Source organism: Sminthopsis crassicaudata, chromosome 6 (genome assembly GCF_048593235.1).
Source record: "Sminthopsis crassicaudata isolate SCR6 chromosome 6, ASM4859323v1, whole genome shotgun sequence".
Lineage (NCBI taxonomy): Eukaryota > Metazoa > Chordata > Mammalia > Dasyuromorphia > Dasyuridae > Sminthopsis > Sminthopsis crassicaudata.
This window is the reverse complement of record NC_133622.1, coordinates 252,182,163-252,250,829: the sequence shown is the minus strand read 5'-3', so window position 1 is coordinate 252,250,829 and position 68,667 is coordinate 252,182,163. Positions and strand designations below refer to the sequence as shown.

The 68,667-nt window shown below is 54.5% G+C and overlaps 3 protein-coding genes across 4 annotated transcripts; all 3 read right to left on the bottom strand.

The window, feature by feature from the left end:
• Positions 1-11,081: 11,081 nt before the first annotated feature.
• Positions 11,082-19,814, bottom strand: SSH3 (slingshot protein phosphatase 3). The gene is made up of 14 exons (XM_074274780.1): positions 19,454-19,814; positions 18,838-18,878; positions 18,399-18,639; positions 17,015-17,133; positions 16,862-16,933; positions 16,278-16,343; positions 15,438-15,632; positions 15,223-15,316; positions 14,811-14,939; positions 14,678-14,724; positions 13,387-13,533; positions 12,960-13,160; positions 12,589-12,877; positions 11,082-12,031 (listed from the first exon to the last, which is right to left on the bottom strand). The coding sequence occupies exons 1-14, from the start codon at positions 19,517-19,519 to the stop codon at positions 11,783-11,785; spliced, it is 1,956 nt and encodes a 651-aa protein (XP_074130881.1). The 5' UTR covers positions 19,520-19,814; the 3' UTR covers positions 11,082-11,782.
• Positions 19,815-20,911: 1,097 nt separating this feature from the next.
• On the bottom strand, positions 20,912-29,263 carry ANKRD13D (ankyrin repeat domain 13D). 2 transcript variants are annotated; one of them, XM_074274779.1, is made up of 15 exons: positions 28,438-28,773; positions 27,759-27,894; positions 27,040-27,164; positions 26,361-26,406; positions 26,084-26,227; positions 25,804-25,993; positions 24,941-25,007; positions 24,500-24,581; positions 23,940-24,001; positions 23,671-23,801; positions 23,307-23,464; positions 22,528-22,656; positions 22,274-22,437; positions 21,801-21,892; positions 20,912-21,290 (listed from the first exon to the last, which is right to left on the bottom strand). In XM_074274779.1, exons 1-15 carry the CDS (start codon positions 28,525-28,527, stop codon positions 21,077-21,079), a joined length of 1,830 nt encoding a protein of 609 aa, XP_074130880.1. In that variant the 5' UTR covers positions 28,528-28,773; the 3' UTR covers positions 20,912-21,076. The 2 variants fall into 2 exon arrangements, with proteins under 2 accessions (XP_074130880.1, XP_074130878.1); XM_074274777.1 differs by having other exon boundaries at positions 22,274-22,656; positions 28,438-29,263.
• Positions 29,264-38,031: 8,768 nt separating this feature from the next.
• GRK2 (G protein-coupled receptor kinase 2) lies at positions 38,032-57,082 on the bottom strand. Its single transcript, XM_074276371.1, has 21 exons — positions 56,789-57,082; positions 45,204-45,280; positions 43,889-43,962; positions 43,540-43,641; positions 43,253-43,327; positions 42,957-43,018; positions 42,414-42,465; positions 41,990-42,081; positions 41,806-41,905; positions 41,633-41,711; positions 41,418-41,548; positions 40,942-41,036; positions 40,715-40,822; positions 40,319-40,385; positions 39,693-39,793; positions 39,508-39,574; positions 39,326-39,421; positions 38,920-39,082; positions 38,692-38,828; positions 38,443-38,556; positions 38,032-38,258 (listed from the first exon to the last, which is right to left on the bottom strand). Exons 1-21 carry the CDS (start codon positions 56,899-56,901, stop codon positions 38,094-38,096), a joined length of 2,070 nt encoding a protein of 689 aa, XP_074132472.1. The 5' UTR covers positions 56,902-57,082; the 3' UTR covers positions 38,032-38,093.
• Positions 57,083-68,667: the final 11,585 nt, after the last annotated feature.

Genomic DNA, 68,667 nt, shown 5'->3' with positions numbered 1-68,667 from the left:
TTAAATGGGGAGGTTTTTAAAAAATCAACTATTTAAAAGCATCTGAAATTCAACATATTACCTACATCAAGTTCCACTCATTGTGGTGTAGCACTAAGCCTGGAATCTAGGGAAGCTTGGCCATGCTGGGAAAGTTCTGATCATAGTCTCAGAAAGAGACTTTATTTATTTTCTGAGGAGCAGCCTTACTAAGGAGAGGCTCACTGCCAATAAGCTGGTCTTTTGGCAATGACCTCAGCCATGGTAACCCATGGAAAAGAAAGCTACAAGTGGCTCTCAGAGAGGGATAAACCTCCCACAGTTTTTAGAGTGGCTCTTAAAAAAACTCAGTTTCTGGTACTCTGCATGTAAGGTCACCGTCCAGTGATCACAGTGTACACCTGATGACAAACCACAAGACCTCAAAGGAAGCTGCAAAGTGAGAAGACAGCTCACAGGTTCTCCTGGAAGAGGCAAATAAAGGAGCTGGGGATCACAAAGCAATAAGAAAAATAATTTCAGAACAAACTTGACCATCTGCAGAAATGCCACGATAAAAAGAACTGCAGTTTGGTGTGAACATATGTTGCTGAGGAAGAGTATGTACAGAAAACGAAAAGATTCTCCCAATTCAGTCAACATATATTTTGATATTGAGAGACTTGGATATCAAGGTAGCATTGCTGAGGATGATGAAAATGATCTCAAAGCGGGGAGGGTCAAGATAGCAGAGGAAACTGAGTATTTCTGCTAAACACTCCCAACTGAGCCCTCTAAAGAGTTGTTTTTTAAAAGCCTCAAATCAAATTCTGAGTGAGATAACAAAAAAACAAAACAAAACAAAAAAAAGTCACTGAATCTCATTTTCTCAGCCCAGGACAATTGAGAGGAACTAAAAGAGAAGTCTACCTGGGGACACTGGTAGATTATGCAGTACATGCTATGGCGTCTAGAGGTAGTGGTGGCAGTGGCAATAGCAGTAGCAATGGTAGGAAACTACACTTCTGGCCAGAAAGGTAATTCAGAGGATCCCTGTACTAGTTCTGGCTAGGGAGCACTAGACAGTTTCTTTGACCATTACCCATTTCTGACACCTATTTCTAGGGTAGAAATGTAATGTCTGGGTTAGCTTTCTGGAGGTCCTCCGGACGGGCCTTGGTCTCAGCAGGATAGTCACCACAAGGATGGCAAGAATAGAGTCCAAAGTCTTTATTGTCTGTCTCCTTCACAGTCTGTGTCTGTCATAGTCTGAGCCAGTCTCATCCAATCTCCCTCTGAGTTTGACTTTGTCCCCAGTTTAAATCCCCTATTACAATTACATCATTACAGTATACTGAATGTAAGCCAATCTAGAGTGATTATATAATTTTATCAAACTGGAATGATTATATCATTGTCAAACTAGATCGATTATATCATTTTATCAAACTAATGTGATTATGTTATATCAAATTACATATATGTGAATTAGAGAACCATGATCACATCAATTCCATTGAGTTAACACCTTGTTTCAAGTGCACTTCTTCAGAGTTCCGGCCCTCTACATAGAGAATAGTGTTTTGAGCTTTTGGTTGAGAGGGAATAGAGACCATATTCAAGTAAGAATCAGAACAGAGTGATCAGAACTTGTCCTATACCATGCCACTTTGGAAGAATGAAAAAAGTTACAGATCCCAGAGTTAGCCATAGAGTTCTGGCCATCCATTCCCCCCAGAGGGGAGCACAGCCCAACTTTAACACAAAGTCCAAAGACAAGGAATAAGCTAGAAAAATAAGCAACCAATAAAAAAAATACCTGACCACAAAAATCTTCTGGGGATCCAGGAAAGCTTGAGACACAAATTCAGAAGAAGACAATGACTTGAAAACAACTACAAGCAAAGCCTCAAAGAAAAATGCAGGTTGATACAAGCCCAACAGAAATTCATAGAAGTGCTAAAGGAGATATTTTTAAAAGAATAAAAATGGTGGGGGGGGGTTTAATTAAAAGAAGTTTAAGAAAAATTGAGAAAAGAGAATAATGCAAGAAAATAATGAAAAAAATAACAGCTTGGAAAAACAGGAACAAAACCTTAATGAAGAAAATAACTCCTTAAAAATCTTAATTGGTCAAGTGGAAGCTCATATGAACATACATATGTGTGTATATATAAGCTCATACACATCTATAGATATAGATACATATATACCTATGTGTATAGAAAGTAATCTTAACCAATGAGGAAGCAGGGGGAAAAAGACTAATAGAAAAAGAGAATAAATTAAGGGAGGCAATGATCAGAAACTAAACAGATTTTTGAGAGGAGATGGGGAAAAGGGAAAGATAGAAAGAAGAGAAGAAGATAGAGGGAAATACATGGTTAGTAATCATAATTATGAGTGTAAATAGTACAAACTCACCTGTGAAATGGAAGTGCAGAGCAGAATAGACTGGAAATCAGAATTTGACAATATGCTGTTAACAGAAAATACACTTTATTTTAAAAATAGCTTTTTATTTTCAAAATATATGCAAAAGTAGTTTTCAACATTAACCTTAGGAAAACCTTGTGCTCCATATTTTTTTCCTTCTCTTACTCTCACCCCCTCCCCTAGACAGCAATTAATACAATATATGTTAAATTCTTTTATACAAATTTACGCATTTATCTTGCTGCACAAGAAAAAATAGATCAAAAAGTGGAAAAAAAGAGAAAGGGGGAAAAAAGCAAGCTAACAATAACAAAAAGGTGAAAATACTATGCTATGACCCACATTCAGTCTCCACAGCCCTCTCTCTGGGTGCAGATGGCTTTCTCCATCACAAGTTTATTGGAATTGGCCTGAATCACCTCATTGTTGAAAAGAGCCACATCCATCATAGTTGGTCATAGCATAATCTTTTTGTTGCTGTGTACAATAATCTCCTGGTTCTGCTCCCTTCACTCAGCATCAGTCATGTAAGTCTCTCCAGGCCTCTCTAAAATCATCCCACAGATCGTTTCTTATAGAACAATAATAATATTCCATAACATTCATATCCCATAACTTATTCAGCCATTCTCAAACTGATGGGCATCCACTCAGTTTCTAATTTCTTGCCACTACAAAAAGGGCTGCCACAAACCTTTTTGCACATGTGAGTCATTTTCCCTTTTTTATGTCTCTTTATATACAGACCCAGATGAGACACTGTTGGATCAAAAGGAGTGCACCGTTTGATAGCCCTTTGAGCATAGCTCCAAGTTGCTCTCCAGACTAGTTACATCGATTCACAACTCTACCAACAATGTATTAGTGACCCAGTCTTCCTACATTCCAACATTTAAGGAGATATACTTTAAGAAGAAAGAAACACAGAGTTAAAACAAGGAATTGAAGCAGAATCTATCATGCTTCAGCTCAAGTAAGACAGGAGTACAAATCATGGTACTCATGAGTACTCAATCATGATCTCAGACAAAGATAAAACAAAAATAGAGCTAATCCATCAAATAATAAATATGATAAGTGCCTGCAGGTCAGGAAAGGTAGATTTGAGAATCATTAGCATAGAAATGGTAATTAAATCTATGGAAGCTGATCAGATTACCAAGTGAAGTAGCATTAATCAAAAGAGATAGAAAAACTACATTTTGCTAACAGACACAATAGACAAGAAATAATATTAACCCTGAACATATGTGCACCAAATGGCATAGTATCCCAATTCTTAAAGGAAAAGTTAAATGAGTTATAGGAGAAAATAGTAAGAGTATATTAATGGAGGGTCTCAATTTATCCTTCTTGACACTAGAAAAATATAAACAAGAAAAAAGCTAAGGAGATGAATAGAATTTTAGGAAAATTAGAGACAATGGATCTCTGGAAAATATTGAATAGTAGTAAAAAGCATAACTTCTTTCTTAGCTGCATATGACACTTTTACAAAATTAATCATGTTATTAGGACTTAAAAACCTCATAAGTGAAGAAAAACAGAAATCTCAAATACACCCTTTTTGGACTATAACACAATAAATATTACATTCAATAAGGGATTTCTGAAATAAAGATTAAAAATTAATTGGAAACTAAATAATTTTATCCTAAAGAATGTGTGGGTCAAAAAACAAATCATGAAAACAATCAATAATTTCATTAAAGATAATGACAATAAGACACTCTAGCAAAATCTGTGGGATGCAGCCAAAACAGTACTCAGGGGTAAATTTATATGCTTATATCAAATAAAAGTGAGAAAGAGCAGATCAACAAATTGGGCATGCAACTAAAAAAACAGATTTTAAGTCTCCAATTAAACATTAAATTAGAAATAATGGAAATTAAAAAGATTAATAAAAAGCAAAAGGTTAAAAAAAAACAATCCTGGACTTTTTTTTTTTTTTTTTGGGAGGGGACAATAAAACAGATAAGCCATTAGCTTACTTGTTTAAAAATAAAAAGTAAAACCAAATTACAAGCTTTAAAAAAAAGAGGGGGGAGGGGGAGGTGAATGCACAATCAATAGAGTTGAAATTAAAGCAATTATTAGGAACCATTTTGGTCCAACAATATGGCAATAAAATTGACAATCTAAATGACATGGACAAATATTTACAAAAATACACATTATCCAAACTGGTACAAGAAGAAATAAAATATTTAAATAACCCTATTTAAGAAAAAAAGAAACTGAACAAGCCATAAATGAGCTGCTTGAGGAAAAAAATTCCAGGATCAAATGGATTTACAAAAGAATTCTATGAAACATTTAAAGAACAATTAATTCTAACACTGTATAAATTGTTTGGAAAAATTGGTAAAGAAAGAGTCCTACCAAATTTCTTCTAGGATACAAATATGTCTTTGATACCAAAATCAGGGAGAGAAAAAACAGAGAAATAATCCCTACTGAATACTCATATAAAAATTTAAAATAAAATACTAACAAAAAGATCATAGCCATATATCACAGAGATCATACACTATGACTAGGAATTTATACTAGGAATGCAGGACTGGGAAACTATAAGCATAGGCATAGCAATATGTTGACCCTATCAGTGACAAAAACAACAAAAATCATATGATTATTTCAATAGATGCAGAAAAAGGTTTTGACAAAATACAATGCCCAATCTTCTTAAAAGTACTTAAAAGATGGAGTTTTTCTTAAAATGATAAACAGTATCTATCTAAAAGCAAGAGCAGGTATTACCTGTAATGTGGATAAACTAGCTTTCCCAATAAAATCAAGGACAAGCAAGATGTCCTTTATCAATATTACACTAGAATTTGTATTAGTTATATCAATGTATTGGTTATATCAACCCCTTCATCCTCTCTTGGCCAGGCTCCCATTACACTAGAGAAACCAGATTCCAGGTAATTAGGAGTAGACATGTTAATATAGGGGGAGTATGGGGGATGGGGAGGGAATTAGGAAAGATGAGAAAGGGGAGATTCCCAGTAGGGGGAACCACCTGTGCTAAGGCACTAGAATCAGGAGTGTTTGTGATGGGGTCTGGCTTAGCTGGGCCACTAAATACAGAAGGGCAAAAATGTGAGCCTATGCTTTTAGTGCCTCAGTTTCTTTATCTATACACTGGAGATGATGTTTCATCATCTACCTCATGGGGCTGTTATAATGTTCCAACAGTATCCTGTATGTAAAGCACCTCATAACTGTCAGATGCTATTATTGTGCTGTTTGTTTTTTTGTTTTTTTTTCATCTCAGCAAAACCCCTTCCTGCTCTGTGGGCCTGCTTTTTCATCTGTAAAATGGGGAATCCTAACCCTTGCACAGCTTCCCTTACAAAGCTGCGGTGGGGACCAAACAACACAATATGTAAAATAATTTCTCAGTATAAGCTATTAACAGTCACTCGAGACTTTGGGCAAATCACTTCCTGTGCCTTCTAATTTTTCTCTTGTAAAATCAGAGCTCCTATTTGCGCTGGATCTCTTTAAAGATAAGCTTTAAAGGGACTGAGGCTGGTTCCAACTGGCCTTGAGGTTGGAACAAACTTCTTTCTTTTCAGTGGCAAATGGTACAAATGAGTTGTAGAAATTGTATTTGTCTCTCTGCCTCTAAATACAAAGATATAGATATATATAGATGCACATTTACATATGCACACATATGTTTGTATATATATGGATGTGTATGTATATATACATCCAAACATACTCCCATACTTAGGGTTAGGGAAGGTGGAAAAGCACTTGTTGCTTTTGTAAAACTTATTTTTAAAAAATAATTGGAAGCTATTATTCATGATGAGGGGAAGTCTTGCTCCCATCTGGACCACATCTTCCCAGGGATTGTGGTTTCACAGTGGTGGATTCTCCCTCCATTTAGAAGGATGACAGCCCTTTGAGAACTAGATGACTTCCTTCCATTGTTGCAGCCAAGACATTCTCATCCTTTGTGGCTGTACCGTGACAGGATTCTCTGCCCTTGACGGAGCTGGTCCTCAGATGAGATATTTCCAGTTTGCTAGCATTACTGGACTGTGAGATCACAGACCAAGAACTGGAAGGGTCCTTAGAGGTCATTATGTCCAACATCCTTCCACAAAAGAGTAAACTGAGGCCTGAGAAGATGTCGGTCACACACACCGTAAAGGTCAGAATCAAAATTTGAACTCAGATCTCTCCCTCCAGAGATAGGGTCCTTTCACTGTGCTGTATGCATGGTCATCTCAGGGTCTCCTTTCTGGAGCAGTAAAGAAAGGCTTTTCATTAGAGGAAGCTTTGGTGAAATTTTCTATGAAATCTAATCTAATCTGATAACATTTTTATAAGGAAAAACAACTTGGAAAGATCCAAGAACTCTCCTCAAAGTGAGGGTTATCCAAGTCTCCAGAGAACCTAAGATGAAGCACCATAACCTGCCCATTGACAGGGAGATGATGGATTCAAGGGGCTGGCCTAGATAGTTTAATTGGATGTGAGTTGGGGGAGAGAAGCTGGGAACAGCTATACCAAGAGGAGAAGACAAGGTTAAAAAGGAGAGGAGCACAATATTTTTAAAAGGCACAAAAGAACTAGAAAGCAGAATTGGTTCATGTTGGTTACAAGAAACACACTTGAAATCAAAATTCACACAGAGAAAAAATCATAGGCTAAAACAAAATCGATTATGTTTCAGCTGAAATAGACTTAAGAGTTCTGATTCATGCAATGACCAATCAAGTTTCCAGAGAAACCTATCTCCTATCTCCTGACAGAGGGATGACCCACTCAGGTGCAGACAGCCAATGGGAGAAGCTGTTGTGATGGACTCTCTTCATTTGGAGCTCTCTTGGCAGAGATTCTGCAGTGGTTTGCCACTTCCTTTTCCAGCTCATTTTGCAGATGAAGAAGCTGAGATGAACAAGGAAGTGACTTGCACATGGCTAGTGTCTGAAACCGAATCCGAACTCATCAAGCTGAGTCTTCTTGACTCCAGGTCTGGTACTCAATTTACTGTGCTAGCAACTACCCCACAGGTTTGACTTAAGCATATGTAATTTTTTTAAGTGGGGGATAGAGGTGATGATTACTTACTCTGAGGAGGTAGGGGAAGAGAAAATCAATGCTTGTTCATTGACAAAAAGAAAAAATAAAATCAGTATGTTTCCAAAACCAAAATAAAACAAAATTCACATAAGAGAACTTGAAAAGGAAGCACACTGAAAGTAATCTGTCAAGTTTGTTTTATGTACTTTTAAAAAGCAAGCAACATGGGATAGAAATTGTCAGGTGATCAGCCTTTTATGAAGTGCCTACTGTGTGCTAGGTACTGTACGATGCTAAAAAAGAAGCAAAAGCTAGTTCCTGCCCTCAAGGAGCTCACAGTTTAATGGGAGAGGAAACAAACAAGCAGATATAACTAAGTTCTAGATAAAATACATAGGAAATAATTCACAAAGGGAAGACACTAAAATTGAATGAGTTAAGGCAGCTTCCAGGAGAAAATAAAATTCACAGTTTCATATGGAAACTTTGTGTATGGAAATATCCAATTTGGAAGGTTTGTTAAATTGGGGTTTTTTTAGGACAATATTTTTTTTAATTGGGCTATAAAATCAAGGAAAGAATGAAAAATAACCTATCAACGGAAGCTTAATATGATAAAAGTGTGGTTTCATGGTAAAGTTTAAAGAATGTGCAAAATCTCGTGACTGTAAATGTAAATGTGAATGTGAATGCAAATATAAGTATAAAATGCAACATAAACACGTAGTGAGTGTTAAGAGCTTTGGGTTTTTAAAAGACTTGTTGAGATTTTTAAGGTTTGAAGCCCTGGGCAGCTGGTGGCGCGAGGATAAAGTCCCAGGACTGGGGTCTGGAAGCCTCAGCTTCCTGAGTTCAAATGCAGCCTCTTCTGAGTAAAATGCGCAAAGCACTCTGGGCCCTCCCTTCTGCGCTAAGGGCTTGGGCCTGCTCACTCGCCTACTCGCCCGGGCGCTGACCCTCCAGCCCACACGGGGCGCTATGATGGCCGCGTGGGGAGGACCCCTGGGTCGGCTCGGGGATACGACACCGCCTCCCGCTCCTCCTCCCCGGCCTCTCCTCGATCCCGGCCGGGCCAGGTCTAAGCCCGGGCTCCCCTGCACCCCGGCTGGGATGGCATGGTAATGAGGGCGCCCTTTGCGTCTGCGCTTGCGCCTTGCCCAAGGATCAGGTGCATGCTGGGACATGAAGTTCGTGGGACTATCGACCGCGCGGTTCCGACACAAGATGGCGATCAAGGGCTGTGGAAGGCGTGGGGAGCGGAGGCGGAGCCGGGGGTGGGGCTTTGCCTGAGCCCGGCCCACCGAGGGCGGAGCTTTGGGCTAGTTGCCTCCCGGACCGATCCTGGAGGATTCGGGGCGGGGTGGAGTTCGGGTCCCCCCGTGTTGTGACGGACGGTTTCACAGACAGACGCTCCTTTGTCTCATTTTACTGCGGGAGAAACTGAGGCCCGGAGCAGCTGTGGCCCGTCCGGGACCGGAGTGGCCCCGGGCCGTTCTACAGAAGGGGAAGCTGCGGGCTCTCTGGCACCCCGCTGGGGCAGTGCCCGCCCTGAGCCCGCCTCCGGCTTCCCGACCTCTCACCGAGGCCAGGGAGCGAGCGACGCCCGGGGCCTTTCCTAGCACAGACACGGCCCGGGGCAGCTCTAGGACAGGGGCCCCTCCGGGCGGGCGCTCCCCCAAGTCTGAGAGAGGAGCGCGGGGGCCAAAGGGGCTGGGGGGCCCGGAGCCTCATCTACCGGGAAGAGGGAGGAGGAGCAGGTTGGGGGGAAAGTTGGGGTGCCCCCTCCAGGGGGGAGGGGCAGAGAGCCTCGGAGTCAGCATTGAGGGCAAGGGGAGATCTCCGGAACATGAAAGAGGCCGAGCCAGGGCTGGAGCCTGGCAGGGAGCGAGAGCAGCCCTCGGGGGCCCAGAGGGGGCGCAGGGGGCGGGGCTGGCAACCCCCCACAGAGCGCCAGGAGGAGGGGGGGTCGTTAGTGCGAAGTACAGGGGCTCATCTCCTCCTCCTCCTCCTCCTCCTCTTCCTCCTCCTCTTCCTCAGAGCGCCTGCTCCTGGAAGAACCCTGACCTCTCCCAGATATTCTGTACTGTCCACACACACTCACACACACACAGTCACACACCATACACACAGTCACCATACACACACACACACCACACACACACCATACACACACACACTCAGTCACCATGCACACACACCACACACACACACTCACAGTCACCATACACACACACACACACACACACACACACACCATACACACACACTCACACACACACTCTCACACACACTCACATACCATACACACAGTCACCATGCACACACACACTCACACACACCACACACACACCACACACACACACACACACACACCCCTGGGCCTCCCTCACCACCTCCCTGGGCCCCTCAGAAAGGATCCCCCAGCAGCCTCCCAGGCTGAATTCTCTCCCAGGCCCAGTGGGCGTGAAGAGTTAAGAAAACTCCCCGGGGGCCCAGCTGGACAGAGCTTCCACTAGGATTTTCTCCCCTTCCTCCTCAGGGAGACAATAGTGTAACTAGCCCCATTTTACGGGGGACAAAACGGAGACCCCGAGGTTCAGGAACCCCGTCTTCCTCCCTCCTCTACCTGCCAGGTAACAACGGCCTTAAGCTAGTAAGTTTTTTCCTTCCATGTCTGGAGGTGATCCTGAGTTTTATCAGGCTGAGTCTGCTGAGGGAGGCCCAATGAGATCAATAGTGAGCTGAGCTTGGCCCCCAAGACCCTCCTGGGGGCCTCTGGGGCAGGCTTATTGCCCCGGGGTACTTTCCCTTTTATTTCTGCAACAGGTCACAGAGCCCATGGGGGAGGGGACCACAGATTATATCAAGGCACTCTGAAATACAACTGGGTGATTGGGGTGAAAGGTCTTTAGACAGCGCTCTGCACCTGCAAGCTCAGGGATTCTGGATCCGGAGCTCCCCAGCCTCGGAAGTCATTAGGCCAGTTCTCTTCTTCTTACAGATGGGGAAACCGAGGCCCGGGGAGGTTCGGTGACTATCTCAAATGTCGCGGAGGTCGCTGGCAGCAGACAGCATTTGCACCGGGGCCCTCTGAGCTCGGCCCATCCCCTCATACCTCTGAGCATGACCCATCCCCTCATCCAAAGCTGCCTGGTTAAACTGTTATCTTTATTGCTTGTAATCATTAACCAGAAGAGCCCTGCCTGCCTGGTAAAGTCTCCTCCAGCTTGGCATAGTCTAGTTCTGATAAGGAGGAGTTGAAGACTCACCCGCTGCTATCCAGGGACATTTCTCCCTAAGGGAGGAGGCTCCTGTGAGAGTGGAGGCTCCTGTTAGGGCAAAGTCCCATTTATTTCCTGATCTCCATGGTTATTTCTCCCCAAAGAATAAAAGCTTTCTGAGGGCAGGATCTGGGTTTTGCTTTGTTTTGTATACTTCTGAAATCTAGCATGATGCTGGTACACCATAAGCACTTAATAAATGCTAGCCCACCGAGTGAGTAAGACCAGTGAAGATGCAAGTGGAGACTGGGAGGAGCCAAGAAAAACCGATCAAATAAAGCCCGGAATCATCCACAAACTAAGATCCACTTGTGGAATCCACTATTAGGAAACATACCATAAAATGAAAAATAATTTAATATGAAACTTGACTTTGTTTATTCCTAAATAAAAAGCCATGTCATTAAAAGGTCATAGAAAATAACTGACTAGCTAATGAGGAATGGGGGGAGTGTGTGTGTGTGTGCCTGCGCGCAACACACACTTGTGCCACCATGTACCAGGAAAAGAAGCTCCAGCCTTCCCCGCCCACTGCCTGGGGATTCAAGTCCCAGCAGCCCAGAGGGGAGGGGGAGGCGGGGGTGTCCCAGGAGACATTGGTCCCCATCACTGCTGGCCTCTGGAGGCTTCTCTGTCTGAGGCCCCAGGAAGAGATTGGAGTCAGCTGTGAAGGGGGGCCCCAGGGCAGGCTGTTGGGCCTTTGACCCTGGGTGTCCAGGCTGAACAGCCTCCATCTCTGGTAAGGAAAACTGTCCCTGTGGGCTGCCCCTGACCCTTTGAGGTTCTGGTTAAATCTTAAGCTTAGGGAGGTTGGAAAACCACAGTCACTGGAAGCTTGTGGGAGGGGGAGTGGTCTCAGGGCCCAAGGTTGGATCTTTGAGAGCTGAAGGGCTCCTCCAGTCCTCTCTGTGCTGGCCCCTTTTCCCCAGAGGAGGGAACTGAGGTCTGGGCCCTGGGGGAGGTGCTGGCTAGAGCAGGGCGGAGGGGTGGGTGGAGGAGGAAGCCGTGCAAGGCGGGGCAGGGAGCTCCCCACTCTTAGTGTTTGGGCCTAGGGCTCAGGGCCCTCCCTCTTCTCCACTGCTGTCCACACTGGCCTGTCGCGTCACCCTCCGGGCCCGCGGCTTGGGCACATCCGCGGGCTCCCCCTGGGCCTGGAAGGCCTGGCTCCTGTTGGCCACCAGGGCCGCGCTGTGCAAAGCGGCCACGGACTTTCGGGAGAACAGGACGGGCCGCGGGGGCCTTTGGCCCTGTTCAGGCTGGTGAAGAGCCTCATCCGAGGAGTCGTTTGGGGATGAGAAGAACACCTGGAAGGTCAGAAGCCGAGAGTCAGCCTCCTGGCCTCCAGGAGCCCCTCTGCCTCCCGTGGTCCGGTCTCCCCTCCGCAAGGCTTTCACCCACACTCATCTCTGACCTGGCAACAAGGGCCTGGCACGGTTGGCACTGCCCTCTCCTGGCCACAAACTGCATGGGAGCGCCCTTCCATCTGTACCTCCCCCCCCCCCCCGCCACTCCCCCTCCCCCCGCTCCAGAAACTAATGGGAGCTCTCCCACCAAAGCCTTTGGCGGCTCGTTTGGTCCCAAGCTCTGACTTCATTGGTGTGGAACAGGCTTAACCTTTTCCCACCCACGCTCCCTTCTGGTTTGAGGAGTCTGTCTGAAACAGGTGCATACAGGTGTACAGGTATACAGACGGGGGTACAGATCAGACTCTCACAGCCTCCACAAGTTGAGTTCTCAGTCTGAGAAGCCGCGGCCTAGAAAAGCCGCTGAGCACTCTCCCGTGCTCCCAACCACCAACCATCGTGGCTCCCGGGCGTGCACACCGAGCAGGTGCCTCGACCGTGAGGCTCCCCCTTCTCACCTCAGGCAGATCCGCTGCGTCGGGGTGGCTCCCCAGGTCCGGCGGCTCCAGCAGGCTGATGGATCTCATGATCCCGCGGAGGTCCATGCGGTGCCGGGGGCCCGGCCCCCCATGGCCGGGTTCTTCTCTCGGCACTCCCGGCTGCTCCTCCCCTCCTGCAGCCTTCCAGTCCCCACCGCCCCCTGGCTCCTGGAGGGAGTGGGGAGGCAACCAGGAGGCATCCAGAGCTGGAGGCTCATCAGGGGAGGTCGTGCCACCGGCCTTCTGCTCCCAAACGTGGCTCTGGCGGCTGGAAGGAAGAAAGCGTGGTGACCACGCCGTCCCGCCTGCCCTCGCCACCCCACCCCACCCCGTGCCCCCAGGACCGGTACCTGGCCGTGAGGATGCCCTGGTAGGTGTGCAGCTGCCGAAGGAAGCCGGGGTTGGGCCGGGCGATGGGGCGCAGCTCCTGAACGTGCCGGAGGGCCTGCTCCAGGCCCCAGCTGTACTGCTTCATGGCGTAGGCCATGACGGTGGCGGCCGAGCGGCTCACACCCATCTTGCAATGTACCAGCACCCGGGAGCCCTGGGCCCTGTGCAGGAAGGGCCTCCTGGTCAGCCATCCCTCATCGGCCCGCCAAGTCCAGACCAGACCAGAGGCCCAGACAGAATACGGGGGCCGAGGCCAGGCTGGGGGAGCTGAGAAAGAAGGGGGGCCACGGGAGGGCTAAGGGCCACGAGCACCACGGCGGCGGGGGCTGCAGCGGGGGCAGGGACAGCTGAGGGATGTCTGGCTGGCCTAGGGGAAGGGGGACCCACCGGGCGGCCTCGATGAAGCGATGAGTTTCCTTCCAGTGAGGCAGGAGCTGCTCCGTCTCCTCGTCCCAAAGCCGAACGTTGTGGTAGGTGAAGAGTCCCGGGAAGAAGTTGTCGATCTCTCTGGCCATGTTCAGGATGTGGCTTACCCTGCCAGGGAGAAGCCAGGAACCGTTATTCTGGGCCCGAGGGAGCCTGGGCCAGGCCAGGGCAGCCCAAGACCCCACTGGGCAGGCCTGGAAGGACAGTTCCCCAGAGGGAGTGCCCAAATCTCTAGATCTCCACTAGCAAACTGATTTTTTGTTGAAATGCCAGCAAAAAGATTAATGTGGCATTCCCGGAAATAACTGAGGAGCAGAAACAGAGGGTGTCCCTGTTAAAGCTTTCTTTCCCTGCGGCAATCAGGGTTAAGTGACTTGTCTGGGGTCACACAGCTAGGATGTGTTTAAGTGTCTGAGGCTGGATTTGAACTCAGGTCCTCTTGACATCAGGGCTGGAGCTCTATCCACTGTGCCACCCAGCTGCCCCTTTAACAGACAAGGCAAAAGTGGCCGCTGGGATACAATGGCAAGTGAGCCGGCCTGGGAGCCACTGAGCTCAACAGTAGGTGACCTCTGGCACCATCTGGGTCCAGCCCCACGTTTTACAAAGGAGAATCTGAAGCCTCCCGAGGTTCCCCACATAGTCAGCACCAGAGGTAGAACGGGGGGCTGGTGTTCCCGCAGTCCAGCCGGTGCCCCTCGTGCCACGCCACATGATGTTGGCCAATGCCTCCCGATTCCAGGCCTCCGCTGGACCTCTCTTGGGTCTCCCCCCCGCCGTACCACTCCATCGCTCGCCCATTTTACAAAGCCAGCTCTGGGCGGGCATTTTTGTTCACTGCTGTGACCGGTGCCAGTTGGCGGCTGAGAAGAGGACTCGTACCCATAGACAGACGATTAGTGGCCACATTCTGCCCACTTTGGAAGGGGGTAGCAAGAGAAATTGTCTCAGGGGGTCTAGGCCTGGGGACTGTAAGCTTGCTCTTTTTTTCCTTCACCTTGGGGACTGAAGGAAGACAGGATGGCAAAGGAGCCAGAGGATGGCAAGGCTCCTCCTAGGCGAGGAGGTTGGAAAGACCCCTGACGGGGAGTGCCAGCTCAAGGAGGTGGGGAGTGGGCGGGAGAACAGTGTGGGCCAGGCCCTGGGCAGGGCTAGGGCAGGTACAGGAGCTTCAGGCCTCAGTTTCCCCCTCTGTTAGCTGAGGATATTAGTCTGGCTGGGTGCCAGTGTGCCCCTCAGCTCTGGTACTCACTGGTTTCTCTGAAGTTCATCCAAGTTGGCTGCGTTCCACTCAGAGCCCTGTGGAGAAGGGGGTGGTGGGTAGCGGCCTCCCTCCCCCTGCTCACCCGAGCCCAGCGCCCGGTCCCAGTCGGAGGCAAGCTCACCAGGTAAAGGTGGGGGAAGATGTGTGAGGCTCGATCCCGCTGGGCCATGAGCACTAGCATCTGGTTATCAATGAAGTCTCGGTACTGCTGCAGGGGGCAGCCCAGGCGGCTCTCGAGGGCCTGGCGAATCTGGAGAAGGGGGCCAAGCTGCAGGGGGCGCAGGCGCCCTGGCCGCTCCCTGGGCCTGGCCGCCACATGGAGGCGGGCACACGGGAGCAGGCTGGCCTCTGGGGGAGGGGGAGCAGACGGGCCCCAGCTCTGAGTCTCCCCAGGGGCCATGGTGAAGGCTTCTGGGGACAGGGGCGTGATGGAGGAAAGGGCCTGTGACCATGGAACTTCCCCGCCAGGTTTGGGGCATCCCCAGCTACAGGGGGGCCATCTCCGGCCTGGTCTCCTGGCTTTCCCCCCTTACCTCTTTGGAGGTGACACTTTCCAGATCGCTGGTGTCCAGCACCCCCCACAGCTCAGTCCGGATGAGCCGCTCCATCTGCTCTTGCTCCGAGTGCCTGTGGACGGGGCCCATCAGACCAGGGGTCCCAGGTCTGCTCTCCCCTGTGCCCCCCCTCGCCCACAGCCTGCAGCCTGGCGTGGGGGGGCAGCTGCTCCCTCCCCGCCCCAGGGACTGACCCGCTGGAGTCGGCACCGGGCAGCTGAGAGCGCAGTGACTCCAGGTCAGCCATGGCCAGCCACTCGTTGAGGCAGCTCTGGTCGGAGGTGATTCGCTGCTGGTAGTAGCCAGTCCAGGCAAGGGCGCTGCCCCCGGGCACCAGCCCGTGGCCCAAGGCCATCTCGCAGGCCTGATGCAGCATCTGGAGGGTGGCCCTGGGAGCGAGGAACAGGGAAGCCCTCAGCACAGGGTGCTGGGTGCCCGGCCAGGCCGAGCTCTGGGCCCAGGGGCAGAAGGCGGTCCCTGCCCGTGTCTAACAGGGACAAGAAGCTGCCCGAGAGGTGGGGGGCTTCCCCAAGTCGGAGGTTTTAGGAGGGACTTGAGAGGGGGGCGAGGAGTCAGAGAGAAGGGAGAGCACCAGGGGCCACAGGCCAGGTCATTGCACCCAGAATGAGGGGCAGGGAGTCAATTCCTGTTCTGGAAAGGGAGGAGGGACCTGAGTCAGGGAGGCCACGGAGCCTTCTGCTCTGGATCCCGGAGGCCACAGGGAGCCCCGGAAGGTTGCTGAGAAGGGGAGACACGATCAGCCCGGGCTTATGGCTGACGGGAGGAGAGGGACTGGGCAGGGGGCCCCCTGCATCTGCTGCTGCTCCGTCCAGGGGTCAGAAGATGAAACAGGCTGAGTTGTCCCAGTTCCCTCTTCTCTTGCTCAATAGACATCTGGGCTTTGTGACTCACTGCAGCTCCCAAGGAAGCTGTGGTTGCTCTGAGAGGATTAGACTGGGCCTCCCCGCCCCCACCCACCTCTGTCCCATCCCCTGCTGCCTTTAACCTCCCCAGCCCCCACTTCTCCTTCTCACCACATAGTCTGGATGGAGATGGGCTTGAAGATTCGTGTTTGACCTCCAGATGTCACGGAGAAGCCCCTGGAAGAGGAGGGGGCGGGGAGTTAAGCCCTCAGGAGTGGGCAGTGCAGGTCCGGAGGTTCCTGGGCCCAGCGTCAGAGCAACTGCAAAGGGCACAGCCCTTCTCCTTCTGGGCCTCAGTTTCCCCGGTGGAACAAAGGTGTTCTAGAAGGGGACTCCGACATCAGGGAGGTGGAAAGCTGGATTACAAAGCACCAAAGAAAGTTGGGAGCCCCCGGGGGCCAGTAGCTGAGACCGAGCCTTCACCCAGCTCAGGGGAGGGCCGGGGACCAGGCAGCCTCGGGTTCTCATGTTCTTGTGGGGGTATGTATGTCCCTCATTAGACTTTCCCAGAGCCACCCACTTATCCACACCTCAGGAACTTTTCTCACAGCCGCCCTCTGAGAGGCAGGGCAGGTGGGTTATCTCTGTGAGACAGATGGGGAACTGAGGTCCAGGGCTTGTCCTACCAGACGTCGCCACCCAGATCCCAAAGAGCCTTCTTCCCCTCCCTCCAGTATCAAATGGCTTCTTCTCACCCATCACCGTCCAGGTAGACCTGTGTGTCACTCCAGAGGGGCAGAACCAGGCCCAGAGTGCAGCTGGGGGGGCTGGAGGACAGAGGGAAAGACAGCTGGGTTCTCCCGGCCCTTCCTACCTCCCCAGTCCCCCACTTCCAGCAGCACCCCTACCTGCTCTGGGAGAAGTCTACCCCCAGGAGGACAGTCTCACCCTGGCTCAGCAGCTCCGCCGTGGACACCACAAGCAGGTACCTGAGCCATTGAGGCCGCGTGGTCTCCAACTGGACAGCCTGGGGGGGGCATAAGATTCAGAGAGTATCTCTAAACACATGGCCTGGGGATGTGGGGGGGAGGCAGTCTGGGGGCTGGGGAGGAGCCGGATCTCCCTGAGGGAACCCCCCTCTATCAGTACATGGGGGCATTTAGTCTTGGAGTGAAACGACTCGCCCAGGGTCATATAGTCAGTGTGTGTCAGACAAGACTTGGAGCCAGGTCTTCATGGCCTCTGGCTCTCTGTGCAATGGCCCATGCTGCCTCTCAGACAATCCATGTACCATGATGATTTTCCCATCATCCCCCTCTCCTGGTTCAGTTGAGGGCACATTTCCTGAGCCCCTTCTGAGTAGACTGTGGGTGGGGTGGAGAGAGTGAGGGGAGTGGTGCCCCCTGGGCCGTTCTCTAGCCTGCTCTGAGGAATCCCAGATAACAAGAGGATTAGAATGTGGAGAGAGGGAGAAGATACAATTGTGGGACAAAGGGAGGCTTCCCGGAGAGGGGATGTCTGAGGCAGGCCTGCAGAGTTGGGGAGCATTTTAAAAGTGGGGAGAGCTTCCCCAGTGCGAGGACTAGGCTTTGTGGGCAAAGCACCAGGGACAGCGCTTCAGGGCTGGAAGAGATCTCGGACCTCCGGGTCAGAGTACTGCAGAGAAGGAAGCCGAGGCCCAGGGATATGAAGGGATAGAGTGAGGTAGGAGCATAGATTCTGAGATGGGAGGAATCTAGTTTGCTCCAGATCACGTAGAAACATCAGGGACAGAATGTGAACCCCGTTTCTCTGGAACAAGGGCTCCCGCAAAAGGGAGACTCTGACAGGGCTGGCCGGCCTGGGGTGGTCTTTAGTGAGGGAGAGGGCGGAGGAAGCCGTCCTCCGGGAGCCCAGGACTCTGTGAGTGCCCACCGGGGGCACGGGCAGAGAAAAGCAGGCCCTCTGGGGCTGGCAGGGGCAGGGGTCAGGGTGGAGGTCGCTGACTTGGAAGGAGCAGATGCTGGTGGGAGATGCCGAGCTCAGTGGGAGACATGCTGCGTTTGAGGTGGTGGTGGGGCTCCCGGCACAGGTGGGTGACAGAGGGAGGCCGGGCTCCGCCTCCCGGAGGCCCCGAAAACCCTGGAAGGAGATGGGCTGCTCAAGGGAGAGAGTGTGGAGAGAGGAGGCCAGAGGAGAAGGGCAGAGCCCTGGGGGAGGCAGGAGAGAGGGGAGACAGAGAAGCACAGTCAGAGAGGTGAGAGGAGAGCCAGAGGAAGCCCGGTCCCCTTCCCTCCCAAAGCCGCCTCTCACCAGCTGGATGTTGTCCTGAGGCCTCAGCAGCCCCACCATGAGGTGCAGGTGCTGCCTCTGTTCCTGCTTCCCCGAGGCCGAGGGCTCCGGAGTCCCGGGGCCGCTTCCATCGGCCTGGTCAGAGGGGGGCTCCTCCTCTTCTGGGTCATCTTCATCGCTGGACCGGTCCGGATCCCTGGGGCCGGGCTCCCCCCTGTCCTGGAGGCCCAGGACGGCCCCCCGCAGCACAGCAAAGCTCTGCCTAGCCAGGAACAAAGATTCCCCACCTCTGAGCTCTCAAAGTGCTTAACCCCAGAGGGCCATCCCCTCCCCCCTTCCTCCCCTGCCCCTCCAGGAACTGGGTCCCAGGATGGGACAAAGGGCTGAGCATCCCCCAGCACCGGCCCCCACAAAGCAGCAGCTGGCCAGGGAGCCAAAGCCGGCGGGGAGGGCCCCTCACCTGCGCTGCAGCTGGCTCCTCCTGCGGCTGGGCCCTTCATCCTGCAGGGAAGCAGCCCCATGGGCAGAGTGAGGGGCTCCTTCCCGCCCACCCTCCCCCTTCCCGGGCCCCAAGGTCCTAACAGCTTCCTTCTTGGGAGCCAGGCCCAGAGCCAGGCCCGGAGCCCGGCGGAGCCCTTCCCAGTGTGGGGGGCTGAGGCTCAAGTTGGCGGGACCTCAGAGACGGCTGCAGCAGCCCCAGGAGCCCCCGGAGCCCCTCGAGGCCGTGGGGGTGGGGGATGGGCGAGATTAGGGTTATAGAGCCGATCTTCCCCCTTGAACCCCCACCCCCCACTCCCGGCTCCAGGGAAGAGGGACTCCTGCCTCCAAAGCCCCCCGGACTCCCCCTCCTCCTCTCGCCGACTCCCGGGAGTTCTGCCCCCGGCCCGTTCCCCGTCCCCGGCCAGGCCGCCAGGCCGCTGCGGGTCAGCTCCCGCGAGGGGGCCCCCAGGGGCCCCTGCCCAGGCGGGCCGGGAAGGTCAGGGGCCCGCGGCGCCGGGAGACTTGGGCTTGCCCCGCGCCCGTCCCAGCAGGCCCGGCAGGGCCAGGGCGGACTGCCTGCGTGGGCAAGGACTCACCGCGGGGCCCACGGGGGTGGAGTGGCCGCTGGCCGAGGGGGACCGGCTCACTGTGACCAAGGCCATGCACGCACGCGGCCGGACGGAGGGCTTCCGGCGCAGCCCCCTCCCCCAGACCCGATCCGACCCGCCCGGACCAGCCCAGCCTTGCCCAGCCCAGGCCTGGCCAGGCCAGACCAGGAAGGAGAGCAACGAGCGGAGCCGGGCCGAGCCACCTCGGCCTGGCACGTCCTAGGGGGAGGCCCTTAAAGGGCCAGCCACCCCTCCGCTCGGCCTCCCGGGCTCTCGGTGCAGGCGGCGCCGCAGCCGCCCCTCCCCTCCGGCTCAAGCTCCTACAGACCGAGGCCCCGCCCCCTGAGGCGGGGCCACCGAAGCTAAACTCCGCCCAGCCCCTTTCCAGGTGATCGGGGCGGGGAGCCAGGCTGGGGCTCCTACGCTGGAGTCCTGGGAGCGCTCGGTCCGGCGCTCCGGGAGCCTCCCCCGCGTGGCCGGGCCCTGCCTCTGGCAGCGTGGGAATGGAGGCGCGGAGGCCGAGACGCCCACCCGCCGGCCGGGAGCTCTCTGGACCTCGGTTTCCCCAAATGTAAATGAGGGCTCGAAGGCCCCTCCCAGCAGCCCTCAGAGCCCTTGGACGGAGGCCGCCGGGAAGGGCCGGAACAGGCTGTGGCCCAGCCCGAGGCTGCCCGCCGGGCCTCCCGAGCTGGGTCTCAGCGCGAACCCCGGGGCCCGACTCCTCGGGCTTCCTTTGGGGCTTCGTAATCCTCCTTTTCGCCGCCGCATGTCCCCCCTGCCGCCCTGCTAGAAGCAGCCCTGGGAAGAGCTGCCCGCCGGGACCGCTGCCCCGGGGCTGGCGGAGGCGGCTCCTCCCCGCTCCCCTGCTGTCCGCCCTTCCCAGGAGATCTTGGGGTTCGCAGGCCTTGAAGCCCAATCCCTCTGGCCCAGGCCCAGCCCCAGCTCCTCATGGCTTGGGCCCTGATTGGCTCAGAGTGAATGGCAGTAGCCGCGGGTCAGTTCTGGGCACAGACCCTGAGGGTCTCCCCTCTCAGCCTGGATTATTTTTTGGGGGGGGGATCATTTTCTCCTCATTTCTCACAGCGCTAATATCACTCCCGCCAAACTGGGACAAGGCCCTAAGGTTAAAGGGCCAACGACCCGGTGCCAGACTCATCCCCAGATGTTCTGGGGGCTGCATCTCGGGGGCTCTGGAGGAGAAAATGAGGCAGGAGCCCCGCCCTCCCCTAAATCCAGTCTGCCCCCACTCTGCCCCTGCACACAGTAGGTGCTTCTAGATAGGGAGGAGGGAGGGAAGGAGGAAGCTAGGTGAGCCTGCTGTCATCCAGCTGGCATCTTGGGCGGGGGAGGGATGGATGGGGGCTGCAATAACCAACCGGGACTTGGGGGGGGAGCAATTGAGGAATCCTTGGCCCCTCCCCCAAGCCCCACAGAGCAGAGCTGAACCTCAGGGTGTTTTCTCATTTATTTCCATCCCCCATCTCCATCTTGGGCAATCCCCGACCCCTGACCCCTCCCCTCGACTGATCAGCAGTTTATAAATAAATAAGTTATAAAAGCCAGGCTGGAGCCCTGGCCTGGGCAGTGTCCTCTCCATCCCGACTGGGCGGCTCAGTGGTCTGTGAGGGAGAGCCGCAGAATGCGCTGTAGCTCCTCCTCTTCCTGCTGCCCCCTCCTCTCTCTCTCCTCTTGTTCCCGGGAGGACAGTTCCAGGGCCAGGCGAAGCTGCTCGTCGAAGCTGGGGGGGCTCAGGGAGGGAGGGGTCAGGCGAGGGGACCCGGGGCCCCCAGATTCCGGAGGCGGCAGCAGGCTCTCCTGGAGGGCCCTGCCGAGGGAGAGGGGGAAACGCTGACGGGGACCGGGGACTTAGCAACGCCTCCCATCTCCCTCCCACTGGGGGGTTCCTTTCACGGGGTTCTGGGGCCCAAAGAAGAGGCAGGAGCTCCCGCTTCTTCTACCTTCCTGACCCAACCCAGGGGGCAGCGGGCCGGGAACGGCAAAGCGGGATGGGCAGCTGCCCACAGGGCACCAAAGGGGCCCTTCCCAAGAGTGCCGGCCTCCTTAGTTTGCCCAGATCCCTCAGGTTCTTCTGTCCTAAGGCGGCTAATCAAGGGGCCCATGGCAGAGAGGGGAAGCAAACAGTCCCTTGAACCACCCAGGGGCTCCAGATCACCTCGGGTGCCCCTTCTGGCTCCACTCTCCTTCCCAGAGAGAGAGGAGGCACAGAGGCAGAGGGGCAGGGGCACTGGGAGACCCCCAATGTCCCCCCAGGAGAATCACAGGGGCGGGGGGGGGACAGCAAAAGCCCTCAGTGGTTGCAGGACTCGGGGCTCACCGCTCCAGCTGCAGCTGTTCCTCGTAGGCAGGGGGCGGAGAATGGAGATCGGGGCCTGGCCGGGTGTTGGTCAGAGCCTCCCAGATGGTCACCTGCAGGAAGAAGAGAAGGGGAGAAGGGGGGATGGGAGGGAAAGGAAAAAGGGAGGGAGGGAAGGGGGAAGAGGAAAGGGAGGGAAAAGAAAGAAGGGAAGGAAAGGGGAGTAAAAGAAAAAGAGAAGGGAAGGAAAGAAGAGAGGGTAAGGGAAGAAGGGAAGGGAAGGTTTTGGGGTCAGAATCTGCCCCTGCCTCACTTTGACCCCACACCCAGGACCCTCCAGCCCACCCTGGCCTCCGCGCTGGCAGGGACAGACGGGCCTGGCCCCCACGCTCACCCCTCAAGGCCCTTGGATGCTATCGCATCACTCCTGCTCCTCACCCCCGGACTGCAGGCCCCCCGCGCCACGCCCCATTGGGTGCTGGACCTTTTTGTACCTGCTCTGTCTCGGTGCCAGCCTCTAGCAGGCTCTGCTGGATGGCAAACTGCAGGAGGTCGTCATCTTCGTCCCGTAGGGGCTCACTGTGCCCAGCCCCCAGCACGCTGTACCCCTCGGGTACCTCAAACACGGCCGGGTCCACCTCACAAGGAAAGGGGCTCCCTGGGGAAAGGATGGGCCCAAGTCTCAGTTGTTGGCCCTCTCCTCCCCGCCCCCCCCCAGCTGAGCGGCCCCTCTCCCCCAGGGCAGTACCTGCAGGGCAGCTGGGCTCTGGGGCCCTCAGGCCGGGGGACGGCACCCACACGGAACTCAGAGGTTCGTCGCAGCCGCACAGGTTGCTGAAAGTGATCCGGGCGTTGAGCACGTGGAACAGAGGGATTTCTGCAGGGACAGCGGGGCCAGGTCCTGAGCCACGGAAGCCCCCCACACACACACACACTGTGGTTCACCCCCACCCCCCACAGCTCCCTCACTTGGCCCAGGCCTCTCCTCTTTCCCAGACACCCTGCAGGGGTCCTCCTGCCTCTGCCACTGGGGCCATCACAAGGCCCCCCTCCGGCCTTCTCTCCATCTGCTCTGTCTCTCCCTTGTTTGGACATGCCGAGCCCCCCATAAATGTCTGAGGGGAGCCGCGTTTGCTTTTCCGAGATTCCTCTCATTGCGTCCTTTTTGTGTGCTGCATTTATTTGGGGGGGGAGGCAATCAGGTTAAGTGATTTGTCCAGGATCCCACAGCCAGGAAGTGTTAAGTGTCTGAGGCTGGGGCTCTACCCACTGCACCATCTACCTGCCCCTGGGCACCGCATTTATATGCCCATGTATTACATGTTATCTCCCTGGACAAAGTTCTTTGAGAAGAGGAAGAATTTCTCTTTATCTCTATATCCCCAAGGCCTTGTAAAACCTCAGGCAAACAGCAGGCGCTTAATAATTGATTGATAAACCCCATTATACAGGTAACAGTAATGGGGGGCTCCCAATAGACAGACCCCTCCCCTGCGGCCCTCCCCACCTTTCTACCTCCCTCCTCACCAATCTTGACAGGGAAGCCTGGTGGGAGGCGCAAGGTAATGAAGTCCCGAAGCTTGGCGAAGTGGGCATTGCTGATGGCCATCAGGTCGATGATGGGGGTCACCTGGTCACCCAGAGACAGGGGGTGCTCCTCACTCAACCAGAGGGTGGCCTTGAACCTGCCAGAGCAGCTGGGGCCTATCAGAGCTGCAAGAGCCCGCCCCCACCCCCCAGAATCCAGGGGAAAGGGGCTGGGGGATGGCCCGTCCTCCTGCCGGGGCCTTCCGCGCCCTCCAGAGCCGACCACCAGGCCGGGCCTGACTCGTGCGTGGGGGCCATGCGGGGGGGGGGGCAGGGGAGCGGGGACAGGGAGCGGCAGTCCTACCGCTGCACTTTGCTGGACATCTCGATGGGGCGGCCGATGTTGCGGGCCTCCAGGCTGAAGTTGGGGTCGAAGTACTCCTCCGGGGAGATGGCCGTGGGGTTGGTGGGACTGGCTGACTGCAGCACCGGGGCCTGCCCCAGCCCGGCCCCCCCACCCAGGAAAAGTGCTCAGCCTTCGGGCCTCCCAGCCCACCACCCGACGCCCGCCTCCCAGGAAGGCCAGAGCCCCTGCCCTGCGCCCGGCCCACCCCGGCCAGGGCCCACACTCACCCCGTTGTGGGAGGAGTGCTGCTGGGCCATCCCCAGGAAGGACTGGAAGGGTGTCTTTCCCCCTGTGAGAACATAAGAGCGGAGGAGAGCGGCCCTCCCTCAGCCCCTGGCATGGGGAACTGGGAGGGGGGGGGGCCTAAGGTCATCCAAGGCAGGGACGCAGAGTCTGGTATACAGAAGGTGCTCAATAGATGCATGGTGGGTTAAGTGGCGCGCAGGTATATTATACCACCCAGATCCCAGCATGAAACCTCTGAAAACAAGTGTGTGTGGGCTTCCTGAGTTTCATTCAGCAGGAAGGCCTGAGTTCAAATCCAACTGAGCTTTGGGATCCCGGGCAAGTGACTTACGCTGCTTGCCTCAGTTTACCCATCTGGACAAGGGAGATAACAACAGCTCCCTACCTCCCAGGGTTGTTGTGCCCGGCGTGTGGGAAGGGCTATACCAACGTCAGCCATTATTACAGTGGTGAGTGTTACCACTAGCCCCATTCATCAGATGGGGCAGGTGAAGCCGCAGCCCTCTAGGGGTCCGAGAGGCCCGGCCCACCTGGGCCTTACCTTTGGTTCTGGCCTTGTCCTGATCGGAGAGATGTTCCGTCCGGGTCCTCGTCACAAGCTCTACGTTGTTGGCGCTGTACACCTGGGAGTGGGAGAAGGAAACAGGTCCCGGCCTGAGCCAGGACCCCTCCCCTCCCTGCCCTCCATTCCCAAGTCTGAGCTCCTCCTGGGGGAAGGGGCCCTGCGGCCAGCCCGGGGCCGAACCCCCATCACAGGACCATAGAGAGACGATTATCTCCTCCAACTTACAGATGGGGAAACTGAGGCCAGGAGGTTAAGTGACTTGCCCACTCCCCTCCCCATCAGTTGTCTCAGGGCTTCCTCATCCGAGGCAGAGAGGAAGCTCCCCAAGGCACGAGCCTGCCCGGTGCCAGCTCCGGGCCCAGCCTGGCAGGAGGGCTGGCACCCCCTCCCCCACAGGGCCCCCTCCTCAGTCCCTGCCTTGGCTTCATAGCCGCTGACAATTTCCATCTTCTCTGACCGCCAGCCCCAGATCCCGCATTTGTTCCTGTAGGAGACAAGGTGCTTCAGTACAGGTCCTCTCCCAGGCTCATGAGTCTGTCCTGTCTCCCCCAGACTCTGAAGTCCTTCCTGCCTCCTCCTTTCTTTGTCCCATGAGCAGAAATGAACAAACTTTCCTAGAGAAACATGGTGGTGAGGTTTCCAGGCTAGCCCAGTTTGTGTGGTCTAGCCTAGAGCTTATCACTTATAAGACAAGGAAATATTCTCTGCAGAAATGCATTTAGGCTAGACATGAGAGATCAGCCCCCCACACCCTGGGTCTCAGGCCCAGGGGCAGAGGCTGGATTCTACCTGGTAAAAGGGGCCATGGGGCAGGCTAGGGAACAGCACTCCCTGCAGGGCAGCTCCTTCCCTCCCCCTCTGGCCATGGGATCCTAGGATAGAATAACTAGGGCAGGAACAAGCTGGAGGCCATCAGGGATAATTCTCTAGTTTTCACAGAGGCAAACTGAGGCCCAGAGATGTAAAGTGGAGGGTCAGACAGGCCTGCAAGGCAGTGAGAGGCCGTCCTGTTCGGTTATTCTACAGAGGAGGAAACTGTCTTGTTTTTTAAATTTCTTTTTCTCATTCATCGTTCTTGTTTTTGTTTCTTGGTCACCTTTTTATAGGACTTTCTGTGAGCCAGGCAGGGCAAGGGATTTTTCCTCCCTCATTTTACGCGGAGGCACAGAAATATCCAGTCACTCCCCCAGGGTCACACAGCCGGGGACTCGTCCTCCTGACGCCGCTGACCCCAGCCTGGAACTCCCAGAAAGCCCCTCCCGCCCCAGTCCGGAGCTGACCTCTCAAAGGCGACGTTGCGGGTGTCCAGGTGGGTGGACACTATGGGGGAAGTGAGCCGGCTGGCCACGTGCTCCTCGCTGGGCTGCATGGCTGCCAGCAGCGCCTCGGGCTCGTGCAGGGCCAGCGCCAGCGTCTCCGTGCGCACCACTTGCTGGTCGTGGTCCACCTCCATCACCAGCGCCCCAGCCTCTGCAGGGAAATTGAGTCAGGGACCCGAGGTCCCCAGGACAAAGGCACGGGACGGACGCCGGCCTGCCTCAGTTTTCCCTTTTCTCTCACCTTGGCCCTTGAAGATGTAGCTCCGCCGGCCCCGCTGCCAGGTCATGTGCTCAAAGCCCAGGAGGCTGGTGTCCACCCGCAGGCTCTGGCCACGCTTCCAGACTCGGTACACGTCACTGGGGCACATCTTTGACACGAGGGGCACTGTGGGTGTGGCGTCAGAAAGGGCCGCCTTGGCAAGTGGCCCAGCGCTGGGCCCCCGACATTGGCCAGCTGGCTTCGCCTGCCCTGGGCGGGGGTTCCTCTCCGCCCTCCTCCCCCCCCTGCCTCCACTTACCCCAGCTGGTGAATTCCCACTTCATCTCCACATAGAAATCAGGGGCCTGGGACAGACAAGATGGGGGCCCGTTAGTGTCTCCCCAGGTGGGGGAGGGGGCAGCTCAAGGAAGAGGGGGTGATTTTTCCAGCCCCTGTTTGAGTCCAGAGCGCCCCCTCCAGCCAACTGCAAAGCAGCAGGAGATCCCGAGTCCTGCCCCTGGAGGCCACAGCCTTTCCCCTGACCTTGCCCGGCCCTGAGCAGCAGGTGCAGCTGGACACTCTGGGGGTTGGAGGCGGGGTCCGTCCTACCTCAGACACTCCCTAACTGGAGGCCTTTGGCCAGGGGAGGCTGCTGGGAGCCTCAGTTTACTCAGGTCTATGCTGCACAGGGCTCTAAGGAGAAGTGCTTTGTAAACTTTACAGGAATGGGGTACGTGTGAGTATGAGTGTGTGAGTGTGTATCAGTCATCGTGCAATTAATGATTTCACCTAACAAAACCCGCTCTCAGGGAACAGGCCATCAGAACCAGACACCTACAGGATCTATGCTTTAAACAAGGGACTTAACCTCTCTCTGAGCCTCAGTTTCCCTATCTGCAACGTGGGGAAAAGTGAGCCTTGCCTGACTTCCTTCTGCTGGGATAAGAAAAAGGCCTCATTGCTGTCTCCGCGTGGTGGGGGCCCCGGGCACCCCGTACCTGGCACAGCTTGTTGAGGAGCTCAGGGATGCCCGCCAGCCTCTGGGTGGCCCGTTGGTAGTCCCGGTACTGCAACACCAGCTGCACTATCTCAGGGTCCCCGGTACTGACGGCCTCCTGCAGGACTGCAGGGTGGGCCCGTCCCGTCGCCGCCCCTGGGCTCCATTCCCCCATCGGTCCCTGACGCCCGCAGCCCCCCCAGCCGCCCGCGGCCCTGCCAGCTGTCTATGACCCTCCCGGCCATCCGCGCACCCGTCCTGAGAGCAGAGTCCTAGGCTGGATATGACAAGGGCCATGGAGACCCAGGAAGGAAAGGGGGGGGCTTTGAGGAGGGGGAACAAAGCCCCGAAATCCCAGCTGTGCCTCTAAGTTCTCAATGGGCAACACTGGGGGAGGAAGGGGGGGAGCTCCCAAATCACCAAGCTGGAAGGCCTTGGGAACCAGCCCGAGCCTCGGGCTTAGAGACGGGCAGGGGCCTGAGCCGGGGGCAGAGGGGGCCGAGCAGGGGAAGCTGGGTCTTCCGGCTCAAGGTCCCTCATGTTATGACAGCGAGTCCCAGAGGGGTCGGTCACTCGGCCAGGGTCACACAGCGAGCAAGTATTTGACTCCAGGCCAACGCGCATAGGCGGGATGAGCTCGGGTGGGGGGCGGTGTGGAGGGAAGAAGCAGGGGGTGAGGGTGGAAAGGGGCTCAGGCCAGGGAGGGGCCCCCTCAGGTACCTGCCCAGCCCTGGCGGTTCTCCTTGCCCACGTTGGCGTTGTGCCGCAGCAGGACTCGGACGGACTCCAAGTTCCCCAGGGACACGGCCAGCTCCAGGGGGGTCCTACCCCGGGGATCCACCAGCTCAATGTCGTGCTGCCCGAGGGAGGGAGGGAAGCTTGGAGAAGGGGAGACCCAGCTGGAGGCCGGCAGGGCAGGGGGAACAGGACGGGGGAGGCACTGTGGGGGGGCGGCCGGCAGATCCGGGCAGGGGAGATGGCACAGCCGAGGAAGTCAAAAGCCTAGCGCAGGAAGCATGGAGCTGGGGCTGCCGGCGGGGAGGGTGCCGGGGAGCTGGTCCCCGAGCGCGACCTGGAACCGGAGGGCTGGGACCGAGCTGAGAGGCGGCGGGGGGCGGGCTCGCGCACTGACGGAGCGCAGAGGGGCTGCGGGGCCCGCCCCCATGGATGCAAAGTTTGAACACGGACTCCCTGGCCCGGCCCGGCCTTTCCGCCGGACCTCTGGGTCCAGTTGTCAGGGGCTGGGGGGGGAGGGTCGGGGCTCCTGGTTCCCGGCCGGGCAGAGGGGCTGACGGGAATGTCACTTGGGGCGGGGGGCAGGTGGACGAGCTTGGGGGGGGCGCCGGGCCGGGGGTCCCGGGGCTGGAGGGGCGCTCAGGGCCCGGCGGGCCTCCCTCACCTGGCGGCTGTGCAGCGCGGCCTCCAGCTCCCGGTGCTGGTTGGCCCAGACGAGCCGGTGGAGCGGGTAGGTGGGGCCGGGGCCGGCCATGCTCGGCCTCAGAGCCGCGGCCTCCGCCTCCGCCGCCTCCTCCGCCGCATCCCCGGCGGGGCCGCCGGGTGGGCGGGCGGGCGGAGCCAGACGGGGCGGGGGCGCGGCTGGGCGGCCCTGACCCTGACCCTGACCCTGGACGGGCGGGGAGGAGCCCGGGCAGCGGAGCCCCCGAGACAGCTCCGCGGCCCCAGCCCCGGCAGCCGCAGCGGCCCCGCAGCCCCCCAGCCCCCGCAGCCGCAGCGGCCCCGCAGACACAACGCGGCTCCGGCTGTCAGGGCGCGCGCAGGGAAGGAGGGAGGAGGGGGAGGTGCCGAAGGGAGGCGGGAAGGGGCGGGGGCCCCCAGACCCCCCGCCCCCTCGTCCTGCCCGTGTCCGCCGCCGGGGGGCGAGCTCGGCCGCGGGTTCCCCTGCCAGTCGGGCTACAGCCTTGCTGGGGGGGGGGGGGGGAGGGAGCCCGAACGGTGGGGTGCGGCTGGAGGCGGGAAAGTGGGCTCTCCTAGTCCCCCTGGCTCGGGGGTCGGCCCAGCCCGAGTCCAGCCCCGAGCTGAGGCTGCCCCCGCCCCACCCAAGAACCCCGGCCCGCCTGAAGAGGCGGGCCTGGGAGTGTGTGGGGACGGCCCGGCTGCGCCCGGGCCCGGTGGGGGCTCTCGGAGACCGGAAAATTGAGGGAACGGTTCCTGGCGGCAGCGCGTGCCCGCCTGGCTCCAGCAGGCGGCGGCATTGGTTCTCTGCTGGGCCCCCAGGCTTGAGGGAGGAGGAGCAGGAAGAGGCCGCCCGCCCCGCCCAGCGCCCTCATTCAGCCGCCTCCCGGAAGGGCCGGCCCGGAGCTGAGTCTGGGGGCTCCCGGGGCTGGCAGAGCCCGGCGCAGGCTGCGGGGGCGGGGCTTGGCCTGGCGGGGAAGCCCCGGACGTGGGCGCGGGGCTGCGCGCGGAGATCCTCGGGGCTGGGGGCTGGCCAGACCGCTCTGTGGCAGAGAAGGCCCAGGCGCGCGGAGGAATCAGTGCCTGTGAGGTGGACCCTGGATCCTGGGCCCAAGCCTCCGCCCGGCCCGGGCCGGCCTGCTTCAGGGCCCAGATCCCCCCGCGGCCCCGGGGCCCGGCCTGCTTCGGCCCCAGATCTCCCCGCGGCCCCGGGGCCCGGTCTGCTTCGGCCCCAGATCTCCCCGCGGCCCCGGGGCCCGGTCTGCTTCGGCCCCAGATCTCCCCGCGGCCCGGAGACAGCGCACGGGACCATCTTAAGCCCTGCTCAGGCCTTACCACTCCGTCACTCTGGGCCTGCCATCCCCCCTAGCTCCAGCCTCAGTTTCCTCATCTGCCAAACCAAGAGCCTGGACTTGGTGACATCGGAGGTCTCCTCCAGCCCCAGATGCTCCGCCCCCAGGACCTAGGATCAAAGTCTGGCCTCCCAGCCCAGCCTAGTCCGGGGGCCTGCAGAAGCGCCTTGGGCCTTGCTGGGACTCAGTCCATGACCTGCCTCACCCTAGGCCCCGGGGGTGCAAGATGCTGTGCCCTGGGAGGTTAAGATCAGATGCCCGGAAGCTGACTAAAGGCTTCCCAGGAGAGCCAGCGGGCAGGGATTGGGTCTCTCCTAGCTGGGGGTGATCCCAAAGGGCTTCCAGGAGGAGGCGCAGCAGGGTGGCCAGCTCTGCCTGGGGGAGAGGGGACATGCACAGCCCCTCCCAAGCAGCCCCAGCCCATCTCTCCAGCCTTATCGCACCTTCCCCCTTTCCAGCCTCCACAATCCGGTCAGACTGCCCCTCCCAGAACTCTCCCTCCTGTCTGCATGGGCCTTTACCTTGGCTGGGCGCCATACCCAGGTGGAGCCCCCATCCTCCAAGGCTTGGCTCCTGCCGCCTCTTAGGTGAGGCTTTTCTTGATCCCTCCATCTGAGTGCCCATAATGCCGCCCCCCATTGATTATTGCATATATCATATGTACACATACATACATACATGTGTACACATACGGTGCTTAATAAGAGTTGATTAGGGCTTTCACAGAAGGGGGGTTTGGAAAGAACACTGAAATTGGAAGAGGACCTGGATTCAAATCCTGCTTCTAAGACTCAGTTTTCCCATCTATAAATCAAAATCAGTTGAACAACGTGACATCCTGCATCCCTGCGCTTCTCAGTCTGTGAGCCTCCACCTGAGCACTGAGTAGGGTCCCCAGTTTTCAGGCGGTTCGCTGCCACGATGGAGGGGCTGAATGAGGCTAGATTAGAAGGGCCTAGAAAATGGAGGGAGGCTTCTCTAGCCTTACTCCTGCCCAAAAGGCCCCCTTCCCCTACCAAAGGCCTCCGAGGAAAGGGGAGACTACTGCAGGCTTGCTGCCAGCCTCCCCTGAATCCCCTTCAGCTGTCAACCAAATGTCCCTGATCTCTTACTTATGGGTAAGGCCCTGGAGGTGCAAAGGGGCCAGAGCTGGGAAGGGGGGTCTGGGAGACAAAGAAAACACACACACTTCTCACCCTGCCCCCTTGGGGATTCTTCTTCCTATTCATGGCCGGAGACCCCTCCTCTTGTTGCCCTCCTCCTCTCCTCCCCTTTCAGCTCTGGCTGATGCTCCCGGTTGGGAAGCTTTCTCTTGGGGGCACCCAAAATGTGCGGCTCGTCAGCGAGCTCTCTGGACAGAGCCAGGTCTGCCATCCTGAGATGGTGAAAGGCACGCGCTCTGTTATTTTTCACAAACGCCTACTGAATAGGCTTGAGAGGGACTCGGCCTTCTCTCACAACCTGGGCTTCGGAGCCCAAATCTTGGGGTGGCTGGGAGCCAGGCGTGGCAAAAGCATATTTGTTTTTCTTATGGGCCTCTCCCCCCAGAGGAGAGAAGCTCAAGGTGGAAAGCCCACTGCGGTTCCCTTGGATCTTGATCTCCAGCCCATAGTTGGCGCTTAATCAATGTTTGCTGGCTGGATTGAGAATGAGAAGATCCTAGTCCCACCTTAACAACTCCTGTCATCTTGGAAAAGTGCCGTAGAAGCATCCAGGGGGCACCACATTGGATAAAGCACAGTCAGTAAGACCTGAGTTCCAATTCAGCCTGAGATACTATGTGATCCTGGGCAAGTCACCTCAGTTTCCTCATCTGTAAAATGGGAATAATCACAGTACAATAAGATTGTTGTGAGGATGCAATGAGCTAGTAATTGCAAAGTGCCTGGCACACAGTAAGTGCTTAATAAATGGTTGTTCTTAGTTCTCAGAACACATTGGAGACAACATGTAAGACCTGGTTTCAGCTTCTATAACTGATGTTGTGTGACACTGGACAAGTCCCTTCACCTCTCTGTGTCTCAGTTTCCTCATTTATAAAACGGGGTTGGGCTAGACAAGCTCTTCCAGTCCTAGATCTCGAATCCTATAAGCCGGTATACATAAACAGGAGTGTGTGTGTGTGTGTGCGCGCGCGTGTGTGTGTGTGTGTGTGTGTGTGTGTGTGTGTGTGAGAGATGACTCTATAGCTGATTCCAAAGTGAAGGGAAATGCCCATGGGGTGGAGGGATAAGGAAAGACTTCATGTGGTATTTGTTGTGGCGAACAGGACACTGAGTCTTGTTCTGATCACTAAGGACAAGTGAAGGTGGAGGGTAGTTCAGGCACGGTGGATGGTTGGAGCAAAAGGGAGAGACGGGAAGTGGGGCGTTATCTCTGTGGAACGTTATGGACAGTTTGACCAGATCAGTGGGTGTATGAAGGAAGGTATTGCGAGTCATTTTGGGAAACGTGGGTTGAGCTCGGATTCTAGAGTTTCATGAGCAGGGGAGTGACACCGTCAGGCCTGTGTTGGATTTCATTTTAATTAATTTTTTTCAAACGAAGATTCCCTATTCTCTCTGTCTCACTTTCCTTCCCCTATGAAGAGAGCAAGAAAGACAACACTCCTGCCCTAAACGTGCACAGTTGAGCAAAACAAATTCCCCAACTGTCTAAAAATGAACATCGCAGTCTGCACTCGAGTTTATTGCTACCAGGAGGTAAACAGCAAGTTTCATCATGAGTTCTCTGCAAGTCTGGTTGGCCAGAGTACTAAAGTCTTGCAAAGTTATCTTTACAAGATCATTGTTGTCATATGAATTGTTCTCCTGATTCTACTCACTTTGTTTCAGTTCATGAAAAATCTTCTCGGGTTTCTCGGAAACCATTTCTTTGATCATTTCTTTTTTTAAAAATTTTTTAAAGTTAATTTTATAATTATAACATTTTTGACAGTACATATGCATTGATAATTTTTTACAACATTATCCCTTGTACTCCCTTCTGTTGCAAATTTTCCCCTCCTTCCCTCCACCCCCTCCCCTAGATGGCAGGCATTCCCATACATATTAAATATCTAATAGTATATCCTGGTACAATATCTATGTGCAGAACCGAATTTTGTTGTTGTTGCAAAGGAGGAATTGGATTCAGAAGGTAAAAATAAGCTGGGGAGAAAAACAAAAAATGTTAACAGTTTACACTCATTTCCCAGTGTTCCTTCTCTGGGTGTAGCTGATTCTGTCCATCTTTGATCATTTCTTAAAGCATAGAATAGTGTGTCCACCAATTTTCACATAAAGAAATTAAAGGAGGGGATAATTTGGAACAGAAGGATTTGCAAGGGTCAAGGTTGAAAAATTACCCATGCATCTGTTTTGTAAACAAAAAGCTTTAATAAAATAAAAAAATAGCAAAAAAAAAAAAAAAAAGAAAAAAAAATTAAAGCTATCCATAGTCATATGAAAAAATCATTATTGATTAGAGAAATGCAATTTAAAACAACTTTGAGGTACCCACTTTCCAATTCTCAGATTGACTAAAATGACAAGAAAAAGAGAATGATGAATGTTGGAGAGATGTGGGAAAACTGGGACACTGATGCACTGTTGATGGATTTGTGAAACGATCCAGCCATTCTGGAGGGCAATCTGGAATTATGCCCAAAGTGCTATCAAACTGTCATACCCTTTGACCCAGCAGTGCCATTATTGGATCAGTATTCCAAGGAAATCATAAAGAAGAGAAAGGAACCACATGTGCTGAAATATTTGCAACAACTCTTTTTGTGGAAGCAAAGAATCAGAAAATGAGTAGATGTCCATCAATTGGGAAATTACTGAATAAGTGATGGCATATGAAAGTAATGGAATATTAGTGTTCTATAAAAAATAAATTATGAATAACATGATTTTAAAAGCTCTGGAAAGATTTATATGAACTGATAGTGACTGAAGCTAGCCGAATCAGGAATACATTGTTACACAGTAACAAGAAGATTATGTGACGATCAACTATGAAAGACTTGGTTCTTCTCAGCGGACCCACGATCCAAAGCAATCCCGATAGACTTTAGCTAGAAAATGCCATCTGCATCCAGAAAAAGAACCACGGAGTTTGAATGTAAATCAACACAGACTCGGTTCCCTTCTTTTTTTCTGTTTTTTTCCCTTGTGTTCTGATTTTTCTCTTCCAATATGATTCAGGAAGCAATGTGTATTAAAATTAAAAAAAAAAAAAAAAAAACTTCCTGAAAATTTAGCTCGGATTACTATGATAGATTTAATCTTAAGCAAACAGAAGTGAAAAGGACCTTTCCTTTTCTTCATCTGCGTAAAACTAAATCGAGCCTTCTCAGGTCAGAAGGAGGGATTGTTCCCAGAGTGCTTACGTGGAAAACCCCATCCAGAGGGAGAACTATGGAGTCTGAATGTAAACCAACATATGCTATGTTCCCTCCCCCCTTTTTTTCTCATTTTTCCCCCTTTCATTCTGATTTTTCCCTCCTAATATGATTCATAAGCAAATGTGTAAAACAATGCACATGGATAACAATAAAAAAAGAGCGTGTCCCCTGCAATCACGTACCACACCTTGTTCACTCACTCCCCCCAATGGCTTCCGCACGATGCGCCATTCTGTGCCACCGCAAAAAGCTCTCATGAATCTTCTTGTCCACATGGGTCTTCTCCCTCTTCCTTTGATCTCTTTGGAGCTTGGACCTAAGAGGAGAATTGTTGGGTCAAAAGATGGGCAGTTTCATTGTCTTCCAGAATGGCTCCTTCACGTTCCACCAGGGCATTAGTGTCCTAGGCGCTTTTGGAAAGGCCTCAGCACAAACTAGGGCTTAATTGTGGCGTTTGTCCTTCCTTTTCAGAGGATCAGTAACGACAAAGGGCGATGTTTCCTTTTGTGAACGAATTGGATTTGAGTGGGACAGACCTGCACAAAGTCAGCAGCATCCTTTACGTTGCCATCAGCTCATCCTGCTGGGGGCACCCCCGCTCGGCCACGGCTTTAAGGCTCGCCCACCCTGGCCTCCGCCTGCTCGGTGCAGACACCCTCCCGACTGGCTGATGGGCTCGATGCCCATCAGTTACTCTCAATCTGGTTTAGCCCGTCTGCTGAGACGGTTAATCGGGGTGTGGCCACTGCACTTGCTCCACTTCTTGGAGCCACGGCTGAGAGTTGAGGAGTGCCAGGTGAGTGAGCCTTCCTCCCACCAGAGAAACTAGTCCTCCTGGAGCACTCCCATCCCCCCCAAGACTGGGTCAATTTTCTCATTGTACAGATTCGATTCAATCCAACTGGCCTCAGGCCTCCTGTCTGTCATGATCTCACTAGTTACTGGGGACCCTGATACATGAGACAGTCCTTACCCTCAAGGAGAGAGGAAGATGGCATAAGTGGCCGGCGAGGGGGCAAAGCCATGTCGGACCCAGGAAAGTCTGAGCTAACACACGTCGGAGGGAAAGAATCGAAAATGTCCCACAGTAAGATAAAGTCGTTTGAAGGGGAGAGAGCTGCTAAGCAGGACACTGGCGGGAGGGGTGGGAGGAGGGGTGGGAGGAGGGCGTTCTGGCAGGGTGGCTGGCCCAAAGGGCACCCAGGGCCCAGCTGAAGGGCCCATGGCCGGAGACGAGGTGATGACGGGCTCGCCCCTCTCCCTTAGGCAGCAGAGGCGTTCTGATCATTTGGAGGATGAAGTAATGAGTCCCAAGAAGCAAGATGGGGATGCGGAAGGGAAAGGAGCCGCCCCCACCTCTGAGGACCCGACCCAGAAGTGACTCAGAGAAAGGGCCTTCTGCCCTGCAGATCGCTACACATCAGGCCCTGAGCAGGCTGCGCCAGAGCCCACACCCCAGAGCCGATGCACCCGATGCGCCCGCCGCACGATGGGAGTCGAGACGGGATGACCTCGCCGCTGGCATTGCCCGGAGACGGGATGACCTCGCCGCTGGCATTGCCCGGAGACGGGATGACCTCGCCGCTGGCATTGCCCCGAGCTGGCTCCGCAGGCTCTGGAGGGAGAGGGCAAGGAGGGCAGCTCCAGCCTGGGCTTTCCCCTGCGTCTCATGGTCTCAGCTCAGTGGGGACGCTGGCCCACCAGCCGTTTCCCAAGCTCGGCCCAGGACCGGCCTTGTCTTCGGCTCTCTCGAGAGGCCCGACCTCGGCACTCGTGCGGTGAGATGCTGAACTTGGTGGCCAGGGCAGCCCCCGGTCCGGAGCCAGAACAGACCCCGTGAGGGCCGGCAGGAACGGCGTCGGATGCGCTGATGAGGGCGGGGAGCAAGAGCCTGCGGGCCTAGGCCCCGCGCCGTTCAGGCAGCGCACAGAACTTCTGCTCGGGTTATTAATCGGGACAGATCGGCTCTATCTCTGGCCGAAGGGCAAGCAGGAACAGGGCTGAGGCGCGGGGATTTTAGGAGACAACTGTGATTTTGAGCTCCGAGGTACCTGAGATCACCTGGCTCGATTCTTTTTACAGAGGAGGAAACAGAGACCGAGGGGGCATGAGGGAGCTGGGGGTTCGGGAGGTGAGCGAGCCGCAGGGATTCCATCTTGGGACTCGGTTCTGGAGCTAGCTCAGTTCCCTTTCTATTCAGTTATGGGTCGAGCCCCATTTCTGTCTTGGGAGAAGCCTTTCTTTAGCGGTGAGAGCTGGGAGGAAAGCCCAGTGGCCGCAGCTCACGGCTTCCTCGCTCCCCTGCTCGTGGGGAGACAGGCGCCTCCTCTTCTGGCTTCAGGGGGTCCCAGTCCCTCACCTTCCTCCACTTAGAAATTGGACGACCGGAGCCCGAGTCGTCCTGGCCATTTGGACATAAGCTGGGGACCCCGGTTTGCTGGCCCCCCAAGGGCAGTTCTGCTTAAGCAGCTTCGATTCGCTGCTTTGGCAGTTTCATCTTTGGCCTGCCCCGACAGACGTCATGGTACCCGTCTCCCGAGCTTTCTCTTGAGGAGAGGGGGCCCACCTGCTTGTCCGGGGAGCTAGTTGATAGGTATGAAGCTAGGATTTGAATCCAGAACCCGACCAGGCTGGATCTCACTGGATCCCTACCCTGGGCCGCAATCAGCCCGGAGCCTCCCACTCAGCCCCAGTCAGAGAGCATTAGATGGACCTAAGTACAAAGACATACAGACAGACGCCTTTTTTTTTTTTTTTTTTTATAAAAACTCAATCTTTTTTTTTTTTCACTCTTTAAAATCACATTCAAAAATCGGCAAAGAAACGCACATGGAGTGTTGGGGGAGGGTGGGCGTGATGGGATCAGGGGCGTCACACGGACCCAGCCCCGGGCGGGGAGGGGGGACATCACACACTGCGCAGCGGCGGCGGCAGGAGGACGGGGGCGAGGGAGGCTGGGAACATGCGGCAGGCACCCGGGGGGGGGGGGGGGGGGGAGCTTCGGCACCAGGGCCGGGGCAGGGCCGAGGGAGACAATGACAGTGACGCTGGCCCCGGGCTGGGGAAGGAAGGGGCTCGGCTCTGGGCACCGGGGCCCTTGCTGCCACCAGCCTAATCCTGCGGGGGGGACACTTAGGACAGAAACCCGTGCTCACCGGCGCAATGGGTGGCGAAGCCTGAGACGAGCATGAGGTCAGTCCATTTGGCACAATCTGGGCAAGCTCCCAAGGCCCTGCCAGGCCGGGTGGAGGTATCGGGAGGGCAGAGGGGCGCCAAGGCCCTTGGCAGAGGGCACGTGGTGACCCCGGAGCGGTGTGGGAAGGGGAAGGGGCTGCTGTGGAATTCCAAGGGCGGGGGAGGGTGACAAAGGCGGGTTTCCTGACTTGGGCACGGGCACTGGGGCGGCAGTCCTATCAGGGCACTGTGGTAGAGAGCTTCCGGGAGGACCCCGATCCTGCGAGCTCCCAAGGCCGAAGCCCTGAGCGGCAGTTAGGGGCATCTGGACCCCCCGGCTCTCCTAGCAGATACAAGTGTGGGGGCACACGCACGGCTCAGTCTGCTGAGGTGCCCAGGTGGCATCGGAGGGCAGAACAGGGGAGAGCTGGGCTGTCTTCTGCCTCCTTGCCTGGTCCCTGCTAGCAAGACACAGAAAGGGCCACCTCGTGGTCCCCGGGGGGGCTGGGGAGCGGGAGTCAGAGCAGTGGTACTAGATGGCCTTGGCAACAGGAGGTGGAGGGGACAAGCAGCCCCTGCCACAGGGCCAGGCAGGGCCACGGGAAATCACAATAATTATAAAATAAAACCTTTTCCGCTTGGCGGGAAAAAATAATAAAAATTCCACAAAATAAATTAGAGGTTTATAAAAGGTTGGGCAGGGGCAGGATGGCGAGGTGGTGCCAGGGGTCAGAGGCCGTTGGCGCTGCCCCGCTGCGTCAGCGGCATCTTGCTCAACTCCACCACAGGCGATCGAGGCTTATTCTTCATCTTGGGGACGCGCTGCACCAGCTGCTGGGCCTCCCGGTAGGCGTCCCGTAGCTCCTTCTTCCACTGAACCAGCTCCGGGTCACTCTGCCCCCCAGCCCGGCCCAGGCCCAGGTCAGCGAGGGTCCCCAAGGCACGGAGACCCCCCAGCGCCCCCGGCCCAATCCCGGAGGGCCCTCCCCCGCCCCCGCCGCCGGCCGCCCTGGAAGGGCACGGGAGCAGCCACGGCCGAGCCCTTTGCTTTCCCACTGCGCCCCGGGCCCCGACTCACATCACACTGGAGGATGAACTGTTTGCCCCCCCGGATCTTGAGCAGGACACACTTCCTCTCCTTGATCTGTGTCTCCTCCACAGCCTGAATCTCCTCCATAGTCAGGAGGCTCTGCTGCAGAGGCCCGAGAGGGAGCGGGGAGGCTGGTGGGGAGGGGGGCCCGCCGGCCCGGCCCGGCCCACCCCGGCCCACTCCGGCCCAGCTCAGCCCAGTTCAGCCCGGCCCCGTACCACCCAGCCCCACCCTTACCGGCGCCTCGCCCTCGGCCCGCCACTCGAGCCGATTGGGGAACAGGTAGAAGTACCGCCGCTGCCACTGGGTGAGGAAGGGGTTGCCCATCTTGGACATGTAGCCGTGCATGATGCAGTCTTTGCCGAGGGCGTAATCTGGGGGCGCAGGAGAGAGTGAGCGGTGGAGGGCCCCGCTCCCGGGAGGGGCGCCCTCAGGCTGGGGCAGGTACAAGGGGCAGCTGCTCACCGTCCTCGTGGCCCAGCTGCTTGTTCTTGGCTTTCTTGCGCGCCTCCAGCCGGTCGGTCTCTGCGTTGACCGTGTCAAAGACCGTCTCAGCCACTTCCTGCTGCCACCGCTCCGAGATGGTGAGCGGAAAGTTCCGGTACAGCTCCTGGTCGCTGTCTAGTAGCTGCGCAAAAAGGGCGGGCGCGTGTCACGGGGACCCTGCGGCCTCTGCCCACAATATACAGCATGGCGCCGCCCCAGGACGTGCCGGCGCCCTGATACCCGGGATGGTGCCATCCAAGAGGTGCCAGCTTGGTGCCGGGGTCAGACACACCGGGAGTGGCTGAGGCAGCCCGGAGCCGGGGGCTTCGGGCCACCCCCACCCTCAGGGGCTCCTCCAGCAGGATGGAAGGGGAGCAGCCCGTACCTTGATCCCCTTGGTATCTTCCTCATCGAAAGAGCCGATATCAAAGGCGTCAGCAGCATTCACTTCCCCTCGAGGAGGGATCAGGGGAGGCGGGTACTGTCACAAGGAGACGAGGCTGTGAGGGAGGGCAGGGGCGGCCCAGCTGCCCCTGCCAAGGGTGCCAGCCTCGCCCGTGCTCTTACCTTCTGCAGTAAAACCATCTGCCAGTCTACGGTCTTAAAGAAAGGGTCCTCCTTCACCTCCTGAGCCCTGTGGTGATTGAGGGAAGAGGGAGGAGCACCTTTAGGCCGGGGGCTCGGGCCTTGACAATTCTGCCCCTAGGTGCCAGCCCCTGCCCAAGTGGAGCGGCTGATGCCCCGGCGCTCACCCCCGGCCTAGGCAGCCCAGCCTCCGGTTGACATCCCTTTGAAGCAGTCCTTCCAGAAGAGATCGTAGTTCTGGCGAGAAGGAGTCTGGGAGCTCCACGGCCTGCAAAGAAAACGGGGGGGGGGTTCACAGTGGTCCTCACCAGATCACACGGCATCTGTCGCCCAGCCCCACCCGCATGGCCCAGCTGCCTGTGGTCACCTTCCACACCCCGCACACCCCCGGGGGTCACCCAAGTCACCGGGCATTTGTTCTGTCTGCTCTAATAACACATGAGCCCCCTGGCACCCAGCAGACACTCGGTGAGTGCCCGTGGTTACGCACCCGGCAGGACCGGATGTCAAGCCTCGAGGCCCTAATAAAGGCGGCATCCTTTTGCCTCCTTTGGCGGATAAGTGGGAGGGCGAGGATGACCCGGAGCCCCAGGAGCGCAGCCTGCCACCTGGTGCGGTGCCCTGGCCCGTCCCTCCCCCGATGAAGGCCCACTCCACTGCCCTGCCAGGGCCCCGGGTTCAGCCCATCCGTCCCCATGGGCTCTTCGAGGGCCAATCAATCAGCTTGCCAACCCTGGGGATGCTCAGCTCGGGCGGGGCGGCCCCAGCCCCTGCCCGCCCTTCCTGCACTCACCATCGTTAGCGTCATGCGGTCGATCTCATGCTTGTCCTTAGTTTTGTGCTGGCGGAAGGGGCTGTGCCTGCGCGGGGAAGGCCGCCGTGCCACCTGGGTTAGTAGGTCCCTAAATACCCCCCTCTAATCACCCCCGCCCCCGCCCCCTCTCCCCCCATCTCCGAGAGGCAGCTGCTGCTCTGCGCAATGACAGAGCCTGTTCTGACTCTTGGGCGCCCCCCCCCCCCCCCCCCCCCCCCCCGGTCAGGGTGCTCTGCTGTAGCCATCTTTCCCTCAGAGCCTCAACCTTCCATCTGCAGAACGGGTGGGCTCTGGGAGGATCATGGGCCCTACACACCCGAGGGGCTCTTCAGTTCAACCCTGGGGGCCCGTGGCCTTCCCGCCCCAACCACTCACCCTCTCAGCAGTTTGAAGAGCATGCAGCCCAGGGAGAACCAGTCGGCGCTGCTGTCATAGGCTACCCCCTTCTGCAGGACCTCGGGCGCCATGTAGCCGTGGGTGCCCCTGTGGGACAGGGGGCACGGCCCAGTGTGAGAACCCAGGCTGGGTGGGAACCAGGGCCCTAGAGGAAGTGGGAGGGGCCCGGGGCGGCAAGGGGGACACGCGGGGGGCCCCACACTCACACGCTGGCGTGAGGCTTCTTCTTGGAGAAGTCACAGGCCAGGCCCAGGTCCGAGATGCGCACGTGGCCAAATTCGTCCAGCAGGATGTTGGCGGGCTGCGGAGGGGACACACACATATCAATGGGGCCCTTCCCTGCCGCTGGCGAGGGGCTGGGCAGGAGGGGAGCAACAGGGGGAGGCTGGGAAACGGGGGTCAGGGCTGATGCCAAAAGCCAAAGAGGGGACCCTCCCCCAGAGGGAGAGGGCAGCAGAGGCTCTGGCCTGGATGGGAGGCGGCGAGCAGCCAGGGATCATCTGCCGTATGGAAGGATGGAGGAAGGGAGGGGAGCCTGTGGCGGTCCCAGAAGAGACTCCCGGGCTGGGGGCTCTCCTGCCACTTCCCGGTTACGGCTGCAACCGCAAAGACACCCCAGAAGGCCGGTGGGGGGCGCGAGACGCTAGAGGAGCCGTGCCAGGCTGGGGGGGGCCGCACCCACCTTTAGGTCCCGGTACACCACGAATCGACTATGCATGTGCTCCAGGCCCAGGATGATCTCGGCAGCGTAGAAGCGCATTTCTGCCTCTGAGAAGACCCCGTGCTGGGACAGGTGGTAGTGCAGGTCTCCCCCTGGGAGGCCAGAACAGAGAGGGCTGAGCCCGAGGCACGGGCGCCCGGGCCCGAGCCAGAGTCCGGGGAGGGCCGGGGGCTCACCATTCATGAGATCCAGGATGAAACTGAGCTTGTCCGGAGTGTGGAACGCGTAAGACATGCAGACGATGAAGGGGCAGTCCTGGGAGGGGCAGAAAAGGGCGGGATGAGCGGCGGCTGCCCTCAGCCCTGCGGCCAGGGAGCCCCCGGAGGCGGCCTTCCGATGCCCAGCTCACCCCGGTGCTGACGAGGGAGAGCATGATCCGCTCGTTCAGGGCCAGCGTCTCCCCTTGCTTCATCTTGATACGCTTTTTATCCAGACACTTCATGGCGTACCTGGGGGGAAGGGAGCCAGTCAGGCTGGACCAGAGCCGGCATCTGCACCCCCCTCCGTCCCAGCCCGAAGCCGGGGCCACTCACATCTTGCCGGTGTCGGCTTTCCGGCAGCCGTAGACCTCCCCAAAGCCGCCGCGGCCAATAATTCGGTGCACACTGAAGTCATTCATGGTCAGCTGATGGAGCAGAGCCACAGGGAGTGTGACCGGGGGCCCCCAAAGCCGAGGCCCCGGGGCCACAGAGGCCGAAGCCGGGGGCACAGGGAAGGAAGGCGCCGCTTTCTCCCTTCCCTCTCCCAGCACCCTCCGAGCCTCTGCTTGCTCCCCAGGGAAGGCCCCCAGGGAAGGCCCCCGGGGTTCGGCTCTGTAGACTCTGTGCCTCTGACACAAAGCACCAGGTGACCCTGAGCGAGACCCTCCCCAACGGGGGCCACGGGCCCCTTGGCTCTAGATCCCACGACCCCCGGGCAGGTGTGACCACAAGCTTCTGGCTTCCAGCATTTACTCACATGGATGTTAAGCTCCACATTCTTCCACTGGCAAAACCGAGTGAACTTTTCACTGAAACAGAGAGGGTAGTCGTGGCCCCGCCCGGCCCACCTCCCACTGCCCCTCACAGTGACAAGGCACCGGCCCCCCCTGCAATGGAAGGAAGCCCAGCAGGAAGACACCGAGGGTCAGGGCAGCAAGGCCGGCGTGGCTCCTGGACCTCAGGTCGGGTCCAACCCTTTCCTGGGGGACCATGGGGAGGCAAGGGGGGGGGACTCGGCTACCCTTCTTCGTTCTCACTGATGCGACCCAGGCCTGGGACCATCAGAATTCTAATGGCTCTGGCCCGAGCGCGATCCGGTGTGGACGCGCTGGACACAGCTTCTTCCTGGAGTCTGAAGCGCTCAGTCTAGTAGTGACTACGAGCCCCAGCCATGGAAGTGCACTGAGCACCGGGTGTGGCTGCCTCCGGGCTCTGCTCTCCCCCGTCTTCTCTTCCTTCCCTGCCCTTTCCCAAGACGTCCGTCCCCCTCCTTCTTCTCCCCTGCGACCTTCCAACTTACCTCTCGATGAATTTCTGGAATACTTCATCCCGAAGCCTCTGACAAATCTCCTCGATGTATGGCTAAGGAAAAAGGCCCAGGCACAGGACTGAGGGCCTCATGACGGGGCCCAGGCCTTGAGACTGCTCAGGAAGTGTGAAGGGGGCTGGGAGGAGGGCGGCTCAGCCTGGAAGTGCCTGAGTTAGGGACTGGCCTGATGGCAGCAGGGACAGCGGAGACTCTGGGAGATCCAGACTGAGGGGCTAAGGCTGGGATGGGAAGGGGGGGAGAAGCAGGAGCAACTCACACAGACATACCTGGAAGAGGTCAGAGGGTACCTGCTTCTTTAGGAGCCGGCCCTGTACGTGCTCGGTGGCACTCTTTGAAAAAGGCTAAGGAAGGGAGATGGGTGACTGTCAGTTCTGAGACTGGGGGAGACGGGACCCCAACTCCCTTCTTCCAGCTTAAAGACCACCCATTCCCCCAGAGGAATCACTTGTGAGAGGGAGAGATTCGGGGTCGGCCTGGCCACGGCAACCAAGGCCTTCCTCCTAGCGGGCTGCTGCAAGCCCGGGATAAAGAGGGCCGGAGGCGCGGCACTCACGTGCGAGCAGGACAGCAGCTCCTTCATGATGTACGAATCAAAGATCTCTCGGCTCTTGGTGGCGCGGTCCTCCTCGGAGTCTAGCTTCTCATATTTCTTAATCTGGCAACAAGTCCCGGGAGTCAGCGGGGCCCTGGGCCTGTCCCCACATCACCCCCCCACAGCTCCCTCTGTGACGCTTTAGCATTACTATCTATCGGTCTTTGGCCCATCCAGGGGAGGGTTTTCTGCCTGCTGGGAGGGGTCCAGGAGACACCATTTGCTATAGCAAGGACCCTGCCCCCCACCTCAGCCAGAGGGGAGCTGATGAGAGGGGGCGGCGCGGCGGGGGGCGGAGCTTCCCACCTACCTCATCATAGAATTCCACCAGGGGTTTGGCCTCCTCCATGTGGTTCAAGCAGAAGTCTCTGAAAAGCAGGTAGCCTGAGAGTGCAGGGAGAAAGGGCACAAGTGACAGAGATCCTCCCTCGAGCGGGAGCCGTGCGTGTGTGCGGCGAGTGTGAGTAATGCTCGAGGTACGTGGGGAACACCCACGGGGGGCTACGTGTGCCGCTGTGTGCAAGTCACAGATCAGAGCCGAGCTCTCTTGCGGCGAGGTCCACAGGCAGCTTTGCGCCGGGACACCGGTGGAGACCCGGGAGAGATGCAGGCCCGTTACTGCTACCAGGCCGAACTGCCCCCCCCGCCCCGGGACAGGCCGGAGCAGCCCTTCGCACACGCCGGGACCGCCAGACGAGAGCCTTGGGAAGGGGTCTCGGAGACCAAGCCCGGCCTTTCCTTCCATGGAGGAAGAAACTAAGGTCCGAGGGCAGAACGTGGCCTCAGGCCCCCGGTCCTTGCCCTCACCCCCCCCGCCACGGCCTCACCGGGGCCACTTCAGATTTCCCTCCTGGCAGCGTCCCCAGCAGGGGAGCCCATCTTCCCTCAGAGGAGCGGGGCCTGCAGCAGGCCGCGGAGGGGAGGGGTCAGCCCAGGCCAGGGCCAAAGACTCCTTGACCTTGGCCGTCAGTCCTGAGGCGCCGTCATGGGCTGACCTCACGACCTCCCGTCCCTTGGCTGCTGCTGACCAGGTTCTTCAAGGAAGATGAGCACTACCACGAACCCCCTTTTGTGGCTCCCCCCTGGTGAGCCCCACCAGCACGGAAGGGGCACAGGTGCTGGCTGGTTCTAGACTGTTCTGGATCTGTCCCCGGGGCAGGCAGGTCTAGATCTCAAACAATCCGTGGCCCATGCCCACCACGATGGGATGGGCCTTAAAGGCCAGAGCCGAGCCAGCAGGAAGCCTCCTGGAGGAGCAGAGCCGCTGGCCAGCAGCCTGGGCCCCCTCCACAGGAAGGACCCCGCCCCTTCCTGTCAGTCCCACCAACGGGCCCTAGCACAGCTGCAGCCTTGGCCGAGGGGAAGCTGCAACTCAGAAAAACAAAAACCCCAAAGGAGGAACTTCCCCAGCCTCCAATGGGGAGGCAGCCCGAGGCCCACCCCTGCGGGGTTCCCAAGCCTGGTACTGCCGACAGGCCCCCCGCTGCCCAAGTAACGCTGCCTCAGGGGCCTCCAGGCTGGCAGCGAAGGAGAAGCAGGAAGCCCACAGGCCCAGGGGCCCGGCAGGGCCACTGTGGTTCCTGGGGGGAGGGCAGGAGCCAGGCCGATACCGCCCCCACACTCACCAAGCTTCTGAGAGAAAATCTTCTCAAAGGTCACCTCTCCTCGGTCTTCAAGATACTTCTGCATGACACTACGAATGCTGTGGGATACAGGGGAGACGGCAGCTGGTGAAGCCGGCGGCCCCCGGCAGCCCCCCGCCCGCCCTTGGAGCCGGAGCCAGCTGGCCGGGTCGGGGCAGGGGCATCGGCCCCCCCCAACCTAGCACAACCTAAGACCCCCCAGCTGGCTAAGGCACTGGAGACCGGCCTTAAGAAGCCTGGGAAGTTCTGCTTATTCCCACGGGAGGAGAAGGGACGCCATAACAGTACACGAAGACCTGCAAAGTGTTTGTGTGTGTTGTCTGGTGATCCTCAAAAACTTCCCATGAGCCCGTGAGCTCCTGGAGGGCAGGGCCCCTTCCATAGCGCTCGGCCTATTAATAAACACTAGCTGACTGACCACTGTCCCCCATGAGACTGAGGGAAAACAAGGTCGTTTCTGCCTTTCTGTCTCCAGGGCTTGGCGGAGGATCTGGCACACAGCTGGTGCTTAATGCTTGCTGACTGACAACCCTGTGCAGATTATCATCCCCGTTTGAGGGGCAAGAGAGCGAAGCAAAAAGGGAGAGTGGTCCTCCAGCTAGGGAGGCCAGAGGGAGGATTAGAACGCAGCTCTCCTGACCCCAAATCCATTTCTCATGTGCCAGGCACTGCGCCAAGCGCTGGGTTCTATGAACAAAGGCAAAAACCCAGCCGCTTCCTCAGGAGTTTGCCTTCTCTGGGGAGACCACACGTGGGCTGAAGGCCCAGCAGGAAACCACTGAGTCGGGTCAGGGAAGAACAAGGTAGCTGAGGATCCACTCCCTGCAGCTGGCGAGCCATGAGGTGGAGGAGGACGGGGCTGGTGGGAAGGAAAAGAACAGAAGAGGGAAGCCATGGGGAGGACCGATGGCGGGCGGCAGGGGGCCACACTGACGGGCTTAGGAGCATCTTTGAAGGCCTCCTGTAACCAAACCCCAGTCTCTGAGCTGGGAAGGGGGGGCCTCAGAGATAGAATCCCTGGCCTAGAAACCCGCCAAGCCCCCCCAGCGAGATCCCGCGTTGCTTCGTGGAAACCCTCGCCGCCTGGGCAGCCTGACTCTCCACTCGTCAATTTCTTCCCCCTCCACCCCCCAAGCTCCGGGGAGACTGGTTTCTCCCTGGGGTGGCCTGGCCCCAAATTCCAGCCCTGGGCCTCGAAGGTCTCCCATATCCTACCAGACTGAGTACCTTGAAGACAAGAACCATCTCTCCCAGTGCCTTGTACCCAGTCAGCGCGCTCTGGGGGACAGGAGGGATCATGGGAAACAGAGAAAAGGTTAAAGCACAATACAAGTTGTTTTAAAAAAATAACATTCTGACTATGGATGGCTCGGAAAGGAGTGAGGATCCAGGTGGGAAGAGCAAGGAGGAAGCTGCTGAGGAGGGCAGGCAGTGGGCCAAACAGCAGGGTGGCGCACTGGGTGAGGAGCCTGGGGGGCCTCCCTGGACACACGCAGCCTCTGGGCCTTCACTTTTTGCAGTCGCTGAGCTGTGGGCTGGCGTTCTCAGACCACCCTCTCGCCCCTGCATCTCCAGTCCTTTTACTGCCCATCCCTTCTCACCTCGGCCTCTGGGCAGCCCTGATTTTCCTCCTGATTTCTTTCAAGCATCACCGTGGAGACGAGGCCCAAACTGTCTTGTATTGTTTGCTACATATATGCATATATTAGCCTGTCCCCTGGTCAAGGGCAGGAACCGTTTGACTTCTGTGTCTGCATCCTCGGGGAGTGCTGCTGAAAGCCTGACTATCCCCTCTTCCCCCCAAGATCCCCAAGCTGACTCCCTCAGACCCCTCTCACTTGCCGCCGTGCTCCTCACTGTGCTCAGGTGCCCATCCCTCCCAGCACATTCCTCTCTGCTTCCCACACTGGGTTCTCCCCTGCAGTGACCCCGCCCATTTCATTGCCAGCATTGTCACTCTTCCAGTCCCTCCTGATTCTGCCTCTTCCTCAATCACACAATCAGCCGCCAAGTCACTGGCACTTTCCCCCTCACTGGCCCTGCCGCCTCGGCTGGGCCCTCACTGCCTGTCTCCAGACCGCTGTCCGGCCTCCCTATCCTCAAAGCTGCCGAAATAACCTCCCAAAGGTACAGATCTCATCCCATCCCCGTCCTGCTCCAAGGCCTTCAGCCACACAGACCCTCAGGGCTGGAAGGCCCTTCTACAGCCTCCTGCAAACACGACTCTACCACATACGTGGTCACCGAGACCCACCACTAGCCACGAGACTTCTGGACAGCTCTGAGCACCACAAAGTTGCTTCTTCCATGTGGTTTCAATCTGACCCACTTTGCGCCTTTTCTGAGTGCTTGAACATAGGCTCACAGCCTGTGGATCGGGGCCTCTGGCCTTATGTCTGATCCACTGCCCTTCATCACCTCCGGGATGGATCAGTGACCCCGTCTCCTCAGGTCACCTCCTGCCTTGGCCACAGGTCATCACGCTGGCCCCTGCTCATCGAAAGGCCCCTTTCCAGCTTCCTCCGTGGGGCGCAGAGTCACTCGGCACAGTGCCGGGCACAGCGGCCGCCTGATCAGTTTGCTGACTCTGGACACCTCGAGTCCACACTGAGGGCCGCGGGTCTGGAGAAACTCCAATCCTTTGACAAGCAGCGTGCTGAGGGGGCCACGGCATGTGCCACAACAGCATGTGTGTCACTGATTTCTTAAACCCAAATGGAGAACTTGCTATTGATCCCTAGTAAATTCTGCCCTACAAGATCCAGTCCTTCCTAGATCGGCACAATCCATCTCCAATCACTTGAGGCCATTCAAAACCCAGCTCCTTTCTGCTGATTCCCGATCCGGTTCTAGGCTTCCACCTGGGCCTCCTCTCCGCTCCACCTCAGCCTGGAAGCACCGACCTCTTCCTCTCGGATTTCTTAGGACATTTTGTCCCTGATCTCAGTGGACACACACACACTGACTCCTGCGGATTCCTTAGACTACAAGCTGCCTGAAGGGAGGATCTTGGGGCCCTTCATCCCCTTGCCTCAGCAGAAAGCTTTGCAGGGACTGAATAAAAGAGTCTGAATGTGGATGGCTCAATTTTTCTTCCAGACTTGAAAAAAGGACGAGCGCTGTGGGCCCGGCTGTGGGGAGCGAGGGAAGGCGCCGGTGGCCCACGTGCGGACCCGGCTGGTTCTCCTCCTACCTCTCCAACTGACCTGCCCGTGGGGGTCCCTCGAGGCTCTGTCCTGAGCCCTCCACCTTGCCCTCTCTACATCCTTTCTTACTTGGGGATGTCACGACCCCTGCATCCAGACCTGTCCCGAGTGCTGTAGCCTGCTGGGCTCTTCCAGGCTTTCCTAGCTCCCCCATTCTGAGTCCCCCCCAGTTTTCAGGTGGGCTGTCCCCCATCAGGCCCAGGCCCTTCTGCCCATCCCCTTGCAGAGGCCCCTTCCTCAGGTGGCTGCCTCCCAGCAGGGCGGATGCCACGTTCCCCTCGGCGAGGGGAGAACCCTGCGCTGCCCTCCAGGCTCACCCGGTGAAGCCCTTCCTGTTGCCCTCCCCCACTCGCCAACTGTCTGTAGTAAGTTCCCTGCGGGCAGGGGCACCTTTGCCCTGGCATCCTCAGAATCCAGAACCACCTGGAGCACCAGCAAGCCTTACTAGATTCAGGGGGGAGGGGACAAGGGCAGGGAGTTAGAGCTGGTCCTTCTCCAGCTGGGCTCTTGGGCCCCGAACGGCCGAGAAAGGCCTTCAGCTGCCCTCCCTACGGCCCCCCCGGCTGCACACGCTTCCCCGTGTTTCGCCACATCCTTCTAGGGTAGGAAGCCATCAAACTCCCCCGCGGGGGGTGGAAACGCTTAGCATGACTGCACCCGTAGAGTCTGTATCAAATGGCTTGCCTTCTGGGTGGGGGGAGGGAAGGAGGGAGAGAATTTGGAACTGAAAATTAAAAAAAAAACTAATGCTAAACAATGTTACTCATATTTAAGAAAAAAACCCCAAATGGCAGGGTGGGGGAGGCTTCGTGAAACAAGGCCCTTCGCCCCAAGTTCCCAGAAAGCACATGGTCTAACCCTCAAGCTCGTTGGTGCCCTTGGGGGCCCTGGGAAAACCCTAACTTGGTCAGGACTGCATCCGCCCCAAAGGTCCGCCCAAGGTGGGACCGGGGCAGGGCTGTTAGCTATACCTCCTGCCAAAGGCAAGCTGGGGGCCTGTGGAATTTGTCTCCACCCACAGAACCATCCTGCCAAGGCCTGAGTGCGAATCAGCCACAGAGTCCTGCGGATCGCCACGGCAGGGCAGTCTCTGGCCTATTCCCAGATCTTCTGCTTCCCTCTGGCCCGCTACTTCCCAGACTCAGCTGGGCCCGGCCTTCTCGCAGGACTCCGCTCCCGAGGCCAGAATGTGGGCCCGCAGTGGACGAGGAGCCTGTGACTGCCACCTCCTCCTCGGGCCCCTCACATTTTATGCAGGGCACCCCCCACCCATCCAGGACAGTGGCAGGCTCAGGATCCCTCCCAGCTTCCACAGCCTAGGAGGAGACACGGAACTCTGACCCTCCCCAACGTCCCTCCCAGCTCTAAGGATGCCCGTGGGGTCCGTCCTGCCCACAGTGCTGGAGGGCACGCAGAGAGAACACTGTCCTATATGGGAAAAGACTACTTCCTCCCTCCCCAACGAGGCCTGTGGTTGCAGTGACTGGGGGAGGAGGGGGTGGGGGAACCATTGTGGGTTGGAGGGGGGGAAGGGAGAGGAAGGACGAGTGCTTCCTGTCCCCTGTCTCACAGAGGAAAAGAGGTCTTTCTACTGCAGAAGCAGGTGGCCATAAAGGGCTCGGGGCTTCAGGGTCTGAGAAGGGGAGCCCCAAAAGGATCAGGGGGAAGCAAGGATTATCCCCATCACTACTCAATATCGTCCTCAAAATGAGATCTGAAGCAGTGGGGGGAGGGGTAGAAACAGAGGGAACAAGCATGAGCAAAAAGGAAAAAACAAACCATGACTTGTTGCAGATTATAGGATGGTTCCTTTAGAGAACCTCAAGAGTCTCGACTGAAAAATGACTGAAACAATCAGCAATTTGGGCAAAGTTGCAGGATCATCAATCATCAGCATTTTCGCAGATTACCAACAAAACCCAGAAGGAAGAAACAGAAAAAGAAATTTCATTTTGAATAACTGCAGACAACATAAAAGACTTGGGGGCCTACCTGCTCAGACCCACACTGGAACACAGGAACACAATTACAAAGCGCTCCTCAGAAAGACAGATCCAAAATAACTGGAGAAGTCATTGTTGCTCATGGGTAGGCCAAGTCAACGTAATAAAAGCAACCTACTACATAAATTAATTTTCTTATTCAGTAACACAGCAATCAAATTACCAAAGGATTATTTTACAGAGCTAGAAAAAAATCATAAAATTCATCTGCAGCAAAATAAATGGAAAAGAATAAGCAAGTTAAAATTTTTTTAAATGGGAAGGAAAGGAGCCTCATATCACCAGATCTCAAACTACAATAACATCTGATAGGCCCCAAAACAATCTAGTCCTGGGTAGAAATATAGAAGTTGACCAATGGATCAGGTGAAGTGCCCCCCCCCAAATGACCCCATAGCCTAGTTTTGGATAAACTCAAAGATCCCAGTTATTGAAGCAAAAACTATTTGATAAAAACTATTGAAAACCAGGCAGAAATCTGGAAGAAACTCGGGAAAGATCATCATCTTCTACCATCCATCAAGAGAAGCTCCAAATGGGTACACAATTTAGATATAAAGGGTGATATTTCAGAATCATAGAAGATGCCGCCTGTCAGAACCATGGAAAGGGAAGAAAGAGCTCAAGAACAAACAAAAAGGTTCAAAGGAAGTAAAAGGGATCATTCTGATGATATAAAATCAAAAAGTTTTTGAACAAAGAAAACTAATGCAGATAAACTTAGAAGAAAAGCAGGAAACTGGGGCAAGGGGAATTCTGCAGCAAGTTTCTCCGAAAAAGGCCTTATTTCTAAGATAGAAAAGGAACTGAGTCAAATTGATAAGAAAAAAGAATCACTCCCTAATTGACAAATAGTCCAAGAATCTGAAGAGATACTTTTCAGAAGAAGAAAGCCAAACACTCAATAGGGTGTGTGTGTGTGTGTGTGTGTGTGTGTGTGTGTGTGTGTGTGTGTGTACCTTTCTCTCTCTCTCTCTGTGTGTGTTTGTGTGTATATATACATATATATATATAAATAATTTTTTTTAAGATGCTCTACATCAGAGGTGTCAAACTTGCTGCCCAACAGAAGGCTAAGCAAAGCTCTTGAGTGAGGCAGGAATCAGGTTAGACTGTAATTGGGAGATGTTTAACAAAGTTAATAAAAATGTAATACATAGATAATGTGAATTTGTGGTTTTCTAAGACAATATGGCAGAGCGGGGATCTGATTCTATTTTGAGTTTGACAACACTGCTTTTAAATCCCTAATACAGAAATGCAAATTACAACTACTCTGAGGTATCGCTCTGTACCCATCCCAGATTGCCCGAGACAATGACAAATGTGAGAGAGGCAGGACTTTAATACTGTGGGAGCCATGAACTAGGCTCATTCTGGAAAGAAATTTAGAATTTTACTCCTAAACGCCGTTTAACTGGGCATACCCTTTGACCTAGCCATACGGCCACCGGGTCCATATTCCAAAGAGAAAAAGGAAAACAAACCCATCCATATGTACAAGATTTATAGCAGTTTTTGTGGTGGCAAAAGAATGGAAATTAAGGCAATGCTCACCAAACAGGACAGGGCCAAACAAGTGGGGGTATATGACTGTGATGAAACACTATTATGCTACTAGAACCGAAGAGGGGGATGGGTTCAGAAAGACTTTTAAAGACATCAATTGATGCAAAGTGAAGTGACCATTTACACAGGACGACAATTTTGTAAAGATAATCAAGTCTGAAAGACCAACTCAGACCCATACAGTGCCCAAGCACAGCCCCAGAGGCTCCCGATGGAACATAGCGTCCACCTCCAGATGGGAGGCCGGACCGACTTCGGGGGCAGCCCAGAGCGCACTTTTTTCTCTTTCTTTTTTGGACGTGGCTAATGTGGGAATTTGTTTTACCCCATTACATGTTCTTGTGATGATTTTTTCCTTGCTTTCTCAATGGGCGGGGGAGGAGGGACAGAATTTGGAAATGAAAATGAAGTAAACCTGAATTCTTAAGGAGAGCCTCAATTGCTTCTGGCCATTCTCATCCTGCCTCCGGCCTACGAGGATAAGACGGCTCGGTGTGGGGTCCAAGGATCCAATTTTGTGATTTTCCCCTCCCCCAGGTTGTCACTCTGGTCCCCGCAGAAAGCCGGTGCCCACTGGGCTAGGTGGCAGCCAGCTCCCAGCAGGCCGGGCTCCCAACAACTGGCCTGACTCTGTATCTCAAGGGACTCTGCCTGGAGAGCTGGAGGAAAGGCCAGGGAGCTTAATGGTTGCTGCCTTTATCCAAGGACTCTCCTGGGAAGCACTCCTTTGTGGGAGGCGGGGAGCTCCTGGGAGGGGGGCCACTGCTTCCTCAGCAGCACATCATCTTCTGGGGCCTCTTATTAATATTTCTCAATGACTCCCCCTGGGACCGAAGGTGCTGCTCCAAGGCCCTGAGGCGGCCCTGCCAGAATCCCCAGGCGGCCTCCGTGGGCTGGGAAGGAAGCTGAGGGAAAATGGCACCAGCCCTGCAGACAGCCTCATCCAAGGTCCCCGTCCCCTGCTACAGGACGCCCCTGTGCCCCTCTAAGGCCTCACAAGCAGCCCCTGAAGGCTGAGACTCTCTATTCTGGAGATCCCAGGATTTGGTGCAAGGAGATGCCCTGGAGGTTCCAAGTCCAGCTTTTTCCAAATGAGCAAACTGAGGCTCTAACATGCGGCGGACTTGGATTCCAATCCCATCCTGCCACCCCTAGTGCGCCCTCCTGGACCCCCATTTCCTCCTCTATAAAGTGAGCATCTGGGCTACAAATCTGAACAAAATGGTCCTGGCTTCCTGAGGCTCTCTCTCCACTTCTACCTCTAAGGTTCCTGAACTCCTCCAACCAATCAACAGCTTTTATTAAGTGCTTGCTATCTGCCAAACATGGCGGCTACAGAGCCGAGAGTTCCTGCCCTTGGGAGGCTCTATTCTAAGGCACCAGACGGCACAAGCACGTGGACACAGAGCGGACACATAGGCAGGTGCAGGAAGACAAGGCATCAATGACTCCAGGCCAAAGGCCCCGCAGGTGGTCAGGGAGAGCAGGGCTCGAAGGGTGAGCTCCCTGAGGAGCACAGCCAGCACGAAGGCCTGGGGATGGAGCAGGGAAAGGGAAGGCTGGCAAGCAGAGAAGTCACGATTGATGGCCCTGGGGTCCTGGGCCTGGACTTCTGGCAAACCCCATGGGAGGCCAGGCTGCCAAGGAGATAGCAGGTCATGACCCGAGACCCAGGGAGAGGTGAAAGCGCAGAGGCAGGAGGCGCTGTGGAGATGCCAGTGGGGGACAGTGTGGCCTGAAGGGCAGCGCCAGTGGCCAAGCCAGTAGAGGTGGCTCCAGGCCACCTCCGAAGGGCGCTGCCCGTGCCTCCCACCAAAAGAGCCCGCTCTTATCTGCGAGGAGAGGCTGGAGACCTCATGAGCCCTCCCTGGTGCCCAAAGAGTCCCGTGAGGGGCCTCCCCAGGACACATGGCAGCTGGGGGGCTGGACAAGTGGTTCAGCCTCTCCGTGCCCCAGGTACGAGTCCTCACGGGCGGCAGTTCCAAGGCTGGCCTAGGCTCCGGGGCCTAGCAGAGTTTTGGGAGAGAAGCGATTTCAGCCAGGCCGGGAAGTCCAGGGCCTGCCATGCATCCCCAGCCCCCTAAGGCTCCCTAGGACTTGGGGCGGCCGAGAGCCCTGACCACCGGCAAGGACGACTCCCTGGGGACCCTCCCGGCCGCCCCAGTGGGAAATCCAGTCTCCGGGGAGCCTCAGACAGGGAAGGGACAATGACTGGAAACAGCTGGGCTGAGGGAGCCCCAGGTGAGGGAGATACGGGAGCGGGCAGGAAGTCTGGACGAGGAGAAGAACTAGCAGGACAAGCAGTGCGAGGGACAGGAACAGGAAAGACAGAACAGCCGCAAGAAGGAGCGCCACGGGAGGAGAGACCGGGAAGTGGCCAAGAGCAAGGCAGGCCCGGAAGGCCCTTCTGCCCACGATGGCCAGCGGCGCGGACAGGGAAACCGGGGGCCTGGATTCCAGAGCTGGGTGTCTGGGTTCCAGAACTGGGCACTGCGTTCCAGAGCTGGGCATCTGCATTCCAGAACAACAGCTGGACACAGGAGAGGCGACAGAGGGAGCGGATTACTTCAGCTCTCCTGCCTGAGGCCTCTCCCTCCCCCGGGTCTCAGTTTTTCCCATCTGTAAAACAGGCACAAAACGATGGACGAGCCTTTCTGAAGTGCTGCCCTGGCTCTCTCCTGGGCTTGTTTTAGGAGGATCTGAGACGAGAGGCCCAAATATCCAGAAGTTGCTGCTCTCCCAGTAAGCCTCGAAGCCAGACTCTGCCTGTACCGATGAGGAAAACTGAGGCCCTTGGGGGAGCCTCCCTGCCTTTGGTCCCATCCCTGCCCCGGGGTTCTCAGTGATCACTCTTCCCACCCAGAGAGAGCGGGAGCACAGCCCGAAAGATCATCAAGCCCCCACCCGGCCCATCTGACGGAGGAGGGAACTGAGACACAGCGAGGACAAGGCCACGCAGGTGACGAGGCCCGGCCCGTCCGGGTCAGGAGGCGGGAGGTGGCGGGCTTGGCTCCGGGCAGCCGAGTGCACTCGGGCGCCCCACCTCGAGGCAGCCACTGTTCCCAGGCTTCCTCCTTCCCCCGCCTGGCATTTCTGAACTTATCGGGCCCCATCTCGTCCTCGCTCCCTGGGCAGCCCCGGGCTCACACTAAGCCCCAGTTCCTGTTTTGAGAAATCTGATCGCCAGAGTCAGAAAAGAAAGGGGCAAGCCCCCCTCTCCTGTCCCCCGCTCCGTCAGTGCGAAGCGGGGGCCGGGAATGCCCGGAGAGCAGCGAGGGCCACGCCGGCCCCGGCACCCACGGCTCTCCTCTGACCCAGCCTGGCTGCTCCAGGGACCTGGCCAAAGCGTCACACCCAGGGTGAGCTCATGCCTGAGAAGCCTGCCCCGAGCACACCATGTGCGCGCGGCCGGCCCTCTCCGGGGAGCCTGCTGGGCCCGCGCCCCACTGCTGGGATGGGCGTCCCCGACGGAGAGCTCTCGGGGGCCAGGCCGGCTCCCGGCTCGCAAACAAGAGTGTGGCCGCCACCGGCTGCTCCGTGCGATCATCAGGTGATGGATGCTACTGTACACAAGGCCGGCCTCCAGCCTCCCAGGTACCTCCAGGGAAGGCCTGACGTCACCAAGTGGAACAAACAGATGGCATCACTCGTGCCCTCCCTGCTGCCCCAAGTGGAGGGGTCCTCCCTGCCACCGTCAGGGGCTGGGGGGCAACAAGGCTGTTTACACCGGGCCGCCTTCATTGGAGGAGACCTCCCCACCCCCCCAGATCCTCCTTTCCTGACTCCCGAGCAACAGACACAGACACTCCTTAAATCCTCGTCCACGGGGAGAGTAGCTAGGGGGACACTGACCCCTGCAACCTCAGCACAGGCACTGCCAGAAGGCTGCTGGGGAGGCAGGAGTTGGGGAGGTCCAGGACAGTGACAGGAGCGGGATGACTGACAGGCAGGAGGGGGGACCACATTCCGGGCCACAGGAAACCATCCCCCAGAGAAGGTAAACTCCTTGAGGGCAGGAACTGGCTTTAGTCTCGCCACTGATATCTCAGCGCTTAACACAAAGCGGCGCTTAATAAATGCTTGTGATTGGTAGTCCAGGGGGAGCAGAGTTAAAGAGGAACCCCACAGTTAGAATAGAGGAGGACAGAGAAAGATGAAGAGCAGAGAGCTTTTATGGGGGAGGGTTGAAGGTGAGTGTGTGGGAGGGGACTAGGGAAAGGAGCAGCTCCTAGGGAAGGAGATAATGGGGTGAGGAAGAATGGGAGAGGGTTGCTAGGTAATGAGAAGTTGGAAGTGGACCCAGGAGGAGCCAAGGATGAGGCTGCAGAGCGGGCTGGGGGGGCCCCAAGAACATGCAGGGAGGGGCGGCCAGCATGAAGAATAAAGGCGCTGCCGGAGGCAGGTGAAGGGTACAAAGTGTGGGGCTTGAGGTCCCTGGGTGCTCAGGGGGGGCAGGGATGGAGAGACAGTGGAGGAGGTCCGAGAGCTGTCCCAAGTTTAGGGACGGGGTCAGTCTTAAACTCAGGGGCTGGGGTCAAGTTTAGGCTCAGTTTCAAGCTGAGGGGGAGTGGGAGGGGGGAGTTTCAGTGTCAATTTCTGGCTGCAGGAAGTTTCAGTGTCAATTTCGGGCTGGGTCAGTTTCAGGCTCTGGGAAGTTTCAGGGTCAATTTCGGTCTGGGTCAGTTTCAGGCTCTGGGAAGTTTGGGGATCAATTTCGGGCTGGGGCCATTGCAGGCTCGGGCTCCCTCCCTCCCTCCCTCCCCCACACCCCCGGCCCCGGGCCTCTCACCTGGGCTCGGGCAGCAGAATCTTCTTGCTGGCGCGCGCCGCCGGCGTGGCCTTGCTCTTCTCCATGGCCATCAGGTAGCTCACGTCGGCCAGCACGGCCTCCAGGTCCGCCATCTTGTAGCCCCCTTCGCTGCCTTGGCCGCCGCTGCCCTGGCGCTCACGGACCTCCACGCCCCGCACGGCGAGGCCCTCCGCCCGCCGCGGCCCGGCCCGGCCTCCCCGGCCCCGGCCTCGGCCCCGGCCTACACGCGGCGGCGCCGCCCCATGACGCCCGCGCCCGCGCCCGCTGCTCCGCCTCCTCCGGCTCCCGCTCCGGCCCCTCCGCGGCCCCGGCTCCCGCCCCGGCCTCGCTCGGGCCCCGGCCCCGGCCCCCGCCTGCGCAGCCGAGCACCACCCGCCCGTCAGGCCCGGCCGCCGCAGCAGCCACGGGGCGAGGGGGGGCGGCGACTGCGGGGGGGCCGCGGCCGGCGCCAACAAACAGGAACGCACCGAGGAGGAGCTGCGCCCCCTGCCGGCCGAGGTCGTGCGCCGTCGTGATCCCCCGCTGGGCGCCGTTGCGCCCCCTGCCGACGGGGTCCGCGGCGTCCGTGCCGGGGCAGCTGTGGAGGGGCGGGGGCGCGCAGAGCCAGCGTTGCGCCCCCTACCGACAGAGATAGGTCTAACTCACATCACCCTCTACAGGGTGAGCCCCGCCCCCAGCCCTGCGCCCCCCATTGGCACCCTACCCGAGGGGTCCTGGCCTGCCCCACAGTACCCCCCACAGAGCTTGACCCCTCTCCCAGCTCCCTTTTGGGGGTAAGCCCCGCCCCCAGAACACCTCTTCTTTTGCACCCTGGCCCCGCCCATGTAGGCTCATCCAAAGATAATGGGGGGGATCTCTAGAGCGCCGCCTGGTGCAGATGTGCCCCTCACATGCCAAGGGCCGGCCACCAGACCCTGTGCCCTCCCAGGAAACCCGTCCCTCAGCACCTCCGCCCTGGCCCGCACCGCCCCGTGTCCACCTGCCCCGCAGCCAAGCCAATCAGCTTTCACTCCCCCCTCCCCGGGACTAACCCTCCACACTCCCTCCCTCCCTACAAAACCCCCATTCTGACCTCACAGCTCCCACACCGAGCCCCTGGCTGCGTGGTCCTTGTCACTGGAACGTAGCCCTGCCTGGCACATAGTGGGCGCTTAGCGGGCGTTCCTGGGCCGCCCCTCCCCCACCCCACAAAGCTGGCCCAGGGAGGCAGGAACCCCCCCTCCCCCCATTGCCCGCCTCAGCCATCCCCCCTGCCTCCCCCTCCCCGGGGCCCGACCCCGGAGAGACCTCTGCTCATCCTCCCGCCCATTAAGCTCAGTGTGCAGGCAAGTATGCACTCCATCCTTTGGGGGTGGGGGAAGGGGAGTCGGGCGTCCTGGTCATCTGTCATCCGTGGGTCAGCGGCAAAGAGAGCCAGCTGCGAAGGAGGTTCCTGGACAATTTTAGACTCTTGGCACCCTGTGGCCCCAGCGAGCATCCTGTGTGCCCGGTGCCAGGCTAAGCCCCGGGTCCCCCACCTGGGCAGCCAGCAGACTGGGCCACAGCAGCCAGAGGTGGAACTCTGTGCCCGTGGTCCGTGGCAGTGGGAAAGAGCAAGGAGGCTTCCTGCCAATTTGTGCTGCAGAACAGGGCTCATAACGCACCTGCCACAAGCGCTGTTGGGAGGAAAGAAAGCAGATGTCAGACATTTACAGCAGTACCTGGTACTCAGTAGGCGCTTAATAAATGTGTATCCCCTCTTTTCCCCTTCCCTGGCATCAAACCTAAACCTGACTCCCCTCCTTCCACACAGGGAGTCCTCCCTCTGCCCTCTAGGCCCAAGGAGAACAACTATAACCCTTACTCTTCCCCAAGACAGGCCGTCAGTACTCACAGGCCACCAGCAAGCAGTGATTGTAAGCTCTCTGGGAGCAGAGCAGGCTTAATGTTCTGTCTCTGAATCCCGGCCCAGGACTTGAGAGAAACTCAACAGATACTTATTAATCGAGGTTTTAGGCATTTGCTCTGTGGGGGCCCAGGGCTAGACACAGAAATACAAAGGCAGAAATGAAACAATCCCCCAAAGGAGCTTCCATTCAATCAGGGAAGGTAGGTATAAATCCAAAAATAAATGCAAAGTAGACTTTCTCCTGGAGAGGAAAGGCTGTCCAAGGGGGGGGGGGGAGCCTGGATCTCTGGGGGTTTATGTTAAAAGTCATGCTTGGGCTGAACTTTGAAGAGAATTAGAGATTCCATGGGTAAGGAGGAAGAATGTTCCAGGAATGGAAGACGGCTCATGTAAAAGCACAAACAGGAAAGAGAATGTTATTCATCGAGGATAGAAAGACAACCTGTTTTTCTGAATTAAAAAACATGGAAAGGGGAGTACTGTATTATCAGACTGCAAAGGCTGCTTGAAATGAGGTGGTGAAGGGTTTTCAATGCCAAACAGAAGAATTAATATTTGGTCCTTAAAGCACTTGGAAATCCGCTCATCAGCTCACCCATAAGCATTTGTGCTAAGTACTGGAGATACAAAAAGGTCCTCCATTAGTACATTTTCCTATTTCCTCCTGCAGCTTATTTAACTTTTCCTTCAAGAATTTGGATTCTTCAAAAAACAACCCGCTCAAAAAAGAATTTAAATTCTGTGCTGATACATACACACGTATTCAGTATTGTTATAATTCATTATCTATGGTAACTGTTAGCAAAATGTAGTTTCTATGATTATCTCTTTATTAGATTATTAGATATTATCTATTACTACATAATGGATAACATCCATTGCTAATGAATATTATCTATCAGATTTAGAATATTTACTTTGGCTTTCTCTTAAATAATGATTGCTGCCCTTGCCTTTTTTCACTTCAACCAAAGCATAATATTCAGCTCCAGACTCATATTTTAAATCTCTGTATGCCTTTCTGTTTCAAGTATGTTTCTTGTAAATGACATATTGTTGATTCTGGTTTCTAATCCATTTTCCATTTTATAGGTTAATTCATCCTATTCACATTCACAGTTATAATTGCTAACTATATTTCCCATCATCCTATTTTCTTCTTTTTATCCTTCTCTTTTTCCCGTCTTCTCATCAAAAGTTAGTTTTGCTTCTAGTCACTGCCTATCTTAATGTATCCTTTTCCCCCAATTTCTCTTAGCCCTCTCCACTTCTACTTCCTTGTAGGCAAGATGAATTTCTATATCCAGTTGTGTGTGTGTGTGTGTGTGTGTGTGTGTGTGTGTGTGTGATAAAGATATGTGTACATGTATTCTCTCTCTCTCTCTCTCTCTCTCTCTCTCTCTCTCTCTCTCTCTCTCTCTCTCTCTCTCTCTCTCCCCCTTATTCCTCTTTGAACCAGATTAGTTGAGAATGATGTTCAACCATTTACTTTCTCACTCCAATTTTGCCTTCCATTGTAAAAATTCTTTCTTGTATGCCTCTTTTATGTATAATAATTTTTCTTTACCTTTTTATGCTTCTCTTCAGTCTTATGCTTGAATGTCACATTTTCTATTTAACTCTGATCTTTTTATTAAGAATGCTTGAAAGTCCTCTATTTCATTAAATATCCCTTAGTTTCCTGAAAACTTACACTGTTTTGCTGGGTAGTTTATTCTTGATTGTAATCTTAGTTTCTCTGTTTTCTAGAATATTATATTCTAAATCCTCCACTTCTTTAATGTGGAAGGTGCTAAATCTTGTGATATCTGGGCTGTGGCTCCATGATATTTGAATTGTTTCTTTCTAGCTGTTTGCACTATTTTCTCTATGACCCAGGAGGCCTTGAATTTGGCTATAACATTCCTGGAAGTTGTCATTTTGGTATTTCTCTTTTTCACTTGCTACTTTGTCCTGTAGTTCTATGATATCTGAACAGTTTCCCTTTATAACTTCTTCAAATATGATGTTTAGGCTTTTAAAAAACATTTTAATCATGGATTTCAGGTAGTCAATTTTTAAAATGATCTTTCCTCAATCTGTTTTCAAATCAATTGTTTTTCTTCCTTTGCTTTTCCCACTTTTAAAATAGCTTTTTATTTTTCCAAATACATGGAAATATAATTTTATTCATTCACCTTTGCAAAACCTTGGGTTCCAAATTTTTCTCCCTCCCTCCTCCCTCCACCCCCTACCATAGACAGCAAGCAATTCAATAGAGATTAAACACGTGCAATTCTTCTAAATATATTTTTATATTTGTCATGCTGCTCAAAAATGTCAGATCAAAAGGTGAAAGAAAAAATAACATGAGAAAAAAAGCCAAACAGCAACAATCAGGTGTTTTTCTAATGATTTTGATATTTAAGGAGTTATTTTTCTCAGTAATTTTTGTGCCTCTTTTTATTATGCTCTTAATTCTCTTTTACTAATTTCTTGCTCTGCTCTCATTTCTTTTCCCAACTTTCTGCCATTTATTTTATTTTTAAACTCTTTTTTGCTTTTCTTTTAAATCTTTAACTCTTCTAGGAATTATTAAGCTTGTGCTCATTCTACATTTTTCTGTGAGGCTTACATCTGTAATTTTCTCCCCATTGTCATCTTCTGAATTTGTCTCTTGAGTTTTCTTGTCACCATAGTAGATTTTTGTAGTCAGGTTCTTTTTTTTTTAAATTGTAATGCTTTTATATTTATCGTTTTTATTATTAGCAACTTGTGAAGTTCTCTCTCTCTCTCTTTCTCTCTCTCTCTCTCTCTTTCTCTCTCTCTCTCTCTTTTTACTTTTCAACCTCCACCCTTGCAAAATCTTGTATTGCATATTTTTCTTCCTCCTTCTACCCCTATCCCTCTGTCCTAGATAGCAAGCAATCCAAGGTAGGTTAAACATGTGGAATTCTTCCAAACATATTTCCACATTTATCATTCTGTACAAGAAAAATCAATTTTCAGATGAATAAATTAAAGCCATTTCTAATCATATGAAAAAATTGCTCTAAAGCACTATTGATTACAGAAATGGAAATTAAGACAACTTTGAGTTACCACTGCACACTTCTCTGATTGGCTAAGATGACAGGAAAAGATAATGATAAATGTTGGAGGGGATGTGGGAAAACTGGAACACTTTATTGCTGGTGGAATTGTGAACTGATCCAACTATTCTGGAGAGCAATTTGGAACTCTGCCCAAAGGTCTGCAATCTCTTTGATCCAGCAGGGTCTTTACTGAATCTGTATCCCCAAAAACACCAAAAGAGGGAAAACAAACGATCTGCATGTGCAAAAATGTAGCAGCCTTTTTTGTGGTAGCAAGGAATTGGAAAATGAGTAGATGCTCATCAATTGGGGAATGAGTAAATTTGTATATAAACATAATGGAATATTATTTTATAAAAAATGAGCAGGCTGATTTTAGAAAGGCCTGGAAAGACTTACAAGAACTAATGCTGAGAGAAACAAGCAGAACCCGGAAAACATATACAGCAACAGCAGTATAGTGCAATGATCAACTGTGATAGATATGGTTCATCTTAGCAATTCAGCAAGGCAATCTTAATAAACTTTGGATGGAAAATGCCATCTGCATCCAGAAACAGAACTATGGACACTGAATGTGGATCACCAAATAGTATTTTCTCCTTTTTTTGGTGGTTTTTCCCTTTTGTTCTAATTTTTCTCTTCCAATAGGATTTATATGGAAATCTATCTATCTATCTATCTATCTATCTATCTATCTATCTATCTATCTATATATATAACAAAAATGTTTTTACATGTAACTCAAGGGAAATAAAAATAATAAAAATAGTGTTTCATATCTAAAAGAAAAAGAATTCATGGGCAGGCTTCAAAAGAACTGATGCTGAGGGAAGTGAACAAAACCAAGAGAACACTGGACATAGCAACAACAAGACTGTGTGATGATCAACTGTGATGGACTCGGTTCTTTTCAACAATGAAGTGATTTGAGGCAGTTCCAGTGGACCTGTAATGGAACATGCCATCTGCATCCAGAGGGAGACTGAATGTGGATCAAAAAAATAGCATTTTCACCTTTTGTTGTTTGTTTGCTTGTTTTTTCTTATGTTTTTTTTCCTCCATTTGATTTTATTTTTCTTGTGTAGCATGATGAAATGGAAATGTGTTTAGAAGAATCGCACACCTGTATTGGGTTGCTTGCTGTCTTAGGAAGGGGAAAAGGGGGAAAGAGGACGAAAAACGGGGAACACGAGGTTTTGCAAAGGTGAATGTTGAAAACTATCTTTGCATGTATTTGGAAAAGTAAAATACTATTAAAAATCCACTAACCTCAGATTTAGACCTCTTTAGTTTGAAATTAGTGAAAATGAATATAGAATTTTTTCCCATCCAAAATCATGAATCCCCTGAATCCCAAGTTCAGAAGTCCTGGTAGAGCAGAAGAGGAGAGAGCCAAATGTTAGAGTAGAATGAGGGAGATAGATGTGAGAGGACATCTAGAACAAGAAAGGGGGAAGAAAAGGATGATGATGATCTAGGAAACTTGGATGACAAGAAAGATAAGAACAAAGTTGGGAGGGAAAAAATATTGTATCTGCACATGTTGAGCTTGAGATGCCCATGGAACACACGGTTTGAATGACCAGTAGACGGTCATGGGGCAAAACCACCATTAGGACATGATTCCTCTGGTGGCCTAGCAGAGAGGCCCGAGAGGAGAAGCAAGTGAGAGAGAGCAACATCAGGAAGATCCTGTGAGAATTCCTAAGAGTAGAGGACGACCAATCCCATGGAAGGCTACAGAGAGCTCTAGAAGGAGCCCGATGCTCTGGAAGTCTCTGCAGAGAGGAGTTCTAGTCCAGAAGCTGGGGGCCAAGAGTTTCAGAAGTCAAAGGGAGTAAGTGGAGACAAGGAGAGCAGACTGCTTCCTTCTGGGCTTCCATGAAATGGAGAATGTGTGTCAGGGATGGCGAGCCCGGATCTGGTTTTAGCATCAGGGAAGGGGTTGGCAGATAGGGAATGTTTGGGGGAAGCGGGAAACGATGGGCAGTTTGCTTGAGGAAGCGGGAAGGGCACACACAGAGAAGAGGATGTTTAGGGCAGCCATTGGAAGTGAGTTGGGAATCGTATGTGTGAAGATGGGAAAGAGTGTGGAGGACGAAGAGATGGGCGAGGACCAAGCCTCAGGAACACCCTTAGTTAGAGGCGTTGATGATGATCTACAAAGCAGACCGAGAAGAAGCCTTCACATAGGCAGGAGAACAGAATGGAGCAAAACCACAGTCTCCAGGAGAAGAGAAATGTTAACCCAAGGCTGTAAAGAGCTCCAGAAGTCAGCAAGCATTTACTGGATGCTAAGCGCTGGGGGGCCAGAGAAAGTCCCGAGAAACCGCCTGCCCTCAGGGAGCCTCCCGTCTAATGGGAGAGAAGACGTACACACAGTTGTGGGCGACAGGCTAGAGACAGGGGATGACGAACAGAGGGAAAGCATGAGCGGCAAAAGGTCTCAGAGAAGAGGGGATTTTAGCTGGGACTTGAAGGAAGCAAGAAAAGCCACAGAGGAGGACGTTCCACAGGGGAGATGCCCGGGATGGCCAATGGCCAGGAGTGTTGAGCATTGGCCAGGAAGCCAGAAGATTGGGGTGGGGGGGAATGAAGGTATGAGAAGACTGGAAAGGTGGGGAGGGGTCAGGCTGTGGAGACTTTGGAGGCCAGAGGATTTCCTGTTTAAAATTCAAGCAGAGAAAGTCCATATGAGAACGGAGGAAAAGCCATTAGATCATTGGAGAGAGCGGCTTCTGCTGAGCCCAAAGGTCAGATTTCTAGGGATGGAGAAGCAGGGGGAAGAGGGGGGATGGAGTTCAGGCCATGAAAGGAAGGAGAAATCCAGGCTGGATGCTTGAGCAGATCAAGCGAGCGTTCTTGCTGGTTAATTGCAGGCAGGTGAGCATCTCTGTAGCACCTACTGTGCGCAGGCACTTTGTAAATATCACGCTCTCTCATTTGAACCTGACAACCACGTTGGGAGGCAGGGCTGCTGCTGTTCCTGTTTCTCAGACGAGGAAACTAAGGGAGTCAGACAGCTGGCAAGCGAGTGGGAGGTCACGTCTGTGCTGCTCACTCCCTGCACCTTGAGCCACGGCGGCACTTGGTGCTCCCTAAGGAACGAGGAGGTGGTGGGGAGATACTGAAGCCTCCAGAGGAGGGGGATAATTGTGGGAGCGAGAAGCTGAGTGACTAGTCATGGGAACATAACGGAGAAGATCATTGGGAATACTGTCAGGAAGTTTGGAGATGGAGGCAGAGAAGATCCCATGGAATGGCTTTTACAAGTTAGGGTGCTTAGTTGGGGGGAGGGCAGGGAGCTATGGGAGGCTCAGAGGGTCATTGGGTGGAAATTGCTTAAGTCCCCATGTAAGGGGCCAAGATGGAGAAAGCTGGAGACCAGAGAGTTCTGGCTTCCGACCTGGGGGGAAAGAACGGGTCCCGGCTGCCGTCCCCGACGTTAGCCCCCAATTTCATCCCATCCCATTTCCAGCTTGCCGCACCAGAGCCTGGGGGGAGTTGGGAGCTGGTTAAGGCTCCTTCCCTCTGTGCTGTCCGGAATATATTTTCATGTGTGCACTTCCTGTCATTCCTGTTTGCAATCTGATTGGGTAAATGGGCTTATTTGCTATTTGTGGAACTGGCGTCTGCTCGGAATTAGTCAAGTCTTGAATATGTAGCCTGGCTAGGGCCCTCCGTTAAGGGAGAGCGAGCCGGAGCGCAGCTTGAACCCCAAATGACTTCCCGGATGAATTATTCAAGGGAGCAAAGAGACAGATTCTAGCCCCAGCTCCCTCTGTCTGAGGAGAGCAGAAGCGGTTTCCTCTGGCCCAATTTCCTGCTTCCCCTCTGTCTGCAGAAGAGGTAGACAGGAGGGCAAGGACTTTAGAGACAGACCCGTGTGTTCACACCTAAGCCATGTGACATGGGCACACACACACACACACAGACACACACTGACACACACAAAATAATCACCCCCACACATAACACACACACACAAAATAATAATCACTGACACACACACACACACACTGACACACACAAAATAATAATCACCCATATACACACACACTCACAAACTCACACACACATCTCACACACACACAAAATAATAATCACTGACACACACACACTGACACACACAAAATAATCACCCCCACACATAACACATACACACACAAAATAAAAATCACTGACACACACACACTGACACACACAAAATAATCACCCCCACACATAACACATACACACACAAAATAATCATCACTGACACACACACTGACACACACAAAATAATAATCACCCATATACACACACACTCACAAACTCACACACACACAAAATAATAATCACCCATACACACACTGGCACACACACACACTGACACATACAAAATAATCATCCACACACACACTGACACACACAAAATAATCACACACACACACAAAATAATAATCACCCATACACACACATACTCACAAACTCACACACACACCTCACACACACACAAAATAATAATCACCCATACACACACTGATACACACAAAATAATAATCGCCCATACACACACTGATACACACAAAATAATAATCACCCATATACACACACACTCACAAACTCACACACACACCTCACACACACACAAAATAATAATCACCCATATACACACACACTCACAAACTCACACACCTCACACACACACAAAATAATAATCACTGACACACACACACCGACACACACAAAATAATAATCACCCATATACACACACACTCACAAACTCACACACACATCTCACACACACACAAAATAATAATCACTGACACACACACACTGACACACACAAAATAATAGTCACCCATATACACACACACTCACAAACTCACACACACATCTCACACACACACAAAATAATAATCACTGACACACACACACTGACACACAAAATAATAATCACCCATATACACACACTCACAAACTCACACACACATCTCACACACACACAAAATAATAATCACTGACACACACACACTGACACACACAAAATAATAATCACCCATATACACACACACTCACAAACTCACACACATCTCACACACACACAAAATAATAATCACTGACACACACACTGACACACACAAAATAATAATCACCCATATACACACACACTCACAAACTCACACACACACATCTCACACACACACAAAATAATAATCACTGACACACATACACTGACACACACAAAATAATAATCACCCATATACACACACACTCACAAACTCACACACACATCTCACACACACACAAAATAATAATCACTGACACACACAAAATAATCACCCCCACACATAACACATACACGCACAAAATAAAAATCACTGACACACACACTGACACACACAAAATAATAATCACCCATACACACACTGGCACACACAAAATAATAATCACCCATATACACACACACTCACAAACTCACACATCTCACACACACACAAAATAATAATCACCCATACACACACTGACACACACAAAATAATAATCACACACACTGACACACACAAAATAATCACCCACCCACCCACCCACACACACCTTTTATGTTTAAATCATGAATCCATTTAAAAAAAATTTAAACATTTTTTATTTATTTTTATTTTTATTTTTTTTTAATCTTATAATTATAATTTTTTTGACAGTATATATGCATGGGTAATTTTTTTTTACATTATCCCTTGTATTCATTTTTCCAAAATTTCCCCTCCCTCTCTCTACTCCCTCCCCTAGATGACAGGCAATCCCAAACATTTTACAATCATGAATCCATTTCAATCTTATCTTCCATCTGTTCTTTAAAATGGGCACAGCATTTACTCTTGTCCCGTCCTTGAGTCTCTCTCCTATTTATCACAATCCTCCAAAGACCACTGACATCAGAGAAGAGGAGAAAGATTGCTTTGTGCCAAAGAGAGCTCCGTTGAGACTGGAAAACATAACTTTGGAGTGGGCCTTAATCACCCAATCCAATGGCCTCTTCTAGATCCTTATCCACCTTGCTCTCTTTGTATCTTTTGATACTATTGATCACCCTCTTCTTCTGGATAACTCTATTTTCCCTAGGTTTTCAGGACAGCCCTGTTTCCTAATTCTCCTCCTACCTCTCTGACCTCTCCTTCTCAGTCTCCTTTACTGGATCTTCCTCCAGCGCTCACCTTTTCACCATGAATGTCCCCCAGGACTTTGTCCTGGGCCCTCTTCTCTCCCTCTCTATTACTTCACTTGGGGATTTCATTAACTCCCATGAATTCATTTGTCATTTGTTTATATATAAAGATCTTGGGATAAGAATTTACTATTTGGTAAAAAAATTATTGGGAAAGAGAAAAATAGTCTGGCAGAAATTGGGTATAGGGCAATATCTTAGTAGGACGTGGGAGCTACTGGCACAAGACCATCCAGCATGGCTTACCCTCTCAGAGAAGGTCCTGGGCTTTTAGGAGCAAAGCAGAATGTTCAGAAGAAATGTGAGAGGCGCAAAGTTAGAGACTTTGCCCCACAATGTTCATAGGGATGATTTGTGTCCAAGCTGTTTGCATCCCGAGCTCTTATTGGTCTGATCAACCACAATTGAACGCACTCATTTGACTCTAACACAGTGATCCACTTTGGGTCCTCTTCAAGAGAACAAAGGGCAACAACCAATCAGCCAGCCAATACCATTTACTAAGATAAGGTCAGAATGATACATGATCCAAACATAAAGGAAAATATCATAAGAAAATTAGAACAAGGTACATAATGTTTGGCAGACATAGATAAGAATATATGAATAAATGAGATACAGAGCATTGTGGGATGTAAAATGGATAGTTTTGATTACATTAAATTAAAAAAAGTTTTGTACAAGT

What these genes read in the sequence shown, in the direction of transcription:
- SSH3 (XM_074274780.1), bottom strand. Translation starts at nt 19,519, where the DNA reads ATGGCCTTGGTCACAGTGAGCCGGTCCCCCTCGGCCAGCGGCCACTCC. An exon ending in GTCTACCTGGACGGTGATGG is followed by an intron (nt 16,344 to 16,861) that starts GTGAGAAGAAGC and finishes CTCCTCTTCCAG; the next exon opens with GGGCTTCTCCGTGACATCTG. An exon ending in GATGAACTTCAGAGAAACCA is followed by an intron (nt 13,534 to 14,677) that starts GTGAGTACCAGA and finishes TCTCCCTGGCAG; the next exon opens with GGTAAGCCACATCCTGAACA.
- ANKRD13D (XM_074274777.1), bottom strand. Translation starts at nt 28,527, where the DNA reads ATGGCCGGCCCCGGCCCCACCTACCCGCTCCACCGGCTCGTCTGGGCC. An exon ending in CGCAACGTCGCCTTTGAGAG is followed by an intron (nt 25,008 to 25,803) that starts GTCAGCTCCGGA and finishes TGTCTCCTACAG; the next exon opens with GAACAAATGCGGGATCTGGG. An exon ending in CTGGCACCGAGACAGAGCAG is followed by an intron (nt 21,893 to 22,273) that starts GTACAAAAAGGT and finishes TTCTTCCTGCAG; the next exon opens with GTGACCATCTGGGAGGCTCT.
- GRK2 (XM_074276371.1), bottom strand. Translation starts at nt 56,901, where the DNA reads ATGGCGGACCTGGAGGCCGTGCTGGCCGACGTGAGCTACCTGATGGCC. An exon ending in TTCCAGAAATTCATCGAGAG is followed by an intron (nt 42,466 to 42,956) that starts GTAAGTTGGAAG and finishes TCTCTGTTTCAG; the next exon opens with TGAAAAGTTCACTCGGTTTT. An exon ending in GGGCCGAGGGCGAGGCGCCG is followed by an intron (nt 38,557 to 38,691) that starts GTAAGGGTGGGG and finishes GGGCCTCTGCAG; the next exon opens with CAGAGCCTCCTGACTATGGA.